At 51.4% G+C, this 70,280-nt stretch overlaps 2 protein-coding genes across 2 annotated transcripts; one reads left to right on the top strand and one right to left on the bottom strand.

The window, feature by feature from the left end:
* Positions 1-39,555: 39,555 nt before the first annotated feature.
* IGLON5 (IgLON family member 5) lies at positions 39,556-55,355 on the top strand. The gene is made up of 8 exons (XM_040252148.1): positions 39,556-39,634; positions 47,593-47,671; positions 48,577-48,809; positions 50,301-50,420; positions 51,642-51,776; positions 52,012-52,132; positions 52,716-52,870; positions 53,744-55,355. The coding sequence occupies exons 1-8, from the start codon at positions 39,556-39,558 to the stop codon at positions 53,830-53,832; spliced, it is 1,011 nt and encodes a 336-aa protein (XP_040108082.1). The 3' UTR covers positions 53,833-55,355.
* A 437-nt stretch (positions 55,356-55,792) lies between these two features.
* Positions 55,793-69,932, bottom strand: VSIG10L (V-set and immunoglobulin domain containing 10 like). The gene is made up of 10 exons (XM_040252214.1): positions 69,710-69,932; positions 68,796-69,629; positions 68,100-68,393; positions 67,667-67,951; positions 66,205-66,459; positions 65,524-65,802; positions 64,822-65,115; positions 58,387-58,500; positions 58,052-58,206; positions 55,793-57,571 (listed from the first exon to the last, which is right to left on the bottom strand). The coding sequence occupies exons 1-10, from the start codon at positions 69,747-69,749 to the stop codon at positions 57,512-57,514; spliced, it is 2,610 nt and encodes an 869-aa protein (XP_040108148.1). The 5' UTR covers positions 69,750-69,932; the 3' UTR covers positions 55,793-57,511.
* Positions 69,933-70,280: the final 348 nt, after the last annotated feature.

Genomic DNA, 70,280 nt, shown 5'->3' with positions numbered 1-70,280 from the left:
TGGGTTGCCATTCCCTTCTCCAGGGGATCTTCCCGACCCAGGGATCGAACCCGGTTCTCCCACATTGCTGGCAGATTCTTTACAGAACTGTATAAAAATGGTATATAAAAGAGCATGCACCTACCATCCAGCTTAAAATTTAAAACACTCACCCTTTGTACCCCTTCCCCAACCATATCTCCCACTAAAATCTAGCAATAACTGCTACCTTGAATTTAGCACACATCATTCTATGTAGTAAGGAACTTAAGGAAGCCCAAAGAGAGGTCTGGCCTTTGCCCTTGGATTCCAGGAGGTAAAATCTCTAAACCCTGGGAAGTCCTGCCTGATGGAGAGTCTCTGTTTGCCTGAGGTCCTGGCATCACACTGAAGAGTCTTCAACTGTGATTAAGGGCAGGAGCTGGCTGCACAACACAGTTTAACAGCGTGATTTCCAGTGGGATCTTTGGATCCTGTGGTATCAGTTCACCTTCAGAAGAAGCAGGAGAATAAAATCTGCCGCAAGGGCAGATGCCTTCATGATGAAGGTCCAATAAAAACTCTGGTCACAGGGTTTGGGAGAGCTTCTCTGCTTGTCAGTCTTCTGGGCCTATTGTCAGGCATTAACTCCAGAACAGTTAAGTTGCTCTGTCTCTGACTCCTCAGGGAGAGGAGAACAGGAAACTCTCTGGCTGGTACTTTTCCAGACTCTGCCCTCTGTGCTCCTTCTCTTGGCAGATTCTAATCTGTGTCCTTTAGTTGCAAAAAAAAAAAAAAACCCCGGTAACCTAAAACAGCTTTCAGTGAATTCTGGAAGTGGATTCTTTTGTTTCCTATTTTTGGCTGAAACCTGCAGCATGTGGGGTCTTGGTTCCCTGAGAAGGGATTGAACTCATGACCCCTGCATCAGAAGTGCTGAGTCTTAACCACTGGACCACCAGGGAAGTCCTTCTGTGAATTCTGGGAGTACTTCCAGTGAATTATCAAATCTGAGGGTAGTCTTGAGGGCCCCCAAACTTTCAATAGATGTCAAAAATGAGGGGCTTTTAGGAACCCCTAAAAGAAATAGGATAAATAGGAACTTCCCTGGTGGTCCAATGGTTAAGAATCCTCCTGACAGTTCAGAGGACACGGGTTCCATCCCTGGTCCAAGAAGATTGCACGTGTCAGAGGGGCAACTCAGCCTGTACGCTGTAACAACTGAAGCTCGTGCACCTAGAGCCTGTGTTCCACAACCGAGAAGCCACTGCAATGAGAAACCCACGTGCTGCAAATAGAGCAAGCCCACATGCAGCAACGAAGACCCAGCCCAGCCAAAACTTAATAGATTAATTTTAAAAAGAACTGGGATAAAGGGGACATTGATGGGGTCAAAACAAAGGTCTCAGGGCAGCACTCTGGGAGACTGGGTGGACCAGGGGGAACCCTGGATCATCCCCCAGCACTGAAGGACCTCAATCAAGTCTGCTCTATCTACCCTAGTTTGGGGGAATTTAAAAAGCCACAAGACAGATAGGACAATGAGAAATCTGACTGCAAATCACCTGAGGTGATGGTCCCATAACCTAATCAAGATAAAGATTCATTAAAGGGCCTAGGTTCCTTGGCCCCACTTCCAGCGGGGCACTCAAAGCCATATGCACATTAGCAATAAAACGAAGACATGTTTCTAAGACTCCTTAACACGGGAGCCTCACGCTCTGTGATTCTAAAACTTGTTGTTTAGTCACTCAGTCATATCTGACTCTTTGTGACCCCCATGAACTGCAGCCTGCCAAGCTCCCCTGTCTTTCACTATCTCTCAGAGTTTGCTCAAATTCATGAGCAAATAGATAGTCAATGATGCTATCTAACTATCTCATCCTCTGTCATCCCCTTTCTCCTTTTGCCTTCAGTCTTTCCCAGCATCAGGGTCTTTTCCAATAAGTCAGCTCTGTGCATCATGTGGCCAAAGCATTGGAGCTTCAGCTTCAGTATCAGTCCTTCCAATGAATATTCAGGGTTGATTTCTTTTAGCCTTGACTAGTTTGAACTCTTTGCTGTCCACGGGACTCTCAAGAGTCCTCTCCAGCACCACAGTTTGAAAGCATCAGTTCTTTGGTGCTCTGCCTTCTTTATGGTCCAACTCTCCCATCTGTACATGACTACTGGAAAAACCATAGCTTTGACCATACAGACTTTTGTCAGCGAAGTGATGTCTCTGCCTTTTTGATACACTGTCTAGGTTTGTCATAACTTTGCTTCCAAGGGGCAAGCATCTTTTAATTTCATGACTGCAGTCACCATCTGCAATGATTTTGGAGCCCAAGAAAATAAAATCTGTCACTGCTTCCACTTTTTCTCCTCCTATTTGCCATGAAGTGATGGGACCAAATGCTAGTCAGTCCTAATAGGAGTTATAGTTGAATGGGGGAAGCTATGGAAATTCAAGAATTGATGGGATTACTGTGGGAGTTTAAAGGGAGATTGGAATGTTTAAACAGATTTCATGGAAAGTCATTGGATCTCCTCCTTTACCTCAATGTATTAATAAATAGATACCCTGTATGACTGGGGAACATTTCCCCTTTCTAGTATTATTAGACAGGAGACATGTAAATCCTTCCTTCAACCAAAATTGATTGGATATAATAAATGGGAACCAATAAAACTGCCCAAACCCACACAGGTTGTTAATTTGAAAAGTACAGGGTGTCTGGCGGAAAAAAAGAAGCTAGAAACCCAGTGTCTGATTGGCCTATTTGGATTTTGGAGGACATACACATATTCTACATGAGGGATTGTTGCTAGCTCCTGACTATAAAATTACTGGAAAGAAGTCTCGGAATCCTTATGCAGACAGGAGTTTATGGCAAAAGGCAATGAGCTCCACAAAGTGGCAGCTGCTGGAATATTTTACCAGAAATCAATTGAGACCAACCCAATGTCTGAGGACATAAAATAACCCTGGAACCTGAAATACCCATGATGTCTTTGGTAATGCTTGATTAAAATGCTAATAAGGGAGGTCATGCCCAGACGTATTTCTTCATTCTGCCTCTTTCCCAGGAATTATTGCAGAATTATTGCAGAAATGGCCCAGAGAGGAAAAGCAGTTGTCTGTGGTTTCCCAATGAATCAGTGTCATGGCCGACATAATCGGCACTCAAACCCTGGGCTCCTGCTCTGAAGTCGGTGCTTTTCAAAAAAAACAAGTGTGTGTGGGAGCTATAGTTTCAAGGGAGGTGAGATTGATGTGAACATTGTATCAGTGACTATCAAACAAGTTCCTTTCTAAGCTCTGCAGAGGGCACAGGGGTCTATTTGATATAGGATTGTCAAGGTTGATGTAGGTTGTCAAGAGGGAACTGGGTGGGGGAGGGATGGATTGGGAGTACAGAACGGATAAACAACAAGGTTCTATATTCAATATCTTATGATAAACCATAATGAAAAAGAATATATATATAGGGATTCCATCATAGCTCAGATGGTAAAGAAATCTGCCTGCAATGCAGGAGACCTGGGTTCAATTCCTGGGCCGGGGCAATCCCCTGGAGAAGGAAATGGCAACCCACTCCAGTATTCTTGCCTGTCACAAGAGTCGGGCACAACTTAGCAACTAAACCACCACCATATATATATATATATATGTATACATATCATGTCCGTTGCTAAGTCGTGTCCAACTCTTGCGACCCCACGGACTGCAGCCCGCCAGGGTCCTCTGTCCATGGGATTCTCCAGGCAAGAATACTGGAGTGGGTTGCCATTTCCTTCTCCAGATATAAAACTGCATCTCTTTGCTATATAGCAGAAATGAACATTAAATCAGCTATACATCAATTAAAAAAGAAAGATGTGCAGAGCTAGGCTGTGCAGGGTTGGCATAGCAGCTCTACAAGGCCGTCAGGGGACTAGGCTTCTTGAATTGTTCTGCTAAAGCATCCTTAAGTGAACATCAACCATGAGTGGCTTTCTTCCCTATGGTTACCTCATGGTTGCCAAATTGCTGCTCCACCTCCAGTATCATATCCATATTCTAGGAGGAAGAAGAAGGAAGTGACAGGGAAGAGGAAAGGACAATATCAGGAAAGCAAAAACTTCCCCAAGAATCCCCAGCTCACTTCCACTAAAACAATGTCACACGGTCCCCTCTTAATTGCAAAGGAGGCCAAAGTAGTGCTTTAGTGGGCAATATTGCATCCCTAAACAGGTTGAATTTGTGAGTAATGAAAAGAAGGGTAAGTTACTATCTGGCATCTACACAAAAACAAATCACTCTGTCATGAGGAAAAAATCACTTCTCCAGAAAAGAACAAATAACATCACTTGATAGGGGCTTCCCTGGTGGTCCCGTGGTTAAGACTCCACCTCCCAGTGTAGGCAACACAGGTTCCATCCCTGGTCAGGGAACTAAGATCCCACCTGCTGCAGAGCAACTACATGCCCTGTAGCCAGCGTGCTGCAACTAAGACACAATGCAGCCAATTTTTTTTTTTTTAAATCACTTGGTAATTCTGGGAGGGGAGAGATTACCCACTTCTGAGTGGGTGGGGCAATCTGGAAAGGCTACATCAAGGAAGCAGCGTTGAACTCAGTTATGAAATTGAAGAAGGATTTGAATGTGGACAGAGGAGAGCTACAGAAGGAAAAGCTGGGAAACAGAGTCCCTGATGACGGGAGAGCTATGTTAAGGGTGAAATTTGGAAAGGGGAACATTGGGAAAAGGTTGAGAAACACACGGGGACATAAGACAAGGGCGAAGCAAACTTGTGGGGACTCTCATTTACAACGCAAGAAGGTTTGGAACTTTTCCCATCAGCAGTAGGAACCCCCATCTGTTTTTATTCCCCTCAAATGTTAAATCGGTCCCATCCTCTCCATTTCTCACAGCCTGTGCCCCAGCTCCAGCCTGCCATTCTTCCCCAGTCACCATCTCTCTCCTCTGACCACCTGGCCTGCAGTCACTCCCCCTCCAAGCCATTTTTCACCAGGGCCCCAGGGGGACATTCCAAACCCCCAGACCTGACCCTGTCTCCCTGTGGCACACAGTTTATGTGGTACCCGTAAACTTTAGAGGAAGCCTGCAGACGTGGAACTAAAGACCCTCCTAAGGGAGCTGGGGAGGGGGGTGACAGACTGGGGGCAGGAGGAAGGAGACGTGCCTTCGGAGCATCACAGAGGATCATGGTGGTGCCGTCCTGTCTGCAGGCCTTCAGGCATCACATCCCACAAAATTCCTGCTTCTCAGAGTGGACGCGCCTTCAGGATGACTGAAGAGGCCAAAGCCCCCGGCTGGCTAAGAGTTCTTTCTGCTCTCCCCACCCCTGCAGCCTCTTCCAGGTATTCATCACATCACCCCATCTGAACCAGACAGCTCCGGTTTCGGGACCAGCTGTGGTCTAGGCCCTTGCCTCTCCTGTGTGGAAAACAACTGCTGCTGTTCATGGCACCACCAGGGCTCCAGCTGGGTGAGTGGGAAGAGACGCAGCGCTGGAAGGGTCTGAGGAAGCCAAGGCTCCAGAGCCAGGGCTAGGTCAGGTCGTGGTGACGTGAAACAAGAGGACTTAAGGGTTTAGGGTGGGCTTCCCTGATGACTCAGCTTCCTTGGTGGCTCAGAGGTTAAAACGTCTGCCTGCAATGCAGGAGACCTGGGTTCGATCCCTGGGTCAGGAAGATCCCCTGGAGAAGGAAATGGCAACCCACTCCAGTATTCTTGCCTGGAGAAACCCATGGACAGAGGAGCCTGGTGGGCTACAGTCTGCAGGGTCACAAAGAGTCGCACAAGACTGAGCGACTTCACTTTCCCTGATGGCTCAGCAGCAAAGAATCTGCCTGGAATACAGGAGACGTAGGGTCGTTCCCTGGGTCAGGAAGACCCCCCTGCAGGAGGAAATGGCAACCCACTCCAGTATTCTTGCCTGGGGAATCCCATGGACAGAGGAGCCTGCTGGGCTACAGTCCATAGGGTCTCAAAAAGTTGGACACGACCAAGCAGGCACACAAGGGTGTAGGGCACCAAGGAACCAATGTGGGTTAAGCATCTGCAGGCCAGATTCTGACAGGAGTGGGGGAATTGGGGAGGTTGCAGGGGGCATGGGCCAGGGAGTAGAGTTGAGGGTAAGGGTGGGAGCTCATCAGGGGGCTCTGAAGATATCTGAGCACAGGAGCCATCTGAATATTGCTAGCACACTCCAAGTTCCAAAGTTAGTAAGTTTTTTTCAGCCTCTTTCGATCGTTCTCCATGGCTTGCTTCTCCAAATGGTGAAAATGAATAATGTGGAGGTCAGCAAGGGAAGTGGAGGAAAGGCCTGCAAATTCCTCATCCCCTCAAGTGACCCAAATGGAAAGCCCAAGATCAAGGGCAACTGTTCAGGGGGAAATGACCCATTTCCTCCAGTAACCCCAAACAACTCCAATGACTAAGTTCATGGAAATGCTAAGGACCAATTCCTCACTATTGGAGACCTTGAAGAGAGTGACTATTAACCCACAATCTCACTGAATGGACCATATGTCTGACCTATTCTACAGAGAGTGAGGTGGTTTCATGGTGTTCTTACTCAGAAATCAGCATAGTAGTCTTTGCTTAAGATGAATGCTCAGTCCATGTCCACCGGGTTAGGGAAGAGGAAAATCTAAAAATGTTCATTGAATGGGTGGTACTTGGTCCTGAATTGAGGCAGGAACACAGTAAACTTCAGACATTCATTGTACGCCTCTTCCAGCAATGACAATGTGAGTCGGGCTCAGGACGTCTCTCTGTTTTCCAGACTAGGGAAGAGTAGAGAGGGAAGTGACTTGCCAGGAGCATCCAGACAGTGATGGAGGGAAAAATCTGACCACAGGTGGAGCTGGAAGGGCCAGAGCTCGGAAAGAGAGTTACTGAGGTTGGGCAGTTTAGCCTGGTGGGGGTGGATAGATGAGGGATCGCAGGCAATGCAGATCCTCAGGAGACCCCTCTGCCATCGGTCTGGAAAGTTGAGTGTTCCGGTTCAGGCCAGACGAGGAGAAAGGGTGAAGGGCAACTGGTCTGTGAGGCCTGACTCCTCTGGACTTCCAAAATATATATATTTTTTAATATATAATTTTGTTCACTTATTTATCTTTGACTTTCCTGGGTCTTCATTACTGTGTGGGCTTTTCTCTAGTTGCAATGAGCAGGCTTCTCACTGCAGTGGCTCCTCTTGCTGCAGAGCACAGCACCTGGGGTGCCTGGCCTTCAGTAGTTCTGGCTCATGGGCTCAGTTGGTGTGGTTCCCAGGCTCTAGAGCACAGGCCAAGAAGTTGTGGCTTAGTTCTTCCATAGCATGTGGGATCTTCCAGGACCAGCAATTGAACCCGTGTCTCCTGCACTGGCAGGCAGATTCTTTACCACTGAGCCACTGGGGAAGACCCAGAAAGTCTCTCTGAAATTCCTGGTTTATCACAAATAAAGAAAAGGCTGGGTCCTGAAGGAGGCAGACAGGGAATCAGGATGCTTGCTGACTCCCGACCCTCACTCTCCCACAGCCCCCACCAGGCTGCTCGATTCCTCTTGCTCCTTGAAGAAGACTCTGCAGTGCAGCTGTTCCTTCCATGGGACCCCCACGCCTTCCGTGCGGTGGCGGGTGGGGATCGCTCCCATGGTCATAAACCGCACTGGCTTTCGGGTGACTTCTACCACGCTTGGCCCCTGGGCCAACAGCACCATCCATCTGACCAAGCCGCCTGAAACGGGCACGAGCCTGCTCTGTGAGGGCAGGAACCCAGAGGGAACCCACGCCCTGACCATCCTGCTGAAGTCAGGTGATGGTGGAGGGGCACCGTGTGGGTGGGGAAGAGGGGGTGGGCCCTGGGGCCAGGGGAGGCAGCTGGGAGGTCCCCAGGGAGAACCCCTTCTCACTAGCTCTCTACCTCCAGGAAGGAGTTCTTTGGTTGCCCAGACTTTCCTGAAAGGGCTGATTCGGGGCGTGTTCTACGGAGCCATCGGTGTCACACTGTTCTTCCTCTGCCTCGTCCCACTCATGTGAGTACCGAGGTTAAGATTCACCGTAAGCTTAGTACAGCTTTAGGCAGCCTGTCTGTTGATGGGTGGGTTTGCGTTCCTGTCTTTGTTGTTTGGCATGAGGTCAGGGTGGGATGAGTTGGGAGAGTAGCGCTGACATACGTACCCTCCCGTGTGTAAACTATTTAGCTAATGGGAAGCTGGGGATAGCACGGGGAGCTCAGCCCCGTGCTCTGTGATGACCTGGAAGGGTGGGGTGGGGGCAGGAGGCGGGGGGCTCAAGAGGGAGGGGATATAGGCATGCGTCCAGCTGATTCACTTTGTTGTAGAGCAGAAACTATCACAACATCGTAAAGCAACAGTCCGCCAATTAAAAACATTCACCATTCAGCTTCTCCCAGAGCCTGCTACCCCCAGGCCTGTGGCGCTGGATGGACCCCCCCCACCCTTGAGGAACTCAGGGTCTGACAGCATACAGGGTCCCCACGAGCCAGGGCCGTCGGGACTATACGGAGCCACAAAACAGGCCCAAGGAACCGAGGCTTTCAAAGAACTTTATAAAAGAGAAAGCGGAGGAGGAAGTGAAACCAGTGGAGTCCCCAGGGAGCTGTCTCAAGTGGCAGCAGGGCTGAGCAGTTGCTCATGTGGTGGAAAGTCATGTACAGAGACCCTGGGGACACACCTGAGGAACTTCTGGTGTCTTTGTGCAACATCAGGTGCATTGAGTGTATACCTAAGTAACAGCTAAAAATGAAGTTGATAAAGGTTCTTGGGGTTGGTTCATAAAGACTCCTGAGACTTGGCTAAATGTGCTGGCCGGAAGTCTGGAGTGAGAAGGGCAGAGATGCCAGAGGCAGGGCAGAGAGCTGGGCAGGGGAGCCTCTGGCCAGTCCAGACATCTTGGAGTTAATCCTTAGTTGAGGACCATGGAGGAGTCAGCTGGGAGGGGAGGTGTGAACTTGGGGTGGGCACAGTCCACAGAGGGAAAAGCAAGAGGCTGGTGTCACGATCTAAGCCAGGCCTGAGCTGGGCAAGTGATGAGGGCCAGAGAGAGTTGGGAGTAACTGTCCATTAGGGTGAGGAAGAAGAGGAGTGGGGTGGCAGGGCAAGCTGGGTTGCTGGGGTTTTTTGGGGGGGCCATGCTACATGGCATGTAGGATCTAGTTCCCCAATCAGGGATTGAACTGGTGACCCCTGCAGTGGGAGCACTGAATGCTAGCCACTTGACCACCAGGGAAATCCCTGGGGAGCTGTTTTCAGTATAGCCAGCTGGACTTGAAGACCAACAAGAATCAGAGTTTGCAAAGCCCTTTCATAGCTGATCTCATCTGAGACCCATAGCCTGACAAGCATGCGTCTCTGTTGTCCACGACAGGAAAGCAAGCCCCAGAGAGGCTGCATGGCTCACCCCAGGCTCTAAACCAGCACTTCCCAGCAAGATCAGAGCCCATATTGTGGGTAGAGAGCCCGAACTGATCAAGAGCATCTTTTCCTTAGAGCGAAACATATGAGAATGAAGCAGGCAAAGAAAATTGCAGCAATGAAGGCAGAAAAGAGCCCTAAAATCAGAGCCCGCCAAGGACTCGAGATGTCTCTAAGGCCCAGGAAAATCCAGAGTCACCCCGTCTCCTGAGCAGCGGATATTGGTAGATACCCCATGTGTCTGGAATCCAGCCTATCAGAATAACGATCACAAGACCCATGAGGAGAGGCACATACAATGTGTAAAGGCAATATTAATACCATCCTCAATGGCACCCCACTCCAGTACTCTTGCCTAGAAAATCTCATGGATGGAGGAGCCTGGTAGGCTGCAGTCCATGGGGTCACTAAGAGTCAGACACAACTGAGCAACTTCACTTTCACTTTTCACTTTCATGCATCGGAGAAGGAAATGGCAACCCACTCCAGTGTTCTTGCCTGGAGAATCCCAGGGACCAGGAGCCTAGTGGGCTGCTGTCTATGGGGTCGCACGGAGTCGGACACGACTGAAGTGACTTAGCAGCAGCAGCAGCAGCAGTCTTACAGGACTTCTAGAATGCCAGAGCATGCTTACATATCTTCTTATAGATGGTGACGCTAAGACCCAGGGAGGGGAAGACAGATAAAAATTAAGAGGAGTAACTTGAAAGGTCATTAGGATCAGCAACTCATTCTCCCTACACACACACTCACACACACACACTCACACACACACTCACGCACTGAGTCCCCATTGAGAAGAGGATTGGGAGAACCCTTCACAGCAGTTGTAGCATTGGAATGGAAATCAAAGGGTTTGGTCTCTGAGCGCTTGGCAGGCTGCAGTCAGCACAGCCTGTAGGTGCCACAGACCGAGGTTAGCCTGAAAGAATTGAAGACCAGGCCACACCCAGGTTACCCCTTTATTTGTCCTGCACCCCCTATCCTCAGCAGGGCTTAGAGGGTTCAGCACCGAGTAGCTGGGTCTCACCGTTCTTTAGTCATTACGATTCTCTAGGGCCAGAAGCACCCTGCTGCTCTCCCTACACCCTGCACGGGGAGCTGGTGTCCCTTTGTGGGTCAACCAGACATCTGTTAAAATTCCACCAGTATTTCCTGCAGTATCTCCTGTTCTCCATGCTGGGGTCTCAGAAGTGGACTGGGCCCAGGCCCCGCCCTCAGAGCGGCCAGGCTGGAGGGGAAGGCAGCATCACAGTAGCAGGGCTGGGCTGGGGTGATGGTCGCCCAGAGGGGTGAGAGACTGAACCTCCCTGGAGAAGTCAGGCAAAACTTCCCAGGGAAGTCTGGGAACAGCTGGGTGGCTCATGGTGCTGAGAGTGCACAGGAGGAAGGATCAGTAGGCGAAGACAGGGTGGCAGGCTCCAACCATGGGTATTTTGATGAAAGGTGAAGCCAGTCCCTTGCTCCACACCGCCTTTAATTCAGTGCTCAAAGAAAGGGACAGAATTCTGTCCTTTTCAGATTTGGGTACCTGTTCCAACATCCTTCTTTCTTTGCTCCGCCCTGCAGGACCCATCGCCCCAAGCTTCCAGGAAGAGCAGGATAAACTGAAGCTGACAAAGCCTGTGAAAACAACATTCATACCTGAAGTCCCCATCACCCTTGGAGTCACCAAAGCCCATAGAATCCTTAGAGACCCCAGGAACCCTGGAGTCTACAACAAACTTGGAGCCCCCAGAGTATCCTTGGCCCACGAAGCCCTCTCCAGTCCCACCTGCCCCCTCACTGGTTATCCACTGAATAATAGGGTTACCTTGGACCTGGTCTTTGAACCCCTGAAAGCAAACTATATGATATGTTGTTTGGATTAGCCAGAAGACAGGTGCTCCATCTTGGGAGCTCCTTCAAAAGAAGGAGAAATAAATGTGAGACTGTGAAATATGTCCACCAAGAAATAGTTTTTGAGCCCCTATTATGCACCTAGTACCTGAAATATATACACAAGAGCCAACACACACACGGATTGGATCTTTGCTTGAATGCTTAGTGGTTACGTCTTTGGATAAGATCTTTTGCAAACCCCACCCCTTCTCTTTGAACTTGAGTATACTTACTTGAGGTATACGTGGGTAGAAAGTGAGTGAAAAGTGGTATTGAGAGATGTAGGAGGAGAAATGACATAAAAGCCCTGAAAGCCATCACAAGACATTGGGACTTTATCTGTGGGACCTTGTCCCAACTCCCTTAAATGTAAGTTCCATGAAAACAGGGATCTTGTCTGTCTTGCTTTCTATTTGTATCACCGGCTCCAGAATGGTTCCTAAAATAGACTTTAAAACATGTTTGTTGAATAACTGAGTGAATGAATAAACTGTTAGAAGGTTTGAAACAAAGAAATAGAGTGACTAGATATATAGTGAGAGACGATCCCAGGAGTAGTTATTGAGGTGTACTTTTTAAAGCTTAATTAATTAATTTTTGGCTGTACTGGGTCTTCATTGCTGCTTCAAGGCTTGTTCTAGTTGCAGTTAGTGGGGCTTCTCTTGTTGCGGAGTACAGGCTCTGGAGCACAGTTCAGTATTTGTGGTGTGCAGGCTTAGTTGCCCCGAGGCATGTGGAACACAATCTTTCCGGACCAGGGCTCGAACCTGTGTCCCCTGCACTGACAGACAGAGTCTTAACCACCAGATCACCAGCGAAGCCCTGAGGTGTATTTAGAAGAGGTAAGACTGGAGGCAAAGAGCCCAGTTAAATGGAGGTTATTGCAGTATTTCTTGACCACAAAGGAATACAAGGAATGAGAACTGGATTCTGGCATGAGAATGGACCCCAGCTGTGTGTTTCCTTCAGAATGAATGACAACTTCCTTTCTTGGAGCCAGATGTTGGTAATTTTTCAGAGGATAAGAAAAGTGTCATCTCTCTGCTGGGGCATTGTTTGTAAGTCTGTGGGTTCTCCCATCTGTCATCACCAGTGAGATGGTCATTTTGTGCTCAAGGCAGATTTGACATAAGCCATCCACGTATGCATGCAGTTCACACATCCCACAGAAATACAGGCACCTACCATGCGCCATACAATGAGGCAAAGAAGCTAGACACTGGACCTCATGGCCTGCACAAAATTCTAGCTCAAAATGTTGACAATTGCCTGATGTCAAGCTGTTCTGGTGAAAAACTTACTTGAGCATGTAATTTAGAAAAGAGGGATTGGACACACTGGCATATATAAGAAGCTATGTTTCAGGTTGAGGTCCCCTAATCGGCATTCCAGAGGTTGTAAGAAAGAACAACTTTACACTTCTCCAGAAACTCCTGTGACTGGGATGGGCTGAGATGTTCTCTGGGCCATCTTGGTGTTTACCAGAGTATGTTGCACTGTATCTATCAGAAAGTCAGCTTGTCCCCACTGTCAAAGTTACCTGGAGTTCCTGGGGCATCATCAGAGTCTTCTCTCTCTCTACCACATGAGAGGCTCCTGTCTGTCTTTTACTGTTTTCCTCTATTCTGGTTACTCTCTGGGAATCCACTGCTGCAGCCAGGTGAGTGGCTTGCAGTCTTGTATCTTCTTGCTTCTTCCTCATTGTTCCCTGTTGTTGAACACTTTAAGAGGAACATCTACTACTTACGAAGGGCTCATTCCAAATGCACCATTTAACTTTTGTGATTTGCTTCTTATATCTGGGGTGCTTGGCCTAATTAAAGTCATGTGTACCATTCTCATATTTTCCGGGGCCTCAGGGCCTGTATCAGTGTGGTTTCTCTTTCTAGAAACTCTGACGAATCATCATTGGGTTTTGGTATATCTCCTAAATTGTATCTAAGCTCTTTTGGCTGGGTACTCCTTTTCAAAGACCTGCTAAGATACACTTTCTATAATGCTCTAGGTGCATCCTTTCTCCATTATTAGGATCCCAGTCAGGCAGTCCACTCCAGTACTCTTGCCTGGAAAATCCCATGGACAGAGGAGCCTGGTAGGCTACAGTCCCTGGGGTCTCAAAGAGTCCGACAGACTGAGCGACTTCACTTTCACTTTCAGTCAGGCTCAGCAGTGGGAAGGTCCACCAGATTTGCTCCTGGAGTTCCATCTGGATCCACCAGATGGAGCTGGTGCACTTCCTCTCTAGCTCTATGACTAGCTCAATGACTAGTTCAATGACTACCCTCCTTTCATTCCCTCCAAAGTATATTCTGCCCAAGAGGGATGGTGAGTGATAAAGACAGAAGTGAAAAGTTTAGTCATGCAGAGGGGGTCCTCTCGATAAGCAGGGTTATGGTTTTTCCAATTAAACAAATCTGAAGTTGAGAATAGAAACTCAGCTGGTTGACCATTTGCACTGAGACCTCCTACAGGATATCACAGCAAGAGCAATTACCCTGCTCTAGAAGTGGCTCCAGGTCCAAATGGGCTTCCTCGATGGCTCAGCAGGTTAAGAATCTGCCTGCCATGCAGGAGATATGGGTTTGATCCCTGGGTCAGGAAGATCCCCTGGAGAAGGGAATGACCACCCACTCCAGTATTCTTGCCTAGGAAATCCCATGGACAGGAGTCTGGTGGGCTAGCAATCCCTCAGGTCACAAAGAATCAGACATGACTGAATGAATTCGCATGCACACACAGAAGTGGCTCCCTATCCAAATGGGGTACGCTGTCGTGTCTTAGATGATGACAGTACCAAGCCCCTGTGTTCCACGGGTTAACATAGAAACTTCTATCTGATCCCTATAAGTAGGAGAAACAGGAAGTATTGACAGGACCGAATATGTTGGTGACATGGGGGTGGTTGGAACAACAGTCAGTGCAGTCTATTCAGGCAGTGGAGGAGCCAAGTTGGCCAGAGGGGAGTTTAAGTTTTGAAATAATGTGTCCTCAGTCTCACTTTCTTCCTCTTTCTCTTGTAAAACAGATTTTCCCCTGGTTTTCCTTTCAAACCTCTGTACCATAAGGCAGCGGCTGTCTGACTTCTTTTCCTCCTGATACAACAGTGTAAGTGCTTCTGCATATGGAATCTCATCATTTTCACTTGCTCTTTCACAAAACAATTCTACATGCAATATCGTATAATAATGAAGTGAGCCATTCAAGGGTCATCACTTTCTTGATCCTAATGTATAATGAGGCCACACACTATTACAATAGAATGTCATCTCCTTCTTAGTCACAGACTCACAGCTATATTTTGTCCATTAAAAAAAAAAAAAAAATATATATATATATATATATGCCCCCCAAAGGGCTTTCCTTAGGGACAGATGATATTGTCCCCACATTTATAAGTTAAGAAAACAACAGAACACAAAAACCACAAGCAAATGCTCCAATACCAAAAGGGCAAGCAGATTCCATCATGAATGAATGCAAACAAAAGCAAACCAACCGGTTAGCGAATCAGAGGTCAACAATTCCCATCTCCAGCAAAGCACCCCAATCAAATGCAAAACCAGTTGGCTTTTCCCTTAAGGAAAAGTCAGAATTGAGAAGGGATAATATCCCCCGCTGTACACACCGAAGCCACTTACCCTACTGTATGGAGCCCGACGACTCCCACACGTCCACTCCTTGCTTCAGCCGCCAAGCTGGTGCTGCTTCAGGGAATTTTGAAAGGAAAATTCTCAGGGCAAGTGTTCCTGGCAGCTGCTAGGGCCTTACCTTACCTTACCTGAAAATTCCCCAACCAGGGCCAATGGTCACAGCAGCAAGACTCCTGGGTGGCTTGGTCAGAGTTGTTACCAAGCTCAAACTTGTTTTGCTCACCACACGGCAGGCCAACAAATCTGGAGTTGTTGGGGCAAGGACTAAGGTCTTAAATCAGGGAGATATCAGACCAAGAAGTGGCAGATAGTGCGGCAGATAAAAACATCTTCCATCAGTCTGAATTCCAGGCTCCTTCTATACAGGGAAAGGGGAGGGGAGGGTGCCACTGCAATTCCAACCAAAGACTGACAGGGACCCCTAACTGGTGGCTCACTAACAGTTGCTAACGGTCGCTGGCTTGCGGGAGGGGCCCACTGCAGCTCCAACCAATGGCTGGGCAGGACTACTAACGGTTGCTCACTTGGGGGGCGTGGCCTGTTGCAGTGAGGACCAATGGCTGAGCAGGACCGCCACGGTCCTAGTTTACGGCTGGCATACTGGCTGCGGCCCTGTTACAGGAATAGGTCAGTGACGGGTTTGGGCATGAAACTGGAAAGCTGGGTCTTGCTTTGTTCACGATAGAGGCCTTGATTACAGGATAGGAAACAAGAGGGTACCAAGGTGACTTCTGATTGACCCAAAGGGGAGCACACTCGGCATTTTGATCCTTGATCAGTGGCTTCCAATCTGCCCATCCCCTCCTTGTCCACATGTACTGGCTTGAAGGAGGAGTGTCCTTAAAGCTGATTAGATCTGGAGTCTCAAGGTCTAGCAGGGGTCTAGAACCCCTGCTTGAGAAAGAGGATTCTCCCAAGGGCCGCTGGAGCCCAAGGGGCCCAGTAGGGACGGTTGTTCAATTGTTTCGGGCTGGCGCAGACAGTGGAGACTCGCCCGGTTCCCCTTCGCGGCTCCTCAGAGTCCCAGCCGCTCCCACAAGCATCATCAGGCCCCACTGGCTCGGGATGGACTCCTACACGCTCCCTGGCACTGCTGCCGAGCAGAGCTTGGTGAGGACGAGGAGGTGGGGCGGGAATCCCTGGGGGACCTCCACAGTGATGGGGCGTTGGTGAGGCTTGGGGACTTTCAGGCCGCCTGATGAACTGGTTATAGAACAGCTAAGTCTTCCTCTAACTTAGTCGTTTTCCCGAGAGTCAGTCTTTGTGTACAAGGTTATCCCCTTTGTCAGTTCATCTGGCTCCTTGTGGGGTGTGAAATCAACAAGTCGTCCCTCTGGAAAGCGGGTCCTCCAGCCAGCGTTGCTGTAAGGCAGTCCTTCACTTGATGCCCTCAGCAAAGGTCAAGGAGGATACTCAGTTTTCAGGGAAATAGCCAGATGGTGTTGTGCTGAAGAAGCTCTAGGCTGGAACTCTCCCAACCCCTGACGGGGAAGTACATTTGGAAAAGGAAATGACTGTCTGGAGGGAGGAGAAAGGTTGCCCGTGGAGACAACCTATGGAGGCGCTAAAGTCCAAGGAAGCGAATGAGACTTGGACAAGATCAGAATTTTCAAGTCTGAAGGACCATTATGTGCTGGTCAATAAAACCCATGTTCACACAGTTCTGGAGGCTAGAAGTCCAAGATCAGGGCTCTGGCAGGGTTGCTTCCTTCTGAAGCAGAATCTGTTCCCTGCTTCTCTCTTAGTTTATGGTGACTGGCAATCCTTGGAGTTCCTTCTAGTTCCTTGGCCCTCATCTTCTCATGGCCTTATCCACGTGTCCTGGATAAGTGTGTCTGCACTGAAATTTCCCTCTTTTTATAGGGATACTAGTTGTGTTGGACAGTAGTTGTGTAATCACCCTTAACCTGATTACACAGGTAATCTGCAAAGACCTTATTTCAAATTAGGTCACATTCACAGATATGTAAGAAAAAGTCTTTAGCATATCTTCTTGGAGACACAATTCAATCCATGGCACAAAAGAAATTAGAAAATATTTAGAATTGAATGTATTTTAAAAACATATTAAAAGCTGTAAGATGCCACTAAAGCTGTGCTTAGACTAGCCCTTGTAGACTAGAGAATAACTCCTCAAATCCATGGTAAGGACTGTTACTTTAAGAAAAGAAGGAGGAAGGTGAGGAGGGAGAGGAGAAAGAGGGCAAATTAAACCTGAAACAAGCAGAAGGAAGGAAATAAGAGAAAGCAGAAATCAATTAAATTAAAAAGAGAGAAGCAATACAGAAAAATCAGTTAAAACCAAAATCTTGTTCTTAAAAAACACAAAAACTCAGTAAAGTCGATAGATCTTACATAAGCTAATTGAGAAACGAGAGAAGACACAAATTGCAAATACCAGAAATGAAAGAGTGGCTATCACCACAGATCCTAAAGACATTTCAAAGCTAATAAGGAATATATTTTTCAGCAGGGAACCTTTCTAAGCACTGGGAAGGACACAAAGATATATCTGATATTGGGCCTTACCTCAAGGGGCTCATTCTTGCATAGATTTCCTGGTAGGGTGTTTCATCACTTTGCCACTGAGAGCAGTAACCAAATGAAGAACATGTAGTAAACTAGGCAGGGTGGTACAGTGGTTCCACAAGGCTGTCAGAGAACCAGGATCCCTATGCTATCATCAAGAATATCCTCAGTCTGTGGTTTTGATCTGTAAGGGTTCCTCGTGGACACCAGGGGGCTGCTCTACCTCCAGCATCTCATCTATATTCCAGGGGAAAAGAAGAAAAGCAATGAGAAGAAAGTAGTGGCGCTAATATAAAAAAAAAAAAAAACAGAACTTCCCAAAAGTCTCCAGCAGATAGCCTCAGATGTTTGGTATTTCAAGCAGGCAACTCTCTCACAATATTTGCTTAACAATAAATATAACAACAGAGTCCATGGTTTTTATTTTGCATTGTCCACTTGGGAGAAGAAGAGAGTACAATCCTACAGATAGGTACACAATCTAAGAAAACAGAGGTGTCAGTTACAACCTACTGTTACCAGAGCAAGAAATTATTAAGACAACTGGCCCAAATTCCATTTTATTTGGATATCATTTTCAGAAGTCATGTAATAATTTCTAATGTCTTTGGAGTCTCATAAGACTACTTTATTTAAATTGTTCTTCCAAGGGCGGATTTGTAACAACCTAGAACAAGTCAGTAACAGTCATGAATATTCATATGAAACTGTATATTGCAGAGAAGAAAAATTATGTTCTTATAAACATCCTCAGTTTTGCACAATATCAAATCAGACTCCTTGAACCCTCTTATAACACAAACAATATCTTTTGATTTATAGCTGCAGGGGACCAGGATATCTTAAATTCTATCCTATGTTTCCTTTATCATGAATACTTGTGTTTTCTTAAAACCAGGCTCTCAAATTTCATTAGTTAGTATTATATGCAAAAAGCAGAACTTCAGAGCTCAACTGTGATGGCAAAAAAAAAAATGGGGGTAAATGTTGAATAGGCTTCTATTTGGTGATAATAATTCAATAGCGTTTTTCTTGTGCTTGGCCCATTGGCCAGAACTATATCACATGACCAGCCCTAGAAGGAGGAAGGGAAATAGGTGTTTTTATTTTTGAACTGTTAACTTCACCACCAAAACAAATCTGAAAGAGTAAGAACATATAAGACTTCCCTAGTAATCCACTGGTTAAGAATCTGCCTGCCAAAGTAGGGGACGCAGATTCAATCCCTGGTCCAGGAAGATCCCACATGCCACAGGGCAACTAAGCCTGTGCACCACAACTCCTGAGCCCATGTACTCTAGAGCCTGTGCTTTGCAACAAGAAGAGCCACTGCAATGAGAAGCCTGCACACGGTAACTAGAGAAAGCCCACGCTCAGCAGTGGAAATCCATCACAGCCAAAAATAAATAAAAATTAGAAATAAAACAAAAACATACATGAGGGTCAGTCAGTTCAGTTTAGTTCACTCAGTCATGTCCGACTCTTTGTGACCCATGGACTGCAGCATGCCAGGCCTCCCTGTCCATCATCATCTCCCAGAGTTTACTCAAACACATGTCAGTTGAGTCGGTGATGCCATCCAACCATCTTATCTTCTGTTGTCCCCTACTCTTCCCACCTTCAATCTTTCCCAGCATCAGGGGCTTTTCCAGTGAGTCAGTTCTTCACATCAGGTGCCCAAAGTATTGGAGTTTCAACTTCAGCATCAGTCCTTCCAATGAATATTCAGGAGTGATTTCCTTTAGAATGGACTGGTTGGATCTTCTTGCAGTCCAAGGGACTCTCAAGAGTCTTCTCCAACACCACAATTCAAAATTCTTCAGTACTCAGGTTTCTTTATAGTCCAACTCTCACATCCATATGTGACTACCGGAAAAACCATAGCTTTGACTAGACGGACCTCTGCTTGTTAATATGCTGTCTAGCTTGGTCATAGTTTTTCTACAACAGAGCAAACGTCTTTTAATTTCATGGCTGCCGTCACCATCTGCAGTGATTCTGGTGCCCCAAAAAATAAAGTCAGCCACTGTTTCCACTGTTTCCCCATCTATTTCCCATGAAGTGATGGGACTGGATGCCATGATCTTAGTTTTCTGAATGTTGAGTTCTAAGCCAACTTTTTCACTCTCCTCTTTCACTTTCACCAAGAGGCTCTTTAGTTCCTCTTCATCTTCTGCCAAAAGGGTGGTATCATCTGCATATCTGAGGTTATTAATATTTCTCCCAGCAATCTTGATTCCAGCTTGTGCTTCATCCAGCCCAGCATTTCTCATGATGTACTTGGCATAGAAGTTAAATAAGCAGGCTGACAATATACAGCCTTGATGTACTCCTTTCCCTATTTGGAACCAATCTGTTGGTCCATGTCCAGTTCTAACTGTTGCTTCTTGACCTGCATACAGATTTCTCAAGATGCAGGTCAGGTAGTCTGGTACTCCCACCTCTTTCAGAATTTTCCACAGTTTGTTGTGATCCACACAGTCAAAGACTTTGGCATAGTCAATAAAGCAAAAGTAGATGTTTTTCTGGAACTCTCTTGCTTTTTCTATGATCAAGCAGATGTTGGCAATTTGATCTCTGGTTTCTGCCTTCTCTAAATCCAGCTTGGACATCTGGAGGTTCATGGTTCACATACTGTTGAAGCCTGCCTTGGAGAATTTTGAGCATTACTTTGCTAGTGTGTGAGATGAGTGCAATTGTGAGGTAGTTTGACCATTCTTTGGCATTACCTTTGGGATTGGAATGAAAACTGATCTTTTCCAGTCCTGTGGCCACTGCTCAGTTTTCCAAATTTGCTGGCATATAGAGTGCAGCACTTTTATAGCATCATCTTTTAGGATTTGAAATAGCTCAGCTGGAATTCCATCACCTCCACTAGCTTTGTTCCTAGTGATGCGTCCTAAGGTCCACTTGAGTTCACAGTCCAGGATGTCTGGCTCTAGGTGAGTGATCACACCATTGTGGTTATCTGGGTCATGAAGATCTTTTTTGTATAGTTCTTCTTCTGTGTATTTTTGCCACACTTTTCTTAATATCATCTGCTTCTGTTAGGTCTATGTAATTTCTGTCCTTTATTGTGCTCATCTTTGCATGGAAAGTTCCCTTGGTATCTCTGATTTTCTTGAAGAGATCTCCAGTCTTTCCCAGGAGGGTAGATAGCAGGCAACTCTGGGGTTCTGCCTGAGACATTCCCCTAAAAGAGGTGAATATATGGAGGTGCTGAAGTATGAAAACGGAGACTTTTTTGTGCTTGTGGGGATCCAGGAAGGCTCCCAGGAGGAAGTTACATGGGCAGAGAGGAGAGTTGCAGGAGGATGCCATGAGAAGGCAATGACACCCCACTCCAATACTCTTGCCTGGAAAATCCCATGGACGGAGGAGCCTGGTGGGCTGCAGTCCATGGGATCGTGAAGATTTGGACACGACTGAGCGACTTCATTTTCACTTTTCACTTTCATACATTGGAGAAGGAAATGGCAACCCACTCCAGTGTTCTTGCCTGGAGAATCCCAGGGACGGCGGAGCCTGGTGGGCTGCTGTCTATGGGGTCGCACAGAGTCGGACACGACTGAAGCGACTTAGCAGCAGCAGCAGCAGCAGCAGCCATGAGAAGGGAGGTGGCCCAAGGAAACACCCAGAGGTGGGACTGTATGGACCAGGTGTGCTGTCTATATATGTAGCTCTTGGGCTGGCAAAGTGTGACGGGAAGGCGGGCAGCAGAGAAAGGGAAGTGCAAGCTCAAGTCACAGACAGCCTGAATGCAAGGCAAGGGAATCTGGAATTTATCTTGCCAGTCATAAGAATGTCTTTTATGGCTGAAATATCTCTTAAATACACCCCATCCTCTCCATCCCCCGTAGGCACAGGGCCAGCTCAGCTCACATCATCATTCTCTTGAGCTATTGCTTCGTCCTCAATGAAGACCAGAGAGACCTTTTTTTTTTTTTAATTGCCTGCTCCTAGGAGTTCCTTATTTACTTGTTTATTTTTGGCTGCCCCGAGTCTTTGTTGCTGTAAGCAAACTTTCTCTAGTCGCAGCGAGCGGGGGCTACTCTTCATTGTGGTGCGAGAGCTTCTCACTCCGGTGACTTCTCTTGTTATGGAGCACAGGCTTTGGGCACGGCGAGCCCTAGAATGCAGGCTCAGTAGTTGTGGAATACAGGCTTACTTGCTCCAAGGCATGTGAAATCTTCCCAGACCAGGAACTGAACCCATGTCCCCTGCATTGGCAGGCGAATTCCCCACCAGGGAAGTCCCCAGAGAGACTTTTATAGTAATAACTCCCATACCTGCCCCCTACTCCATGGTTCAAAACCTTTCCATGATGTTCATGACTTCCCCATAGACTTGGGAAAAAGCCCATGCTCTTCATCCTGGCCTGTGAGACCCTTTAAAAAGCTAAGGGGCTGGGAGTGAAGACTAGAGGAAAGAAAAGAAAGCGGATGTGGTCTTGGGACTCCACAGAGAGTCATGGGGACCCGTCCCTGTCCCTGTCCTTGAAGCTGTCCAGCCTCTGGTCCCCTGAGGCCTCTAACACAATGGACAAATCTCAAGGATGATTGCAGATTCACAAGACCCTAGTAAACAGTGCATTTATACTGCTGCCCCTCTCCTCATTCATTCCAGATGCTGCCCTCCGGGAGGTGTGGGTCTGAGGCCAACATTTGGCAGCATGTTAGGTCCTAAACCTCTCGTGTCTGTGCCATCCTGTTGGTGTTGATGGTACCACCACTGTTATGGCTGGGTAAGTGGAATGAGAGGCAGGGTGGGGGTGTTTGAGAAAGCCCAGGAAGGGCTGGGGTGGGTGTGGGCGGGGGGTGGTGGAAGCTGGGCTGGACTGGGGTAAGGTGAAGAGGTGGGGACCTAAAGAATTAAGTGCATGATAAATCATACATAACAGACATCTTCCATGTACATATGCTGGGGTTGCCACTGTGACTCACCACATGTTCCATTTTCTCCACCCTGAGGAATTATAATCCCCATTTCACAGATGAGGAAACAGGCTTTGGGAGACTAAGCAACTGGCCCTAAGTCACTAGAAATTTAACTAGTGGAGCGTCCACGTTTTCTGACTCCTAGTTCCTTTTTTTTTGTTTTTTGGCCACGCAGCATGTGGAATCTTATTTCCCTGACCAGGGATTGAACCAGCACCCCCTGCACAGACTCTTAACTGCTGGACCACCGGGGAAGTCCCTCCTACTTCCATTTTAATGGTGTGCTCCAGTAACTCTAGAACCCAAATGATAAATGTATCCACATCTGTTCTCTCAACATCATTAGCTGTTTGGTGGGTGTCATTAAGTCTAATCTTACAGAAGAGAAAAGCATGGCGGCCAAGTGGATCAAGATCCCCTGACCTGGAGACTAGACTTTGCAAGTAGAAAGCCTGGGTCCAGGCCTGAAGCTTCTATTCTATGACCTCAGGCAGGGCCCTTACTCCCTCTGGAGCCTCAGTTTCCTCATATGTCTAGGGGAGTAGTAAAACTAATATGAGTGAAGTTGTTCAGTCACGTCCAACTCTGTGACCCCATTGACTGTAGCCTACCAGGCTCCTCCATCCATGGGCTTTTCCAGGCACGAATACTGGAGTGGGTTGCCATTTCCTTCTCCAGGAGATCTTCCTGACCCAGGGACTGAACCCAGGTCTCCTGCACTGTAGGCAGACGCTTTACCATCTGAGCCACCAGGGAAGTCTAGAATGGCTTAAACTGATTCCTGTGTAGGTATTTGGAAATCTATAAAAACTCACATAGAGGGACTTGCCTGGCAGTCCAGTGGTTAGGACTTCAGGCTCCCACTGCAGGGGTCATGGGTTCCTTCCCTGGTCCAGGAACTAAGATCCTGCAAGCCACACAGTGCAGCAAAACAAAACAGAGAAACTTACACAGGTTGGCATCACTATCATCATTTTAGATGTAATTCCTAGAAGTGGTCTCAAGAACCGTGGCGTTTACCAGTCCATCCATTTTGTACATGACAGAGCAGTCACCTAGGAAACAGAGAAGAAAGGGGAAGAAATAATTGTTCAGAGAGTCAATGGCTATGTTATAGCCTGCAATTATGACTACAGAGGAGTGCCACGTGCCTCTATAGCTAATATCTTTAATTCTTACAACGTTGCAGCACTTGGTATTATTTTAGTCTCTTTTCTAATCAAAAAACCAAGATATAGAAATGATGTGATGTGACCAAGGATATGAGATACAGTTGCTACCAAAAACAAGAGAAATTTTAAACACAGCAGACTAGATTGGGATGGTACAGGATCCCCAAGACCACCCTCAGGCTCAATAACTCACAAGGTCTTGCAGAATTCAGCATAACTGTTATATTCATGGTTACAGCTTATTATAGCAAAAGGACAGAGATTAAAATCAGCAGAGGTGGGGACTTCCCTGGCTAAGAGTGGTTGAGAGTCTGAGCTTCCTTTGCAGGGAGCTAGAGTTCGATCCCTGGTCAGGGAACTAGGATCCCACATGCCAAGCGGCCCAAAAAAAAAAAAAACCTAATTAAAAAAATGTAAAAATCAGCAGAGGGCAGAACATCTAGGGGAGGATGTAGGACAGACCAGGAGCCAGCTTCCAGTTGTCTTCTCCTTGTTGTTCAAAGTGTGGCAACAGGCAGGGTATTTCCAAGCAGGGAAACACTGAAACTTGGTGTCCAGGGTTTTTACTGGGGCTCAGCATGTAAGCATGGTTGACCATCCCCTTGGCTGACCTTCATCTCCAGCCCCGCCAGAGGTCAAATTGATTCTGCATAGCCCAAGGCTCCCTCGTAAATCATTCTGTTAGCATAACTGTCTGGTGTGGCCCCAGGCCCCAGGTAAACCAAGACACTGGTCATCACCAGACAGAACATTACCAGAGCTCAGCGCTTTCCTCGCAGAAGCTGGGCAAGAGCCAACCCTTCCTAGGATGAGATTGATCCTTTAATGCACAGGTAGGATACTAGAGGGGTTTCCCAGGTGGCTCTAGTCATAAAAAATCTGCCTGCCACTGCAGGAGACATGGGTTTGATCCCTGGATGGAGGAGATCCCCCGGAGGAGGGCATGGCAACCCACTCCAGTATTCTTGCCTGGGAAATCCCATGGACAGAAGAGACTGGTGGGCTACAGTCCATGGGGTCGCAAAGAGCTGGACACGACAAAGCAACTTAGCACTCACAAGATGCTAGTGGGTGGTGAAGTTGCTCAGTTGTGTCCAACTCTTTGCAATCCCATGTCTGTGGGATTCTCCAGGCAAGAATACTGGAGTGGGTTGCCATTTCCTTCTCCAGAACTAGTGGATGAGATGAGTCTATTTTTCAACTTGAATCTCTCCTCACAGGGTTAATTTCTCACAAGTCATTGGAAGTTGAGAAGATATCGGTGGAAGAGAGCCGGTGGCTCTGCCGGAGTTTGCCATCTCTTGCATATTTGATTTCCTGAAGAATCCCCAAGTAGCTCCACGACCCTGGGCACCCTGCTCAGTAAAAGTATCAGCTTATCTGTAGCTACAAATCAATGCAGTGCTGCCCTCGATAATAACACCCAGGACACACCTCACACTGTTTGGAGTCTTGAAGAGCCAGAATGTACCCACCTGATCCACAGCATACTCAAAAGAGACAATAGGACATACCACTCTGTGCCAGTCTAGGAGAACACAGGAGTGCTTTCCTGAGGGACAGTATCGAAATCTTGGTCTCAGGTGAAGTTCAATCTCACGCAGTGGATGGCTTAGAAAGAAGGAACTCCAGACTGCGTTCTGGTTAGTGTGTGGTTTTTGTTTCACCTGGTGCCAGGCTTTACAAAACCTTAGGTATTTCATTCTAACAACCATAATACAATGTGACAGACACAACTGATAAGACCTTCTGCTCCCCAAATAGGAATGGCAAAATGGAGGTTAGTGACTTGTCCATAGCATCTAGCCAGTAAGAGTTGGAGGCATAAATGATCATAGATCATCATGGAAGGGGCAGAGCCTAAGGGAGAGATGGTTTGGGTGGGGAGGAGACAGAGTAGGAGCTGGCCTGAAAAAGTCTAGGCTGGGAGACAGGTAGAGAATCATGTTGTTGTTGCTCTGTGGCTAAGTTTTGTGTCCGAGTCTTTGCAACCCCATAGACTACAGCATGCCGGGCTCCTCTCAGAGACAATGTAGATTCTCAGAAAATTTGCTCATCCTCAGTCTTGAAAAGTCAGGGTTCTGGTTCAAACTCTGCCACCTGAAGCAACTCTCTTCAGTTTGCTCACCTAGACACTGAGGTGTGCCCCTTCCTTGTAGAGAAGGGAAATAAACTTATGAAAAGCCACCCAGTAATCACAATTCCAGCTTCTAGGGGGTTGTCAGATTAGGGGAGCGGAACCAAATCAGCTTCTCTGGTGGCCCAGATAGTAAAGAATCTGCCCGAAATGCAAGAGACCTGGGTTCGACCCCTAGTTCGGGAAGATCCCGGGGAGAAGGGAATGGCTACCCACTCCAGTATTCTTGCCTGGGAAATCCCAGAGAAGCCTGACAGGCTACAGTCCATGGGAATGGCAAGGAGTCAGACACGACTGGGCAACTTTCCCTTTTCACCAAATAGGCTAATGGGATTTGCCGCTTTGCCACCTGGAACACTGCACATCACTGAGGTGTCCACAAGGGCCCCTTGTCTCCAAGTTTGGGGTCCAACCTGTCTCTCCCTTCCAGATCTGACCCAGAAACCAGAGCTCCATGTCCCAGGGACTCTGGCAGCTGGGGGACCTGCGACCTTGGCCTGTAGCTTCAGAGGCGCCTGCAAAGAAACCAAAGCCCTCTTCGTCTCCTGGAAAGGGCCCAACGTGTCCGCCGGCACAGACGGCTCCAGCAACGCCTCCTCCCCGTACCCCTCCTCCCTTGTGCGGCACTCCACCCTGAAACCTAAGGACCGCCACGCCACTCTCAGGTGTCATCTGAACTTCTACCTGGCTCACCTGCCCAGAAGTAGCATGGTCAGACTCCAGGTGGCCTGTGAGTGCTGGTGGGTGAGGGACGATTCAGAGCCTGGGAGGGACGCGGACCCAAGAGAAAGACGCGCGTCCTGGGCTGGGGGACAGGAGCGGTCTGGGGAGCAGTCACACCTCCCCCTAGCTTCTGGAGCTGTAAGGCCAGAGGTAAGCGCTGAGCTCGGGTGTGAAGTGGATGAGGAAAGAGGATGGAAGAGGAACTAGTCTGAGTCACAGTCCCTCGGGGCTTCCTGGGCTTCCAGAAAGCCTTTCTGGAGCCCCATTGGAGTCACAGACAAGGAGAGGGCTGAGTCCTGGAGGAGGTGGAGACGGAGTCAGGATGCTCGCCAACTCCCGGCCCTCCTTTTCCGCAGCACCAGCCAGGCTGCTCTACTTTTCTTGTTCCTTGAAGAAGACTCTGCAGTGCAGCTGTTCCTTCCGTGGGACGCCCACGCCCTCCGTGCGGTGGTTGATGGGAGGTGATCCTGTGGATCTGAACAGCATGAATAAGAACTTCCAGGTGACTTCCAACATAGCTGCCCCTTGGGCCAACAGCACCATCAGCCTCCTCGGGGAGCCAGAAATAGTCACGGGCCTCCGCTGTGAGGGGAGGAACCAACACGGAATCCATACCTCAAGCATCTTCCTGATACCACCAGGTAAGTGTGCAGGAGTCTGGTGACTGGGCTAGAACAACAATACCTGGACCAGAATGAGGTCGGGTACAGGGCTTCCCTGGTGGCTCAGATGGTAAAGAATCTGCCCAGGTTCGATCCCTGGGTCGGGAAGATCCCCTGGAGAAGGAAGTGGCAACCCACTCCAGTATTCTTGCCTGGAGAATCCCATGGACAGAGGAGCCTAGCGGGCTACAGTCCATGGGGTTGCAAAGAGTTAGACACGACTGAACTTTTTCACAGAGCCAGTGGAAAGAGTAAGGCTCAGATCTTATAGCCGTAGGAGAAAAATTGCTCTCACTTCTCTTTGATTCCAGATAAGAATTCAGTTTCTAGTGCGCTGGTGAAAGGGCTGATCCAGGGCGTTGTGTATGGATCCATTGCGACAGCACTATTCTTCTTCGTCCTTGTCCTCCTTGCGTGAGTATCAAATTAAAACCCACCAGCAAGCTCTCCGCAAAGTCTGCCACATTGACGTGTGTAAGTGTGCTTTACACTAAAGCACTACACTTGTAGCACTTGTAGTACTAATTTACTACATTACTACATGTAAAGCACTTCGCTTACTTTATTTCCTTCCTTATGATTCTTTCAGCTTCGTCCTCCCTCTTGATATAGACTCTTACATCAGCCATCTTCTTTTCCAGTTTTCCATTTAAAGGCTATAAATTTTCCTCTATGCATGACTTTAGTTGGGTCTCACAAATTTTAATATAAAGTCTTTTATTTTAATTTAGTTACATACCTTTAATTTCTGTTAACATTTTTTTTTCACCCATGAGGTTTTTTTTTTTTAAAGACACATCAATATTTTCTAATAATCCTCTTTTCTTTATTTCTATTTAAATCCAGTAAGTTCAAAGAATATGCTATGCATGATTTCAGTTCTTTATTTCTTTGTGGCAGAATTTTTGCTTAGTGTTTATAAATAAATATTCCATGTGGACTTGAATAGATTCTGCATTCTACACTTGTTGAAAGCAGCATTTATATAAATACAATATATTGTACAGGTATATATATGCATAGGCTTCCCAGGTGGCTCAGTGGTAAAGAATCTGCCTGCAATGCAGGAGACATGGGTTTGATCCCTGAGTCAGGAAGATCCCCTGGAGAAGGAAATGGCAACCACTCCAATATTCTTGTCTGGGAAATCCCATGGACAGAGGAACCTTGTGGGCTACAGTCCATGGGTCACAAAAGAGTCAGACACGACTGAGAGACTAAACAATAACTATATATATGTGTGTGTGTGTGTGTGCTGAGGCGAGCCACAAATATCAGAAAACAAACTACAGACAGGCGGGCATGGAAAAATTCTGATGGTCATAAGACAACCAAACATGTTAAATATAAAATGCTGATGCTAAATATAAAAGTTAATTTGGGGGAACTCTGGGGTTTTCATGTTGCTGTTGTTCAGTGGCTAAATCATGTCCAACTCTTTTTGATGCTATCTAACCATCTCATCCTCTGCCCCTTTCTCCTTTTGCTTTCAATTTTTCCCAGCATCAGGGTCTTTTCCAGTGAGTTGGCTCTTTGCGTCAGGTGGCCTAACTATTGAAGCCTCAGCTTCAGCATTTTAGTCCTTCCAATGAATAGTCAGGGTTGATTACCCTTAGGATTGACTGGTTCGATCTCCTCACAGTTCAAGTTTGCTTTGGTGTCTTTTATCAATTTTAGAAAATTCCCAAACATCTTTCACAGATTGCTTCTGGCATTTCCTTTCAGATTGGGGTTCTCATTTTGTTTTGGGGGTTTTAAATATATACATATTTGTTTATCTATTTGGCGGTGTCGGATCTTTGTTGCAGTAGGCAGGGTCTTTTATTGAGGCATACAGACTCTCCGTAGACGCTACTGGCTCGGGCTCGGCAGTTGCAGGATACGGACTAAATTTCTCCACAGCATGTGGGATCTTATGTGCCCCCATCAGGGATTGAGTCTGCATCCCCTGCACTGCAGAGAAGATTCTTAACCACTGAACCACCAGAGCAGTCCCAGGGTTCTCATTTAATGTTTTAAACCTCCTTCTCTCTCTCTTTTTTCCCCCTCTTACCCTGTCTTCTATATTTTGTAAGCAAAGTAAACAAGTGCTAGGTTAGAGCAAGCTGCACAAGTAAGATGCTAAGGGAACCCTGCCCCTTCAGTATCTCCTTTATCCTTTGGGAGGGAGCATCAGTATGGCCCAGAAATCCCTCGGCCTACCTCGAGTCAGCCCTTTCTTTGTCAGTACTACAAAGGATTCCCTTCCTCCACCTAAGTTTCTTATCTCCTCCCTTCTCACTCTTAGCAATAAGGTTTCCCTAACGTCACAGGAAAAAAGCAACTCCCCAAACCTACGGCGTTATTACCATCGGCACTGATGATTTACTCCTCACCTTTTTCAGAGAAAGGCATCTCTCTTCCTGCCCAAGGTTAGCACTCCCTCCTCTGCCTTGGGAATCCATCTCCTGCACACTCCATTGATCATGCCTTCTGTCTCTCAAACACTCCCTCACTCTTCCTTCGTTGGCTCTTTCTCTGAGTTATATAAGCATGTCCAAATCTCTCCCACCTCAGCCCCACAAATTCCTTCTATGGACCATCCAGTGTTTTTCTTTCTTTCTTTCTTTCTTTCTTTTTTTTTTTTTTTTGAGAGAGAGACTAGCTTACACCCACTTCCTGATTCTCATCACACCTACATTCTTGAATCCACTTCAATCTGCTCTCCAGCACCACGCCACTGAAATGACATTGTCTAAACCAACCAGTTGTCCTTACTCTCGAGACCCAAGAGCAGCTCTTCTTTTCTTGTTCATCTTGAGGTGACATTTTGATTGGGTAGCCTTCTACCCAATGGCTCCTTGTTAGAGAGAAGGAATACCACAAAGCCATCTGCTGGAAATGATGTGGGTGGAAGCCGGAATGGGGGGTAGAGAATTGAGAGGAGTGACGGTGTTAGGTGTGGTTAGAACAGCCACTGAGAAGAATAGCTGGGGTCTGTACAAGGACAAGGAAAACACTTCGCAAGCAGCTGTAAAGGCCCAGCAATGACTGGAGACTCTTCATTGTTATTGGCACCAGGCGCCATTGCCCTGTGATATTTCCTCCCAGCAGTGGTCACAGGAAAGAAAAAGGAGATGGTGGCATCGATCTAGGTTTTGGTCTTTGCAGGCAGGGTGCTGTGGAAGGGTGATGGAGGGGAGAGGTAGGGGAGGCAGGGGGGCTGGAGGGAAAGAGCCCATCAAGAAGGCTGCTAAGAGGGTCCGGGCTAAGCGAATAGGAACTTGTATCTCCATTTGATGAGGCGAGGGGAGTGCCAGTCACAGAACCAGCAAACAGAGGGAGACATGGTCCTCTAACCCCAGCCCAGGCCTCCTTCTGGGAACCAGTGGGTACTCAGCACAGCATTAACCTTGGGGAATCACTGCCTTAGAATGAAGATGCTTAAGTGGTGGGAGGAGAGTCACATTCCTAAAGCCAATGAGGCCCTGATCCCCGAGAAACCAGAGATGCTGGAGGAGCCGAAAACACCCCAGGAGTCTGCAGCTGAACCCTCGCCTGCTTCTGTAGCAGGTAAGTCCCTGGGTGGGCCACTGCACTCAGAGGCCCCTGGAGGGCGCTGGTTACAAAGGAGGACTTCCAGGACCCCTGGAGTTGGAAACCACATCACTAGCACCGGAGCCCAGAGGGTCTACACTCAGGGAGAACAGGCCAGCTCATTTTGATGTGTGGGCACCAGCAGGGATAACCAGGGCTCAGCCTTGTCTGAGCATCTGTCTGCTTCTTCAAGCCGAGGTCCTCTTCCAGCAGCTGAGCCCCTCTGTGCCACAGATGGTGATGACCCTGGAGGGTGCCAGCCCAGCCCCAGACCCGTGGAGAAGGCAGGCTCACCCACTAGTAGCCACCACCTTGCCAGGAAAGGACAGTAAAATCTAGAAGGGGGGTGTGAGCCTGCTTGCATGACCAGAACAAAGCACCACAGCCTGGTGAGCTCAAACAACAGAAAAAAATTTTTTCACCATCCTGGAACCTATGAGTCCAAGATCAAGGCGTGGGCAGAGCCGAGTCCTCCTGAGGCCTCTCTCCTGGCTTGCAGACAGCCATCTTCCCCTCTGTGTCCTCACGTGGCCATCTCTCTGTGCATGTGTGTGTCCTAATCTCCTCTTAATGAGGACACCAGTCCTACTGGACGAGGGCCCACCCATGTGGCCTCATTTTACCTTAATTATCTCTTTAAAGGCCCTGTCTCCAAAAGCAACTCTGAGGCGCTGAGGGTTAGTGCTTCAACATACCGATCAGGGTAGAGAGAAGGGACACAGTTCAGCCCGTGAAGGAGGCTTCAAGGAGCCAGTTGGGTCGCTCTGTTTGTGGGAGATGTCGAGAGGGGGATGGGCTTGCCCACAGCAGAGGGACCCCAGGATCGGATTCTCGCACAGTCTAGGGCTCGTGAGAGAGAAGGAAGACCGAGGAAGTACAAACTCCTGGGCAGATGAAGAACATGGCTCACAGCTGCCAAGACCCAGCAGCCGCAGGGCAGGAGCAGCGGCTGCATCTCAGGTCCTGTGAGCAGAGGCCCCACTCCGCACTTGCATTCACTGGACAGACATGCCTGAGGCCTCCCGTCAGGCGCTGGGGACAAGCCTTCTCCCTGCCCTGGAGGAGCGAGGTCTGGGCCGGCCTCTGTCACCCAGGGTGCACCCAGGAGCACAGGCGAAACACTGGAGCCCTGGCCCGTTACTGTGGCAGCAACCACATGCCACCCTGTGGACCGGACTGACAGTGACCACCGCAACCAAGTCTAGCCCCAGCATTCTGCAGAGACGCAGAGACCCACAGAAGTGAGACCCTAAAGGTGTCTCTCTGCAGAGACACTGGGGATCCTCCCCACCCCCTACTCGGCAAACGGGGAAACAGACTCACAGCTCCGCAGGCCACACAGCAAGACTGTGCCCCGATCAGGATGCTTGGGTCCCAGGGCCCTGGGGCTCCGGAGCAGCCATCCGACTCCCTGGTCACTTTCCCCTGAGCTAACGACGCTCCAGTGCAGAGGTGGCAAACTCAAGGCCGCAAGAACCAGACAGGTAACAAAACCAACAAAACCAGTGCCTGGGGCCCTGTGGGGGGCGGGGGGGAGGGGGCATGCAGCAGGCAGGTGAGGGGGTGCCCTCCGCCAAAAGGGGCGCTTTGCAGCAGACATCTCCGTCCCATGCCTCCCCCCATCCTCCCACACAGAGCAGGAATGACATCTCTATCGCCAGGTCTTCTGATTTTTTTTCCCCTCAGGGGAATCCAGAGATCCAGGTCTCAGAGATACATTTCTGGATTCTGGATCCAAACATGTTAGCAATCAAAAAACCAGCATGGGGACTTCCCTGGCTGTTCAGTGGTTAAGATTCTGGGCTTCCACTGCCAGGGGCACTGGTTTGATCCCTCCTCAGGGAACTAAGATCTCACATGCTACGCGACCAAATAACAATCATTAATAGAATTAAATACATTAAAAAAATGCAAGCCCAAGAGAAGCCATAGGTGGACCTCTCATTTGTCAGTTTGATCAGAAGCACAGACGTAGAGGGGTGGGACTCCCTTTCTCTAAACCCACCGCCTGCCTCCAGAATGCCAACGCCTGCCAAGCGCAAACAGAAGGCCCAGGCGCCAAGAAGAAGCTCGGGGCTGGTGGGATGAGGACCGGCTTCAGGTGGAGATCCAGGAGGTCATTCACTCTTGCTTCCGCAAACGTCCCTGGAGGCCTCCCGTGTGCCAGGCCCTGGAGTGGGGACACGGAGATGGGTCAGATCCAGGTCCTGCCACTGGACCCGGGAGAGGTGATGGCCGTCCAGGCACGGGAAGCGACAGGATCGTCGTAAACGCTCAGCGCTGGGGGCTGGTGCGCTCCAGCCGGGGCAAGGCAAGCAGTGTGTCTTGGCAGGGGGCAGTCGACAGGGAGAAATGAGCCAGGCAAAGTGCCACCGCCTGGGCCTGTGTGAGGTTCCCTGCACACAGGCCTCCACCTTTACCCAACCCACTCTTGCGAGAATCAAGAGAGGCTGAGGCCTGGCTGACTCCGCCCACCCTCTAGGAACAACGGGGTGCAGAAGCCAGAGCTGGGGTGTTGCGCTGAGCATACGCAGCTTGTGACCTGCTGAAAGAGGAGGCAGGAGCCACAGACACGCGGGGCTGGCAGGCGGCTCGCTCAGCATCCAGCTCCCACTTTGGGGAAGGGGCGGTTTCAGTATCACCTGCACACAGCGAGTAGCGGCTCAGGATTTATGGTAACTTACAGATCCCAGACGTGAGGGGGCACGGTTGAGCCGGGAGGGGGCAGTCTCCGTCCCAGGGCACCTGCGAGCCCCAGATGGCAAGGTATGAGTGCCTGTTACTCCCAAGACGATTGGGGCCAGGACACTAGGTCACTAACTGGTTCTGGCCCGCCTCTATGTGGTTATGTTAAAAGGTGTCCAGGGAAAAACAAAGCGTGAACTTACAGCGAGCAGCCTACACTCAAGTCCTTATCTAATGTTCAGACTCCGGATGTGAGCAGGGTTATCATAACCGTAAAATGGCCAGGCGGCAGCTGGGGAAAACAAAATTGTTTTCCTCAAAAGTTGTTTTTCTCATCTTAAGAACACACGTGGCAACACCCTTGAGTTGAACTTCACAGACCACATACCCCACCAGTTAGGGCATCGTGGAGACATGGAGATCAAGTTCAGGAAAAGTGGGATGTTCCCATGAGTGGGTGGCATGGTGAGGAGGGCCGCAGCAGCTCCATGAATCCAGACAACGTTGGAAAGTGGATCATCTTCCAAGAAGAGGTTACGAGGTGGACCTCTTCCTCCAAAGTCAAGGGAGAGACACGAGAGGATGCTAAGGGGTCAGACAGACAGGGCTCCAATCCCACGCTGTGTGCCATGGGGCCAGGCACAGCCTCTCTGAACCAGGATAAGAATCAAGTGCTTAGACTGCCCTGGTGGTCCAGTGGCTAGGACTCCACACTCCCAATGCAGGGGGGACCAGTTTCAGTCCCTGGTCAGGGAACTAGATCACACATGCTGCAACTAAGACCCTGAGCAGCCAAATAAATGTTAAAAAAAAAAAAAAGTTAGAAGCTTGAAGTGTAGTCATGAAGTTCATGGCTTGGGGGCGGGGGCCATGAAGAGGGCCCCCAGGAGCCTACCGCTCACCACCTTCTAAGCAGACATTTGCTGATGTTCACTGGGTTTCAAGATTCACTGAAAGGATTTGGCAAAGCTATTATACTCATAGCTATGGTTTATTGAAGCCAAAAGATAGAGATGAAAACCACGGGAAAAAAGCACACAAGGCAGAGTCCCGAAGAGGCAGGAGTCCCCAGTGGTCCTGTCCCAGCAGAGCTGGGAGTCTGCGTGACCTCCCAGCAGCAATATGTGACAACACGCAGAGTGTCATCAACCAGGGGCTCACCTGAGCCTTGATGTTCAGGCTTTTATTGGAGGTTGGTTATGTAGCCCTTAGTTTCCAGCATCACCACCCTTCCCAGGAGGTCAAGCTGATAGCACCTGACCCAAGGTGTCCTCCATAAATCACACTGTTAGCACAGAATATCTGGTGTAACCTGAGGTCCCCAGATAAACAAAGATACTCCTCTCCAGACATTCCAAGGGCTTAGAGGTTCCCTCCTAGGAGCCAATAAAGAGCCAGTCCTCTGTTCGGGGTGGGCAGGGTTTGGACAACTCAGGCCTGCTGAGTTAACCCTTCACTGCACACCTGTCCTGAGGCCAGCTGGGAGTGCAGGAGATGCAGGTGAGTCAGCCCAGATGGGGACTAGAGCATCTTTCTCTGAGGGATAATGGGTCTTGGTGGTGTAGCCTGTTCAGTGCCCACCTCTGAGCCCCAGCAATGCCCTGCCCTGCCCCCACCCCATGTCCCGGGTTGATTTGGGTCCCCGTCTGGACTGGGAGAGGCCTGTCTCATCTCCAGGTCCCTGCAGTGCTCAGCACGGAGTGTGGCACCTGGGGGGGCTTGGGAAAACATTTGCTAGATGAGTGACAGAAGGAAGGACTGAGAAACAGTGAGGGAGAGACAGAAGGGGAGGAGGAGAGAGAGAGCTGGATGGTGACCGCGGTGGAGGATGACAAGGAGGCGGAGACAGGGGCATAAACCCGAGACAGAAGGATGAAGGGGAGATGCCCGGAGGGAGAGAAAGAGGAGAACACGGGGAGGGCAGGTTTGCATGAACCTCCTCTGTCCCTTCAGGAGTTGAGGGCAGCAACTGTGACAATGATGCCAACCAGGGCAGAATGCCTTCCACGCCCTCAGCCGTCATTCATTCAACCCAGCAGCCCTGTGCCCCAGTCATTGCGCCCCTTTCCCAGAGGAGTGAACTGAGGACCAGAGAGGTTCAGAAGCCTCCCTGCCATCACACAGCAGTCTTGTGAGATGGGAGCTGGTCCCCCACCCTTACCCTTGAGGATGAAGATGCTCAGGTTAGGAAAAGGGGAGGATCCTTCCCAGGGGCTCATAGCCCAAGGGGCATCTGCCCTCTCCTGGCTGCCCTGGGAGTGGACCCCATCAGGGTCCCTTCTCTTCATCTGGAGTGCAGCCCTGCCCCCAGCCCTATCCACCCCTGCCTCCGCCATAGACAAAAGTTGTTCTGGTGCCTGGTGTTTCCTCCCAGAGGGATGGATCTCAACTGGGAGCCAGGTTACCCCTCTCTGGATTGTCATGACCTCAGCAGAAGGCGTGTTACCTACATCTAGAGGGTGGGGTTCCTACATGCTGCTCAATACCCTGAAACACACAGGGGGCCCCCATCACAAAGACTCACCCAGCCCCCAAATATCAGTGATACCAAGATTAAGAGAGCCTATATTCTAGGGACTTCCTCCCTGCTAGACCAGTGGTTAAGACTTCTCCTTCCCATGCAGGAGACTCAGGTTTGATCCCTGGTCAGGGAGCTAAAAATCCCACATGCCTCATGGCCCAAAAAAGCAAAACATAAAAAACAACAGAAGCAATATTGTAACAAATTCAATAAAGACTTTTTAAAAATGATCCACACTAAAAAAAAAAAAAAAAAAAAGGCCTATTCTAGAAGAATAGGACGCACATACAAACGTGTGTGTTACATTTTCACATCATATACTTTGTTTCCCTTTCCTTACAGAATTCCACACAGTCTGGGTCATCAACCTCAGTCTTTTAACAGCTGCCCATCAATGCAGTACTGTATCAAACCAGTCTCTCATGGAGGATTTAGTTTGTCCTCTGAGCACTGCAGACAACACTACATTGATGATTCAGTCCCTTAGCTGTTGGGCGTTTACAAGAGTACTTTTGCAGGAGAAAATTCTGGATGTGGATTTTCAAGGTCAAGGATCATGTACATAGTTTTCAAGAGTAATGCCAACTTGCCCTCCATAGAAAGGGGACTGATTTCACTCTTGTCAACAACTGTCATCACCAACCTGGTGTGTTCCTGGGTCCTTTGAACTTTGCCCATTTGATGGATGAAAAGGTGGTACCTGATGCCATCATAATTTTTATTTCACTTGTTAGGGCTGAAATGGAGCATATTCCATATCCCTGGGCCTTCTAAGCATCATCTTCAGGGAGCTTCATGTCTTAACTGTGAAACCCCTAGCACAAGAGTGACACTCCATGAATAATAATAAAAGTCAGTAGTCAGAACGACCATCATTTTTTAAAAAATCTACAAATAATAAATGCTGAAGAGGGTGTGGAGAAAAGAGAACCCTTTCACACTATTGGAGGCGGAATGTAAACTGGGGCAGCCACCATGGGAAGTCTGGAGATGCTTCAAAAAAGTAAAGATAGAACAACCATATATATATATGAATACTACTCAGCCATAAAGAAAGAATGAAATTTTGCCTATTGCAACAACATGGATGGCCCTGGAGGGTATTGCACTTAGCAAAATAAGTCAGACAGAGAAAGACAAATATTATATATGTGAAGCCTAAAAAGTAAAACAAACAGATGAATATAACAAAACAGAAACAGACTCACAGATATAGAGAACAAGTGGTTCTCTAGTGGTGTCTTGTGGGAAGTAGGGGAGGGGAGAGGGGAGAGGCAAGATAGGGGTGGAGGATTAAGAGATATAAACTACTGTGTATAAAACAAATAAGCCGCAGGATTATATTGTTCAGCACAGAGAATATAAGCAATATTTTATAACTTTAAATGGATATAATCTATAAAAACTTTGAATCACTATGTTGTACACTTAAAACTAATATAATATTGTAAATCAACTATACCTCAATGAAACAAACAAAACCACAAAACCCTGCCTTAGCAAAGCTTACATTCTGGAACTGGGAGACGGGAGTGGGGAAGGGAAGTGACTGGAAATAACAAGTGAACACATGACATAAAGGAATGGCAAAGGCCAGGGAGAAAAACAAAACCGGTGTGGCAGAGAGTGGTTGCATTGGGAGCAAGGGTTACTTTGGATAGCAAGATCAACCAAGGCTTCTTAAGGGTGAGACCTGAACGATAAGAAAGAGTCTAGTGCCAATTTGATGAGAAGAGCCTTTCAGCAAAGGAAACAGCAAGTGCAAAGGCCCTGGGGTTGGTAGGAGATGGTTGGGCTTGTTCAAGCAACAGAATGAATGGCAGAGCAGTTGGAGCTAAGTGAGCGAGTGAGGCAGGGCGGTAGCATCAGGCGGTTTGCGTGTTCTGTGCTTGTTGATCTGAGGGTGGAGACAGAGGTGGAGGCCAGGAGACCAGGGCATTGGCTGCTGCCATCAGAGCAGCCATCCAGGGGAGAGGTGACAGCTCAGAGCAGGGCAGAGTGGGGAGAAGAGGACACAGCAGAGATCCATTTTGGAGGCCGAGCCAGCTGCTCCTGCAAACAGATTGGATGTGGGGGGATCAGGGAGGAATAGAGGACTGGAAGGTTCCTGGGAGAAGAGAATGGCAACCCACTCCAGTATCCTTGCCTGGAGAACTGGGATTGGACACGACTGAGCGATTTATACTTTCACTTTTCCTGCTTTTGCGGTAAAATAGCCCCTAGAGGGTGACTTCAGTAACTCCTGCCTCCAAGTGCCCCAGACAGGCAGTAGGCTCAGGGATGGTTCTCTTGCCTCAGAGCCTGTAGGGAGGACAGGGACCAGTACACCTCACCTGGTGGACAGGAGGGAGGACGGCACCTAGTAAACGGACGCATAGTGGAACCAGGAGGAAAGCATTAACTACAGGCTGTCGGGGCACCGGGGAGAGCGGGCACCTCCCAGGATCTCTCTTGTTCTTCTCAGTAACCTTGAGATATAGAGATGATTCCATCTCACAGGGAAGACACCGAGATTCCGGGAAGAGAAGGGACTGGTCCAAGGTCATACAGCCAAGGAAGTGAAGAACTGAGCAGTGGGGCTTTTTCATCCCTAAACCCTGAATCACCACCTCCCAAGGTCAGGTCCCCCAGTCTCTCCCCATTCCCTTGTTATCCTGGGAATGAGGGATAGGGAGAAGGGTGGGGAACCAAAGGAGATTTCACCCCAGAGTCACTGTTATTCATAAAAGTAGACAGAGAAGCAGAACTCTGTCCCACAAGAAGATGGGGACTGGGGGTCCAATTCCTGGGCCTGGGGTCCCTGATGACTAGGGGACCAGATTCCAGGGTCTGAGGGGCCTGGGAGCCTGGACTGCTGAAGGGCTAGGAGAGAAGGGGGCTGGGGACCAGGATTCCTGGATCTGGGTGGGGGAGGGCACTGGGGACTCTGGTTCCTGGGTCTAGGGGAGGGGAGACTGGGGGAGCAGACTCCTGGGTCTGAAGGGGTTGGGTGCTGGCACTCCTGGGGCTGGGGCCAGGATTTCTGGGTCTGGGTTGGAGAGGGGTTTGGGGGGCTCTGGTTCCTGCCTATGGGGGGCAGTGAGGACTGGGGAACCAGACTCCAGGGTCTGGGGGTGCTGGGAGCCCGGACTCCTGGGGCTAGGGGAGAAGGAGGCTGGGGACCAGAATTCCTGGGTCTGGGTGCTGGAGGGCACTGGGGACTCTGGTTCCTGGGTCTAGGGGCAGCGAGGACCGGGGGACCAGTCTCCAGGGTCTGGGGGGCCGGGATTTCTGGGTCTGCGGGAGGAGGAGGCTGGGGCCTGAAGCAGGAGGAAGGTAGCCTCCAGGGAGAGTGTCCCGGCCCGGGGTCCTAAGGATCCGAGGCGGAGAAGCCGCGGGGACGGCCGGGGCTGGAGGGGGCAGGGGCCGGGCCGCAGTAACAAAGGCCTCTCCCTCCAACAAGCGCCCCCCCCCCTCGGCCCCGCCTCCCCGGCCCCCCGCCTGCCCTGATTGGTCGGCCTTCCTGCCCGTCAGCGCCGCCCCCTCCCCGGGTCTGCAGCAGCTCCGGCCGCCTCGTCGCGCCCCCCCAGCCCCCTCCCCCCGCCCCCGCCGCCCCCCGGGCCGGTGCAGCCGCAGGCGGGGTCCCCCTCCCCCTTCCCCCTCTCCCCCCAAGCCTCGCGCGCCCCGGACCGGCCCCCCCTTTCCCCTCCCCCTTCGCGCCGCCGCTGCCGCGATGCCCCCCCCCGCGCCCGGGGCCCGGCTCCGGCTTCTCGCCGCCGCCGCCCTGGCCGGCCTGGCCGTCATCAGCCGAGGTACCGCAGCGCCGGGGGCGGGGGGCTCAGCCGGGACTTCAGGGTCCCGGGCGGGGATTGGGGGCGGGGGATAGAGCATCCCCGGGTGGGGAGGAGGGGGCCCCCGGACGCCGAGGTCTGGGCCGGGGGGGTGGGGCGCGGGGCGAGGGCAGCATCCTCTGGCTGGGAGAGGGGTCCTCGGACGTCTGGCTCCATGCCCGGGGGCAGGGGTCCGCGTCCTGGGGCCCGAGCCTGGGCCTAGGGGCGGAGGTCTGCTTCTCCCGGTCGGCGAGAGGGTCGCGGACACCTGGTCCCGGCCTGGGGGCGGGAGTCTGCGGCTCGGGATCGTGGTGGGGAAATCTGACGCTAAGTAAGGGTCCCTGGGCAGGATCTCTGAACTGAGTTGGTGGGGTGTAGGCAGAGAGATGCCCCGTCGGGGGTCTTCATCTCTGCCTGGGAGGGTCGCCTGGGAGAGTCCCCTGGGGGTCCCGGCCTGCGGGCTGGGGTCGGGGTTTCTGGGGGAAGGTTGGGGGGATGATGTCTTCTCAGGTTCCCAGGGTCAGTAAGAGATGGGGGCAGGGGTGTCCAGAGACCTCCGTCCCGGGCGGCAAAAGAAGGGGGTGGGGCTGGTCTCTCAGCTGGGAAGGGACAGAAATTCCCCAGCTGGGTCGTCTAGGTTGGGAGAAAGTGTTAGTATTTGGAGGGTTGCATTTATGTGTAAGGGGAGATGGGGCTGGAGATCCAAGAAGTTGGGGTGCTGGGCTGGGGACTCCAGATGTGGAAAGCCCTGGCTGAATATTTGGGTTTGGGGCAGGACAGAGGGTGACTGAGGACCGCGGGAAGGGAAGGGTTAACCCAGGGTCAAGGATTAATATCAGTCTTCCTAGTTGGGGCTGGGGCGGTGGGCGGCTGCTGGGGGCTGGTCTTTTGTAGAGCTGGAAGGGAAGAATGGTAGGGGAGAGGCTGGGGGGTGGTGAACTTGGCAGTCTCTGTTTAGAAGATGTATAGCTGGACCTTTTATCTCCCAGCAGGCAGGCGACCTGGGGGTGTTCCAAGAGATGACCCCCTAAGGAGGGGAGGGGAGAGCTAGGAGGCTGGAGGCAGGGCCGGGGTTCATTTAGTGCTTCTGGATAATCACCCTCAGGCCCTGCCCTGACCCAGAATCACAGAGGCAGGGACACACAGTCGGGAACATCCTAGAACCTCCGACAGTCTCCGCCAGACAGCTGCGAGACAGCGGCTCTCAGCCTCCCACCCACACAACGCCCGTCAGGCACAGCCACATAAACACCCGTCACCCGGTCCGACCTGGAGCCGCACCTGCAGACCGCCGGAGTCACACGGGATGCTGGCGGCTGGGGCGGGGCGGGGCGGGTGGGGGGATCACCCCCTCCCTGGTGCAAAGCGTCTGGGTGCCCCTCCCACCTGGCCAGTCTGAATCCCTGTCTGACTTTCTGCCTGCCTTGTCTGTCTCTGTGTCTCTGTCGCTTGTCTCTCTCGGTCTCTCTCACGTCTCGGCCATTTCCGGAGGCTTCCTGGCTTGGGGGGACATCCCGTTGGTCTCCGTGGCTGGGTCGCTGGCTCTCCATCGCTGCTGGGTTCAGCACAATTCCACACCTGGCCCGCTCGGCCTCTGGAACTGCTTGTCCCCGTCACACCCCGTGTGTGTCTCTCTGTCTCTTTCCAGCCCCTCACACGGTGCCTTGATCCTCATCCACTTCTAGGAACTCATGTCCCATCCCGGGTCACTCATTCTCCTCCTTGTCCTTTGAAATGTCTCTGACCTTCTCCCTTCACCTCTCCATTTTCCTCTCTCTTTTCCTTTACACTCAAGATCACTTTCCATTTGCCTTCTACTTTGACTCTTCAGAATCCTAGAAATAACTGTTGTTCACACGTGCAGGGCTGGGAGCTCAGTGGAACCAGGAGATGGTCTGTGACCTAGGTCAAGTCCATTCCCACCTCTGGGCCGTTTGTCCCCTACCAGAGGACTTCGACCAGAGGGACAGAGGGCAGAATGGCTGGCGGGTGAGCTGAGACAGGATTAGAGGGTTGGAAAGACAGCCCCACCTACCCACCACCGCTTGACGGCTGAGGCTGAGAAAAAGCCGGTGGAAGTCACACCAGATTGCATCTCCTCCTCTCTCTTATTCATTTGATGGTTTCCAGATTACAGGAGGAGAGCATACCAGTGAGCCATCCACTACAGGAATGCATAAAAGCAAACCCCGCTACGTCCCCACCCCTGCATGTTCCAGTCTCAAGAGAGAGCCAGGGTCCTCAGCCTCCCCAGGAGCCTCTCGCTTGCACAGTCAGACAGGCAGAGTTCAGCGTCTGTAAAGAATTGGTTAGTTTGTTGATGTTTCTCCCAAGATAGAAACAAAGTAAAGCCATTTCTCTGCAACTGGCTTTTTTCCTCTCAACTGTATCTCCCTGGCATCTGTAGATATTGCTCTGTCTTTACCTTTTTCCCCTCTAAATTCTTTATGCCAACACACACACACATCCACTTAGAAAAGTAGCTGCAGCTGGTGATTTGGGGGTGGTTCCTTTGCCGTATTAAATGAAGCAGGGGAAGGGTGAACACAAGCATGTGGACCCTTCTCTAGGGGGTCCCCCAAGCCCCCAGTTTGTCTAGACTGTGGGCGCTGCCTTGGTAGCTCATTTAACACATATTTATTAGGTGCACAGACATTGTTCTAAACTCTGGGAATCTATAAACACAGCAGTGGAGTCCCTGACCTCCAGGAGCTTACATCCTAGTGGGATGGAGAGAGAGCCACCAACTAAAACCAAACCTAAAAAGTAAACAGGTGATTTTAGAGAGTGATGAGCACAGAGGAAATGAGCATGACTCGGCAGGCAGACGAGTTGGCCTTGGGAGCTCAGGTAACTTCTGAGCCGCTGAGTGGAGTTCAGACTGAAAGGAGGGGAGGAATCAGCCTTGGAAAGATCCCTTGGGAACAGCAGAAGCAAAGGCCCTGCAGTGGGAAAGTGAAAGTGAAAGTCGCTCAGTTGTGTCCGATTCTTTGTGACCCCATGGACTATACAGTCCATGGAATTCTCCAGGCCAGAATACTGGAGTGGATAGCTGAGCCACAAGGGACCAGTGGAAAGAAATGGCCAGCACATGGAAAGTTCCAGGGCTCTAGGCTCAGCATAAAGACACTGGACATCAGTGATAAGGAGGATTTGGGAGGTCAGCCAAGAGGGAGAGGGGTCTGGGGGCTGTTCAGTGGCAGTTAGACTAGCCTTTTCTTGGGCTTCCCAGGTGGTTCAGTGGGTAAAGAACCCACCTGCCAATGCGGGAGACTTAAGAAACACTGGTTCAATCCCTGGTTCGGGAAGATTCCCTGGAGGAAGGCATGGCTATCCACTGCAGTATTCTTGCCTGGAGAATCCCATGGACAGAGAAGCCTGGCGGGCTACAGTCCCTAGGGTTGCAAAGAGTTGGACATGACTGAAGCGACCTAGCACAGCACAGCACAGCACAGCACAGCACAGCACATAAGAGTCACTCGTCTGGAATGGCAGAGACCCACAAGGTCCCTCCCATCACAATTGGACCCACCGCCAGGCTGCTCCCTGCCCCATAACCATCCCACCAGCCAACACAAGTAGAGCTGTTTGCAGGTGCTTAACTAGCAGGAACCTGCTTGGGTGACCTTCCATCCTCTCCCCCTCAAGCCAGTGAGTGAGGCATGATGATGGTCCCTGATGGGCCCCGTTTAGAGGTGGGAAAACTGAGTCCCTGGTATAGGAAGTAACTTGTGCAGCTCGGTGGTGCAGCTGGGATTTGAACCTAGGCAGCCAGGCTCCCCAGTCCATTCATTTAGCAGGCTGGTTATGCTTGCTTAGTAGCAGCAGAACAGATGCTGAGTCCCGGACTCAGGGGTGGGTGCTGGGCATAGAGCAACCTACAACCCAGAACCGCCCTGCCCTTCCCCCACCCCCAGGGGACCGACACCGAACCTGGGATAGCAATAGATGTTTCTTTAAAAAGAAGGTGCTGTTAAGAGCAGCAAGCATTTCTGCCTGCTAAGCACTGAGTTAAACATTTTGCTTGCATGTTCTCATGGAATCCCTGACAAAAAGCCTGCTGAGGGAAGAAATACCATTTTTCTCCTTTCTACAGTTGAGGAAACTGAGGCTCAGACTGGCTGGGGGTCATCCAGTCAGGAAATGATGGGACAGACATTTGATCTATCAGCCTAGGCTCCTCAGGGCTTTCTTATCCAATCTCTAGAGATATCCAGCCCCCCTACCAACAGTTCTCTAAATCCAGTTTGGGGGAGGCCTTCAGAGAACTCCTGGTCAAGAAGGGAAAACATACCTGGATGCTGTAACAGCTGAATCAGAGGGTACTCAGTAGAGACAGTGGGAACTGTCCACCTTGTACAGTCAGGGAAGTACTTCTGGAGGAGGGGGCATTTGAGCTGGGGTTTTGAAGAATGCATAAGAGTTCAAGAATTGGCACAGCATGTTGCAGGCATCCATTTACATTCACTCATTCAACAAATTTTTCCCAAGGCCTTCCAGGCCAGGCCTGGTGCTGGGAGATCCTAGAGACACAAACCTGAGTCAGACTCAGGCCCTGCCCTCAAGAAACTTACAGTGTGATAGGGGAGAGAGACACAGACAGTCACCACCGCTTAGATCTGAGCTCTAAGGGAGGTAGTGCAGGCATTGTGGGAAAACAAAAGAGGACTAGAAAGAGTAGGGATTCAGCATTTTCCAAGCAGAATTCCTACAGAGGGGACCTCATGTGCACTAGCTTATTTATTTAGCTATTAAACATGTCTTGAGGCCGCCTATGGGTCAGACTGTGGGTAGGGTGATGCTGCAGGTGAGGAGCCCAGGCCCCACCCTGAGAGGCTCCCATCTGGTGAGGAAAGCAGAGTGAGACAATCCAAGTGATTGAGACTAAGAGGGAGGGACAGTGAATGGGACTCAGACAGATGGTGGGGCCGGGCCCAGCGACAGACAGGGTGGTGGGATGGCTAACCTGACCCTCTCCTACATTTACTGACACACAGAGAGGGGAAGGGACTTACTCAAGTCACAGCACACAGGGTACTCCTGAGCCTGGAGTCTGGGAACTGCAAGAGACAGACAGGCAGACATCCAAGTTTAGAGACACACAGACCAGGCATACAAGACCCACTTGAGATAACTTCATCACTCATCTCCTGAGACTGCCCTCAGCCAGGGCCCAGCTGGGCGTGCTGGGGACGCAGATGGTCTGAGCTGGGCCTTGCCCTGGAGGAGCAGGTGGGGGAGGCAGACGCCTCTGATCCACGGAGCCCTGGGAAAAGAGCGAGAGGCTGTGTGGGCTCGGATGGGCCGTCTCTCCTCCGAGAGGCCCCATATACCAGGTCCCTGGAGAAGGAGAAGCGTTTTGATGGGGAATAGTGAGAGGGAGAGAGGGGGAAGAAAAATGGGGAATGTGGGCTTGGATCGCACTAGGGGAGAGGAGGCAGGAGACAGAGATGTCAGGGCCCTGGATGCCAGGCTGAGGGGCGAGGACTTCGTCCTGGGAGGCCGCTCTGAGTATTGGAAAGATCCCTCTGGCAAACAGTGTGTGTGTGTGTGTCTGTCTGTTTCTCTGTCTCCTGGGACATGTGATTAAGATCCTGCCCTCTCCTGTGAGGTCCGCACCCTACCCCAGGGCCTGAGGCTGAGCTCAGGAGCCCTTGGTTCTACCCTGAGGCTTCAGGGACACCTTGGACAGCTCCTTCTTCAACCACCGGCCTGGGGCAGGCCTCCTTGAACCTGGGACAGTTGCTATCAGAGGGCTGGGGAAGTGGTGGGCGGGGAGGGCAGGGTGATTTTGACTCCCAGGAGGCATCTAACGACTCCGGCATTTTTGGTTAGGGTGAGGGAGCTCCTGGCATCTGGGGGGTCAAAGCCGGGATGCTCTCAAACATTCTACACTGCATAGGACAGCCCCATGATGAAGAATCATCCGGCCCCCGATGTCGACGGTGCTGAAATGGCGCAAGCTTGGTCTGGGATGTGTGTGACCAGGAGTATACAGATCTATGGGGTGTGCATATGCGTGTGTGTGTGTGCATGGCTGTGTGTGATCTGATTGTAGGTGACAGCATGGCTGCATGTGCCCAACTCTTGGCCCAGGGCAGTTGCTTTGTATTTGAGAGCCTCCGTCCGTGTGTCGCTGTTTCAGGCTGTAGCTTCATGCACGACTGTCCGGGGTCGGGGGTGGGGATGAGCATAGCCCTCCAGCTGGGAGGTCACTGTGACCGATGAAGCCTGTGTGTGTGTGTGTGTGTGTGAGAGAGAGAGAGTCTTTGGGCAGGGCTGTAACTGTGTGTAGACTTGGCACCTGCGTGTGTTGGGCTACATGTGTGTAACCGTGTGCATCTGGTTATGTCTGGGGGGGCTGGTCAGGGTGTCGTGGCTGGTGGCCGACTGGCGTGCTTCTGGGAAAGAACTGTCTCTTCTAACTGACCTTCTCCCGGGGGTGCGTCCCAGGCTGTGTACCTCAGCCTAAGTGTGTATGCCTCTGTCCCTCAGCGGACCCGCTTGTCGTGGGTGGGACTTTTTCCTGTCCCTGGGGCTGACTCTTTCCCGGGCCCTGGTGACTGTGTGTGTCTGTCTGTCTGTCCCCTGGCTGCCCCTTCCTCTTCCTAGGGCTGTCCTGGCACATCCTCTCCACCAGGCTCAGGGCTGGTGAGTCCCTTCCCTCTCTCCAGGGCTCACCAAATGACCAGAGCAGCTCCAGCGCGGGTGAGCTGGGGGTGAGGGCTGCAGGCCCCAGGCCCCAAATCCCGGGGCCTGGTGAGCCCACTGCCCTGGCTCTGCCCCAGCTGCGTCCAGAGGGGCTGCAGATGGAGAGGGCCTCCGGGAGTCATCGGGGTGGTGTGGGCAATTAATTCATCAAATTAATCAGTTCCTCATTCCGGGGCGGGTGCCGGGGCAGCCCTGAGCTGGGCAGAGCCTCCCCTGGCGTCCAAGGTCACCCGGCCTCTTCCTCTCCCCCGCCTGGTGCTGTCTCCATCCGCTGCCTCCGCGGGCCCAGCCCCCACTCCCTGGCCCCGGTCCAGCCTCTGGCCACAGTCCACGGAGAGATGAATGGGTGGGGGCGGGGGTTCTGCCAAACGCCAGGGCACTGGAGCGGGCAGGCAGGAGTGGGCATGCGCCTGCCAGAGTGCCCCGCTGGGCCCGGGCACACGGGCAGTCTGTGTGCACACGGGAATCTCTACACCACGCCAGAGGGCGTCCTGGGCATCTGTGATAGATGTGTGTCCATGGATATTCGCACACACCCGTGTCTGTGTGTGTGCTGGCGTTTGTGTGTCTGGGTGTCTGTGTGCGCACGTGTGGGTGTTGAGTATCTGCCTGCAGCCTGTCTTTCCGTGTATTTCTGAGTTAATGTGTGTACATGTGTGTACCTGTCTGTTACATCTGTACATACATCTGTGTATGTGAGTGTGTACTTGTGGGTCTGTGAATATGTGTATGTGCCTCTGTGTATGTGGATATGTGTGTGTGTGTACTCTTGAATCTGTGTGTGTGTTCACTTGAACATGTATGTGTGTGCCGTGTTTCCACATGTCTGTGTGTGTGTGCACAGATTTGTGTGTCTGTACCTGCACATGTGCATTTCTGTGTTTATGAGTGTGCATGTGTCTCTGTGTGCACACATCTGTACACAGCATCTGTGAGTGTATACTTGAGCTTTGATGTACGTGTGTCTGTGTGCTTATACATGTGTTTATGTGCTGTGATTGTGTTGTCCTAGTGTCTTGGGAGGTGTGTAGATTTGTGTGTCCCAGCCTGTCTGGGTCAGCATGGGCTTGTGGGAAGGTACGTTGCGTGTGTCTGTGGTGAGTGTCTCTGGAAACATCAATGAATGTGTGTGCCAGTGGATGTGGGAAGTGTGTGTCTGCCAGGGTGTGTCTGTGTGTGTGTACACATGTGCACGGTCCTGCCCAGCTGAGCTACCCTCCCTTCCGCAGGACTGCTGTCTCAGAGTCTGGAGTTCAGCTCTCCTGCCGACAACTACACGGTGTGTGAAGGCGACAACGCCACACTCAGGTAGGGGGACACAGAAGTGCTGCCCCTTTGCCCTCCTTAGAGGGGAACTGTCCTGACCTGCAGGCTCCACCCATACCCGCCCCCCCCCCCCATCGGGACAGAGGCCATCAGGGCCCAGACTCTGGGCCCGGCTCCACCCTGGGCCTCAGTGTGCCCATCTGTCAAATGGGTGGAGGAGCGGTGACCACCACCTGGGTTGTTGGAGGATGCAAGAGTCTGTACATACACCCCGGGGGCTTCCCTGGTGGCTCAGTGGTAAAGAAACCACCTGCCAATTCAGAAGACCTGGGTTCAGTCTTTGGGTCTGGAAGATCCCCTGGAGAAGGGAATGGCAACCTGCTCCAGTATTCTTGCCTGGGAAATTCCACGGATGGAAGAGCCTGGCAGGCTGCAGTCCATGAAGTCACAAAAAAGTCAGACACCACTTAGGAACTAAACGACAACAACACATGCTGAGCTTAGAGAGCTTAGCACACTGACTGTTTAATGAGAACTGGTGTTACTCTCCCCCAGCTCTCTGCCCTCCTGTGGGTCTGTCCCCCCATCTCTGTCCCTCTCTCTGAGTGTCTGTCCCCCTCTCTCTGGGTCCCTTGTCATTCTGTATCTCTGTCCCTCTCCCCCGGGGTGTCTGTCCCCCTCTTTTTGGGTCTCTGACACACAGCAGTCACTCAGTAACCATCAGCTGTCATCCCATTGTGCACTTGGGCTCACAACTATCCCTCTCTGAGGCTGTTTGCCCACCTGTAAAGTGGGTGCAGTCACAGCTGCCTCCCAGGACTGCTGTGGGAACTGGAGATGCAGCGAGCCTTCCTCTCTCCACCTCTAAGCCCTCTTGACAGGGGGGACCCTGGAGGGCCAGGCGGGGATGGGGGAGAGAACTGCCCTCCCCTCATCCTCCCCTCCAGCTGCTTCATTGACGAGCATGTGACCCGAGTAGCCTGGCTGAACCGCTCCAACATCCTGTATGCGGGCAACGACCGCTGGACCAGTGACCCGAGGGTGCGGCTGCTCACCAACACTCCCGAGGAGTTCTCCATCCTTATCACCCAGGTGGGGCTGGGCGACGAGGGCCTCTACACCTGCTCCTTCCAGACCCGCCACCAGCCGTACACCACTCAGGTCTACCTCATCGTCCACGGTGAGCCCTCCGCCGGGGCCCTGGTGGGGGAGGGGGGAGCCGGGGATGGGCGCTGGGGAGAGGGGACACTCGTGTCCTCGTCAATCCCAGGGACACCCGGGGAAGACAGACACATTCCCTGCCCTCACGGATTCCAGCCAGGCAGAGGGAGAGAAAGTCAGAGACAACCTACAGGGCAGGAGAGATACGCGGGCCGGGGGGCACTTGAAGGAAAACCCCGCGTTCGTTGGCTCAGCCCGGCTTCTTGAGCACCTGCTGCGTGCAGGCACTGCTCCACAGGCCAGGGACAGAGAGGAGCCAGGCAGGCTGGCCCTGCCCTTCTGGAGGTGTCTTTCCGAGGAGAGGCAGTTTCCCAGACATCACGTCTGAGCTGAGACCTTCAGGAAAAAGAACAGCACGTGCGGAGGCTGGATGCTCAGAGCGGGAGAGGTGGGGGTGGAGAGACCCATGGCGGGGGGCGGGAAGCTGGAGAGACCCATGGCATCAGAGGTGGTCTGGAGGGCAGCAAGCACGTGGAGAGACAGGAAGCCAGGGACGGCTCAGCCCTGCTCTTGACAAGCCCTGACCTGGGAGCCAAATCCTCCGGTTCCAACCTTGCCGCTGCCACCCAGGGGCTGAGGCACCCAAAGCGAGCCGGACGATCAGACTCCTCATCTGCAAAACGGAGATGACGCTGTCATATATCAAATTCAAGACGTCATCCGTTGGAAGGGACACCTTTACTTTATTCTGCTTGCTAGAAACGGGGTGGGAGGGTAACCTGCCAGTTAAACACTGGAGCCCTTCATAAGGCCACCCTGATTGAAGAAATGTTCATAGGGGGCGGGGTCGAGGCGGGGAACGCCCCCATGTGTTAGAATTGATGAACAGAGCAACATCTCACTTCCCCGGTGGCTCAGCTGGTAAAGAATTCGCCTGCGATGAGGGAGTGAGTTCGATCCCTGGGTCAGGAAGATCCCCTGGAGGAGGGCATGGCAACCTACTCCAGCATTCTTGCCTGGACAATTCCATGGGCAGAGGAGCCTGGCGGGCTACAGTCCACGGGGTCACAAAGAGTCAGACAGGACTGAAGCGACTGAGCAAGAATGCGTGCACCCAGAGGGGAGTAGTGAGGGTTTCATGGGTTCATTTTTGTGAAGTAGTTAAAACAGGGTAAGCTTACATTCAGTAGGCACCATACAAGCATTAGCTAAACAAATTAGTTGTACTAATCAATACAAATAGAGATGGGAAGGGAGGAATTCAGACCCAAAGATAGAAAATAGAAACCGCGTGAGAAGGAAGGTGGAGAGAGACTGAGAAAGTGAGGAAGACACAAGACCAGCAACTGGAGAAGGGGCCAGATCCAGAGGGGAGGGGAAACAGAGGACTTCTTACAGAGAGACAGGAATATCAGCTGAACCCCTGGGTCTGAGGGAGGAGGGACCAGGCCTAGATCCTGGGTCCTGGGAACCTACAGCGCCTCTCACTGACCTTCCCTCCGGTCTGCAGTCCCTGCCCGCATCGTGAATATCTCTTCGCCCGTGACAGTGAATGAGGGGAGCAACGTGAACTTGCTTTGCCTGGCTGTGGGGCGGCCGGAGCCCACGGTCACCTGGAGGCAGCTCCGAGGTGAGGACCCCACCCCGGCTGAAAGTCCCTTCCCCTACTCCACAGGCTGCGCCCAAAGCTCCTCATGTTCCTAGCTAGATACCCAGAACCTCTCACTCCCGCCTCCTTTGATCCCCCCAGAAGCTTTGTCATGACCGGATTTACCCCTCCTACTTGGTCCTGTTATTTCTCCAACGGACTCCAGAGCCTTAGAGCCTACCCACGTGCCCTCCCAGGCTGGGGCTGTTTCCTCCACCCACCTGCTAGATCCCAGCTTGTCCCCCATCCCCGACTCCAGCAGCCCCAGTCTCTTCCCTACCAGCTCACAGGATTCTCCTGGACTCAGACCCCCATACACTAGATGACCGGAGCCAGGTTAGCACCACAGCCCCTGCCCACGTTCCGTCTCCTGCTCACATTACTGAATCTCTGCCGGATGCCTCAGGCCAGCGGTTCTCTTAGTATGGTCCCCAGACTCACAGCAGGGGCATCACCTGGAGACTCGCCAGAAAGGCACGAGTCAGAACCACCTCTCCCCCTCTCACCACCACAATCTGTCCTAACAAGCCCTTCAAGTGATCCCAAGGTAGAGCTGAGAAGCACGGCGGCCCCCAAACAGAGGGATCTGAATGGGAAATTCCATATCCTAGACATTGCACACTGTCCCCTCTACTTGATCTCCACCACCATTTCCCAGACCCCTAGATCCTCACTCACTGGGCCTTGGGAGACCAAATATGCCAGCCCCTAGATTTCTTGGGACCCCAGAACGCAATAACTAGGTCTCGGATCCCTGGATCCTCCCCTTCCACTTCATCTGAGCCCCGCAGTTCTGGTCTTGAGTTCCTGGATCCCCTAATGCTGTGAGTCCCAAAGGGTCTTCTGAGCGGGCACGCTATTCTAAGACCCCCAATACTGGATTGCTGATTCCAGTCACGAGCTCCTGATTCCCTGGGCCCCAAGGGCTAGACCCCAGAATCCTGGATCCTTCCTCGCCGGGTCTGTTTTCTGGATCTTTCTGATCCCCAGGAGCTCCTGGCACCCTCCCCACTGGGTTCTAGTTACTAAGTCCCAGCTCCTCACTCCCTGTCCCACCGCAGCAACCCCCACCCCCCCACTGACCCCGGCACTCCAGGCCCTGCGCCTGTCCGCCCCGCTGATGTTTGTCCGTGTTGTGCCCGTGTTGTCCCGTGTTAAGTGTTTGTGTCCGGCCCCGCCCCCTCCCCTCCCCTCCCCCGACAGACGGCTTCACCTCCGAAGGCGAGATCCTGGAGATTTCCGACATCCAGCGGGGCCAGGCTGGGGAATACGAGTGCGTGACTCACAACGGGGTTAACTCTGCACCGGATAGCCGTCGCGTGCTGGTCACAGTCAACTGTGAGCCGCCCCCCCCCACCTCCACCCCACCGGCACGGGGCACAAAAGCGGGGCGGGCCCTGGGTCCCTGGGGATGAAGAGTGTGCGAGAGGAGGAAGGGGGTGGGTCTGCAGGAGGAAGGGGTCTAAGAGGAGGGGGCTCGAGAACTCCCAGGAAGGAAGAAGGAGGGGCTGGGGGGTGAGACCCTTTCGTCCGCACTGGGCAAGGAAAATTCGCTGACCCTGTCCCTCGCCAGATCCTCCAACCATCACCGACGTGACCAGCGCCCGCACGGCCGTGGGCCGGGCCGCCCTCCTCCGCTGCGAAGCCATGGCGGTGCCTCCCGCGGATTTCCAGTGGTACAAGGATGACAGACTGTGAGGATGGCACCGGGGCGGGCCGTGGTGGTGGTGGTGGGGTCCTCGGTCCTTTGGGACTCGGGGAGGAGGCAGAGGGAGCAGAGTTCTGGGTCCTGGGAACTAGGGGTGGGGGTGGGGGTGGTGTCCGGGTTCTAGCTGTTGGGGTCCTCTGGGCCCCAGGGCAACTGCAGTGGCTTACTGGAAATTTGGGTCCTGGGATAATGAATGCTGGAGCCTGGCCTCCGACTATTCAGCAAGAAGGTCTGGGGTGGGGGTAATGCTGAGACTTGTCAGCATCAGGGTTTTAGGGGACCTCACCAGCTTTAGGGTTAAGGGACCACTGGATCTGAGGTTTAGCAGGGCCTGGGAATCCCTAGAGGTTGGAGGTGAGGGTCTGGGTGCCTGGAGAGGAGCGTCGGTGAGGGTGGCCCGGGTTCCACAGGGAGTTAGAACCAGAGGCTAGGGGTCGCCGGGATGGGGGACAGAATGTAGGATCTCCAGGGAATCGGGGCGTCTAATAGTCAGGGGGCTGGGCTTTTTGTCCGGAGGGGGTCCCGGGCCAGGGTCCTGTGGTCTGGTCCCTGACCCAGATCCCCGGCAGGCTGAGCAGTGGCACGGCCGAGGGCCTGAAGGTGCAGACGGAGCGCACCCGCTCAATGCTTCTCTTCGCCAACGTGAGCGCCCGGCATTACGGCAACTACACGTGCCGCGCAGCCAACCGGCTGGGAACATCCAGCGCCTCCATGCGGCTCCTGCGTGCGTCCCCCGAGTAGCGGAAGGGGAGGGGCCGGGCTTGGGCGGGGCTGACCTGAATGGGCGTGGCCAGGGAGGTGGAGATGTAGAACCGCCCCTCGACTGACCCCGAGCTTAGGAAAGAGCCCAAGACCGGTGTTCATTGAGCACCCACTAAGGGAGGGAATTGGATGCTGGGGCCACTGCAAGGCACAAAAGAAGCAAGGTCTGGTGGCTCAGACGATAAAGAATATGCCTGCAATGCAGGAGACCTGAGTTCGATCCCTGGGTTGGGAAGATTCCCCTGGAGAAGGGAATGGCTACCCACTCCAGTGTTCTTGGCTAGGAAATCCCATGTACAGAAGAGCCTGGCGGGCTGCAGTCCATGGGATAGCAAAGAGTCGGACACAACTGAGCAACTAACACTTTCACTTTTGTCTAGGGACTGGTACAGCTAGTAGCAGTAGTAGTAAAGCAATAAAGTACACAAATAAAATGAAAAGTCAACAAATACATAAGCAAAAAACAATTTTGCATATTGATAAGGACTATCAATAAAATAAACAGTAGAACTGGGGATGGTAGCAGTAGACAAACGCATCAGAGAAGGCTTCCTGGAGGAAGCAACCTTTGAAATGAGACCTGAATGGTCAAAAGAATCCAGCCCTGCCAAGATCTACCAAAGAGCTTTGCAGCGGGGTGGGCTGGGGGACAGAGATGAGCCAGATGATTAGATTAAAACAGAGTGTGGGGTGGGCAGGGTCCCTGAGTGAAAACCCATAAAGGCCCTTAGGAGGCGGCCTCAGACAAGATCCTCAGAAACAAGACACCCAGGAGACACACGCATGGGGTCTTCCCACTCCGGGCCTTCCCCCTTGACCCTCTCTCTTTCCCCAGGCCCAGGATCCCTGGAAAACTCGGCCCCGAGGCCCCCAGGGCCCCTGACCCTCCTCTCCGCCCTGGGCTGGCTGTGGTGGAGGATGTAGGAAGAACTCAGTGCCGCTGGTGTCCCCCTGCGAGGGGGGGCTGAGGCCGAGAGCGAGAGGAGCAGGGGGAGCAAGCGCCGTGGGTCTCGAGGGGCGGAGGAGCTCTCGGCCGCTGAGGAAGAAGAGGAAAAGGAAGAGGAGGAAGGAAGATCTATAGAGAACCCATCACTGTGAGGGATAACGCAAAATTATGCATCTTTCTACAGCCATTCTCGCCACCGTTCACCTTTCCGATTGACCCACCCCTGGCCACCCCCACACCCCTCTCTTAGCTCAGGCTGTCAACTGGATCGCGCGTGTGTGGTGGGTGTGAGCGTGTGTGTGTGCATGTGTGTGTGTGTGTGTATGGATGGGGGGTGGGTGGGTGGGGAAGGGGGCTCAGCACTCTTCCCTCCTGGACACCCCCCTACACACATCCACTGCCCCCATCCCCGCTGTCTCTCACCTCTGGCTGGAGGTAGGTATGGGGTCTTCGTGCTGGAAGCTGTGAGGGGAGGTTTTCCAGGCTCCCGCTTTCCCAGTATATGCACGCACCCCGCCCCCTCCCCTCCCTGCTGAAAAGCTGTCTCCCGGGCAGGTTGGAAGTGGGAGGGGCATCAGACTTGCCTGGCAAGCTGTCACTCAACCTCTGCGAGCAGGTGCGGGATCTCCACCTTGGCTCTGGGCCTCCCTGCTGTCAACCAACCACCTGCCTGGAGCCAGAGGCCCTATCACCGGCTCAGCGGCCTGAGACCTTCCCACTTTCCCTGTCCCTCCCCGCCCTGGACTTTCTGGCCCTCTCCCGGGCCGATCGGTGCTTCCATCCAACTGTCAGGCCGGTGCCTGCTGTCACCTGCCTGTCTCAGTGCTTTGCCCTAGCCCTCCCCAACTCCCTTCGGCCGCCTGCAGCGCCCCTACAGCTGGCCCACAGGTGTGAGCTTGCTCGTCCACCACTGCCTGGCCTCTCCACCAACTGACCCTCCCAAAGGCTGACCTGACCACCCTCACACTCAGACACACACACACACACACACACACCAGCGACTGTGACCAGCAATAGCCCCCTGGCTCCAGCTGTCCTGTAGCCGGTGACCAGCTGTGGTTCCCCCGAGGATGAGCAACTATGTGAGAAAGGCGCTCCGAGGCTGTAACTTCAGCTTGGATTGTAGGCATACCCCACGCTGGCACACCACATCCCACAAAGTGGGGGAAGAGAGGGGCATCATACAGACGTCCCCAGCCCAGACCGAGATGTTACCAACTCCAGCTCCCGGGAGACCCTCTTATAAACCCACCCCAAACTATACCACCCGGAGCTTGGGAGGACGAGAGAGGGCAGAGCAGGGGCAGGGGGGGCAAGGGGCAGTGACTGTACCTCAGATGGGGGCCCCATCCCACATTGTCTTCCATTCCCAGGGTCCAGGGGACAGGGAGGGGAGGGGGAGGGCGCCAGGGAGGGGGGCGGGGGGGCCCTGGGGGCCGTGTGTTCCGATTCATGGGGAGTGTTGAGATCGCCACACCAATAAACGCCTTTTTCCAAAGTCTCCGCCTGCTAGTGTCAACGTCAGTAAGCATATGGGTGAGTGGAGTTTAGACTCCTGGTCATTGGTGGTGCCTCCCCAGCGTCACTTCTGCTCTCCCCTCTCTCTTTGGTAGATTTGGAATTGACCTATTTACGGAGGTGGCCCCTGATTGGCTGAAGCTACTCGGCATAGCCCGTTTCCCACTGTGACTGGTTCAGAGGTGGGCACATGGCCCAGCCAGGCTAATGACAGAAGGAACACCAGAGCAGTGTGGATTTCCCAGGAAGAGCTCGCTCTTCTGTTGGGATAATGTGGCTCAATGGTATGAAGTCAAGATCTGCAGATGTCTATTCTCCATCACATGGAGAGATCTTGGGGCTATGGGGATAGCACTGGTGGGGAAGACAATACATGGAGGCTGCGAGTGATAGAAACACCATGGAATGCAGAGTGGAAAGTCTAGAGAAACTGAGTCCAGGATGACATCATTTGAACAACTGGATCAAAATTTACCTGGTGCCTACCTTCACTTACATAAGCAATAAAGTCCAATGTATGTTTAAACCAACTCATGTTAGGTTTTTCAATTTCTAGTGATTACAAAAGAAATGAAAATTCTCACTGACAGAAGAGATGTAGAGGTTCCAGGACTCCAGCCATCACCTTTCTAAAAAGATCCAAGGTCTCTATTTTCCAAAGGCCTCTTTCACACCAAACTTTAGCCAGAATGGCTCACATCCTTTCCTCCCCTGAGATAGATATTGTTGCCTATGCTTTAGTTATTTGTTTACAATTTCATCTTTGCCCACCTTCCATGACACAGACTAAGACATTTGGTTTCCCAGCCTCCCTCACAGTGATATGGCCAGCTTTTGGTCAATGAGACTTAAGGGAAGTTTGCTATCAGGCTTCCAGGAAATTTTCACCTCATTCATGTGAGGAAAGGAACCCTGCTCCGTTCCTTTTGTCATTAGATACAGTTGTGTGAAGATGTGATGCCTGGAGCTGCAGCAGCCATCTTGTTATTTGAGACAATATGCTAACACACTGAGGGTAGCAAAGCAGAAGGATACAAAGAAACCAAATACTTGATGGTGTCACTAAGTTGTTGAGCCACACTGAAACTACCTACCTCCATATTTCTTTCCCTCATTTATTACTTATAGCCAAAATAATCTTCATTGATGCACTCTTTACATTTCCAGTGAGAAACTCAGTTGGAAAAGGAAGTCATCCTGCTGGGGAGAGCAGCAACAAGCCCTGAATTTCACTGGCCCCAGACATTTGATCAGATGACAAATACTTATGGATGTTTTTGTGCCAAACTCTGTGTTAAATGCTGGTGGTAACAACATGGTCTCTACCTTTGTGTAACTCTCAGTTTAGAGAGGAAGTCAGAGGTTAAACAAGTAATTACATATTTACATACAAGAAGCAGGAAGTTCAGAGCCTCTAGGACCTAATTCATAGCCAAGACAGGTTTGGGTCATGGGTTAGAGAAGGGTCCTCTAAGATGATAACATTTCCCTTTATACTTGAAATATTAATGATGCAGAGCAAAGAATCCTGCTCCAGGTGCAGTAAACTCTAGAAGCAAAGGCCTGGTGGCAAACTAAAGTATGAAGAAGAGAAGCAGGGGTGAAATTTCTGGAAGGGGAGGTTATAGAGGCCAACAGAGGCCAAACCACAAGGCTTCAAAGGTCCCAATGAGGAGCTTGGACAATATCTGAAGGGCAATGGGCAGCCCTAGAAGGGCTTAAAGAGAAGAGGTATGTGATCTGATTTGAGATGAAGATTCTGGGAACTGGATGGGGCGTAGCCTGGAGGAGGCAAACATCGATATAGGAAGACCTTTCCAGAGAATGAGGCAGGGCACCCTCTCCAGCTCCCAGCCGCACAGCACACCCTGCCCGGCCGCCACAGACCCTTGCCCGCTTGAAGGATGTACAAACCACACTGTTCGGTTAGCAGGAGTCCCTCCCAGCCATGGAGTCCCATCTCGTTAGTTGCATGAATACAGGGAGAATCTTCCTGGGTGCTGAGAGAGGGCGACGGGAAGTCCCACTTTCCAGGTCAAACCATCAATCACAGTGGGACAGGAAGTCCCTGACTGCTACGAAGGCGAAACAGGAAGTCCCGCCCCCCAAGTCCTGCACAGAGCGAGCCACTCGGCCGACTCACACCTGTGTAGCCGTCCGAACGGTTTTGGGGTCCCCACCTGGAGGCATGCCGGTGGCCTAGAAGAAAGAAGAGGGACGGGGAACAAGCACAAGAGTTACCCTGGATGTGACATAACTCACCCTTTCCCAGCGCTAGCTTGCACCATTCCAAAATTAGCTGAGTTCCCTCCATTTGCAAGGGGGAAAAAAGGTCTACTCACCCTTGGGAGAAATAAGGCATGCTACAACTCAAATTTTATGGGGAAGAGATGGTCTATCCCACTTCAGAGAGAAAATGGAAGTTTCCCAATTTTTATGGAAATGAATGAAGGCATTTTGGGAAAATTGGAATTTCATGCATATATATATATAATGGAAAGTCCTGTCCAACTTCTGTGTATCAAAAAAGAAAAAAAAGAGAGAGAGAGAGGGAAAATCTATCAACTTTCTGAACCAACAAAAAAAGCTGGAGGAAGAGAATTCTGACCATCTCCTCTGCCTGACTAAAACACAAAAATTTCCACCCCCATTCTAGGACCCTGGGGCACCCATACTCACTGGGTGGGCCCTGATTGGGCTAGGGTTCTCCAGTGGTACTTTGAGGGGCAGAGGCTGTGGGGTGTGCACTGGGGTCAAGCTCTGCACCTTCTTTTCCTGTTGGGGGACTACAGGGGTCCATGTGCCGGGTTGCTTCTTTTTCTTATGCACCTCTCCTGGGCAAGGGAGGAGGAAGAGAAACAGGAACACTTGATTGGCTGTACCCACATGCCCATTCAGTCAATGGCAAAGGAAGCTGGGCTGAAGGTGGATTAAATAGACTGGAGGTAACTGCTGCTGATTGGTTCAGAGGCTAAACCAGTGGGACTCTTTCCAGGGGTGGGTTCCCCACTTACTTCGAAAGCGGCACAGACAGCAGATGCACAGGAGGAGAAGAGCTGCCAGGAGCGCCAGGCCTAGTAGGGACCCCAGAACGATGCCAGCGATGGCCCCGGGGCCCAGGGTGGGACCTGGAAGAAACCAAGAGAAAGGGAATAAGGGGAAAGGAACCAAAGCTGGACCTGTTTCCTGAGCCTTCTGCTTCAACCCTCTGCTCGTCAGAACCCAGGAATCTAAGACCCCTTACACCCTCAGTTCATTAAACGTTTCCTGAATGACTGTAGTATGTCTGGCATTCTGTCAGGTGGTGAAGATCCATTGGTGAGCAAACCAAGATACCCGCTTTCCTGTGGGTTGATATTAATATTAGGAGAGAAATCAGAAACAAATGTGTAAATAGATAACATAATTACAGATTGTGTTCAGAAGAAAAAATAAATGTGCTATGAGAGAAATTTGCTTTTGATGTCTCTGCTTTCCGGAGCAAAAGCAGACACATCACTTTGCTGGCAAAGGTCCCTACAGTCAAAGCTCTAGTTTTTCTAGTTGTCATGTACAGATGTGAGAACTGGACCAGAAAGAAGGCTGAGCACCAAAGGATTGATGCTTCTAAATTGTGCTAGAGAAGACTCTTGAGAGTCCCTTGCACTTCAAGGAGATCAAACCAGTCAATTCTAAAGGAAATCAACACTGAATATGCATTGGAAGGACTGCTGCTGAAACTAAAGTGGTAATCCTTTGGCCACCTGATGTGAAGAGCCTACTCATCGGGAAAGACCCTGATGCTGGGAAAGATTGAAGGCAAAAGGAGAAGGGGGTGGCAGAGGATGAGATGGATGGATGGCATCAATCAATACAATGGACATGAACTTGAGCAAACTCCTGGGGATAGTGAAGGACGGGAGTCTGGCATGCTGTAATCCATGCTGTTGCGTCAGACACGACTTAGCCACTGAACAACAACAAAAGATAGAAATAATGGAAGAGGAGGTGACATTTTAAAAAGTTGGTGAGGGAAGGTCCTCGAGGAAGTAACATTTGAGCAAAGACCTGGGGAATAGGGAGCCAGGCATGCTAAACAGGGGGACAAGGGTGTTCCAAGCAGAGGGAACAGAAAATGCAAAGACTCAGAAGCAGGAAAGAGTTATCTATATTCAATGAAGGCCAGTGTGGGTGGAGGATATGGAATGAAGGTGGAAGAGGTAAGGGTTGAGGTTAGAGGGATTAAGAGCGGCCAGAGCCTGGGCATGAAAGGCTTTTAAGCAAGGCAGCAGCAACATGGTCTGATTTGCATAACTTTGGCATCTACTTGGAGGATGGACTGTAGGCTGGCAAGAGGGGGCATAAAGACACCAAGAAAATGGCTACAGCAGTCCAGGCGAGAGAGGACTGTGGTGCCTGATCAGAGTGTAGAAGTGAAGATGGAAAGAAGCAGTTGATTAAGAAAGCACTTTGGAATAGAATTTGTACCCTGCTCTTGTGTGAAAATTGTATAAATTTTAATTACGTTGGATTGGCTCATAGTGCTTTTCAGATCTACTATATCCTTCTACTTTTCTGTCTATACATTCTATTAATTTTTAAGTGTGATATTGAAAGTCCAGCTAAATATCTTAATTTATCTACTTAGAAAATAATTGCAATATATAGTTGAACTACGTGTAACTTTGTTCTGTATTTTCGAAGTCTCCGGTAAATGTATTATCATACTTTCATGATTTAAAAAATAAAAAATTTAAAACTCAAAAAAAAAAAAAGCATTTTGGAAGGAAGTGATGGGACTCTGGAGATATTTGGGATATTACAGGTGATGTCAGCATGTGGGTGGTACCATTTTCCAGGACAGAAAGACTGGAGAGTTGACAGGAGCTGGGTAGGAAGGGTATAGTTTGGAGAAACATCAAGAGGTTTATTTTGGACATGTAAAGTCTGAAATGTCAGTTGGACATTCAAAGTGAAGATGACAAGTAGGGAGGTGGCTTTTCAAGTCTGCAGTTCAGAGGTCTGGGCTGGAGATCAGATATTTGAGCGTCATCTGAGTATTGATGATATTTAAGGCAGTGAGAGTGGAAAGGCCACACTGGGGAGAAATATAGGTGGAGAAGAGAGCTACGGAAGGACGCATCCAGTACTTAGACGCTGGGAGTATTCGCGACTACTGAAAGCCCCACGCTTCACAGCTAGAGAGTCTGCGCACTGCCACGAAAGATCCTGGGCAATGCAAAGAAGGTCCTGTGTGTTACAACTAAGACCGATGCAGCTAACTAAATCAATAAAAATTTTGAAAAGGAAGTTGGAGAGTGTTACTAATTGTCTCCTCCCCCAAAAGATAATAGTACCCGTGAACATGACTTTACTTGGAAATACAGTCTTTACGGATGTAATCAAGTCAAGATGATATGCAAAGACTTCATTTCCAAATAAGGTCACACAGCTATGTATCTACATTTTTCCCAGCATCACTACTCTGGCCCTTTGGGGTCATTAATAAGTGAAATAAGGGTTTCCTGAACACAAGCCCTGACATACCTTGACAGCTGATCTGACAACTGAGACAGTTTCAAAGTAACTAACAGGCAGGATACGCTGGACAAAGGGATGACTCACTTCCCAGGTGAGATGGAGTGGACAGCGTGAGATCTCATCGCACTACTCAGGCATGCAATTTAAAACTTCAGTTCAGTTCAGTTCAGTCGCTCAGTTGTGTCCAACTCTTTGCAACCCCATGAATTGCTGCAGCACGTCAGGCCTCCCTGTCCATCACCACCTCCCGGAGTTCACTCAAACTCATGTCCATCGAGTCCGTGATGCCATCCAGCCATCTCATCCTCTGTTGTCCCCTTCTTCTCCTGCCCCCAATCCCTCCCAGTATCAAAATCTTTTCCAGTGAGTCAACTCTTAGCATGAAGTGGCCAAAATATTGGAGCTTCAGCTTTAGCATCAGTCCTCCCAAAGAACACCCAGGACTGATCTTTAGAATGGACTGGTTGGATCTCCTTGCAGTCCAAGGGACTCTCAAGAGTCTTTTCCAACACCACAGTTCAAAAGCATCCTTTGGCACTCAGCTTTCTTCACAGTCCAACTCCCACATCCATACATGACTACTGGAAAAACCATAGCCTTGACTAGACGGACCTTTGTTGGCAAAGTAATGTTTCTGCTTTTCAATATGCTATATAGGTTGGTCATAACTTTCCTTCCAAGGAGTAAGTGTCTTTTAATTTCATGGCTGCAATCACCATCTGCAGTAATTTTGGAGCCCAAAAAGATAAAGTCTGACACTGTTTCCACTATTTCCCCATCTATATCCAATGAAGTGATGGGACCAGATGCCATGATCTTCATTTTCTGAATGTTGAGCTTTAAGCCAACTTTTTCACTCTCCTCTTTCACTTTCATCAACAGGTTTTTTAGTTCCTCTTCACTTTCTGCCATAAGGGTGGTGTCATCTGCATATCTGAGGTCATTGATATTTCTCCTGGCAATCTTGATTCCAGCTTGTGTTTCTTCCAGTCCAGCGTTTCTGATGATGTACTCTGCATATAAGTTAAATACGCAGGGTGCTAATATATAGCCTTGACGTACTCCTTTTCTTATTTGGAACCAGTCTGTTGTTCCATGTCCAGTTCTAACTGTTGCTTTCTGACCTGCATATAGGTTTCTCAAGAGGCAGGTCAGGTGGTCTGGTATTCCCATCTCTTTCAGAATCCAAGAAACACCTGGGGTAAGAGGCAAATTTGGCCTTGGAATACGGAATGAAGTAGGGCAAAGGCTAATAGAGTTTTGCCAAGAGAACGCGCTGGTCATAGCAAACACCCTCTGCCAACAACACAAGAGAAGACATGGTCACAACACATGGTCAACACCGAAATCAGACTGATTATGTTCTTTGCAACCAAAGATGGAGAAGCTCTATACAGTCAGCAAAAACAAGAATGGGAGCTGACTGTGGCTCAGATCATGAACTCCTTATTGCCAAATTCAGACTTAAATTGAAGAAAGTAGGGAAAGCCACTAGACCATTCAGGTATGACCTAAATCAAATTCCTTATGATTATACAGTGGAAGTGGGAAATAGATTTAAGGGACTAGATCTGACAGAGTGCCTGATGAACTATGGATTGAGGTTCGTGACATTGTACAGGAGACAGGGATCAAGACCATTCCCATGGAAAGAAATGCAAAAAAGCAAAATGGCTGTCTGGGGAGGCCTTACAAATAGCTGTGAAAAGAAGAGAGGCGAAAAGCAAAGGAGAAATGGAAAGATATAAACATCTGAATTCAGAGTTCCAAAGAATAGCAAGGAGAGATAAGAAAGCCTTCCTCAGTGATCAAGGCAAAGAAATAGAGGAAAACAACAGAATGGGAAAGACTAGAGATCTCTTCAAGAAAATTAGAGATACTAAGGGAACATTTCATGCAAAGATGGGCTCGATAAAGGACAGCAATGGTATGGACCTAATAGAAGCAGAAAATATTAAGAAGAGGTGGCAAGAATACACAGAAGAACTGTACAAAAAAGATCTTCACGACCAAGATAATCACGATGGTGTAATCACTCACCTAGAGCCAGACATCCTGGAATGTGAAGTCAAGTGGGCCTTAGAAAGTATCACTATGAACAAAGCTAGTGGAGGTGATGGAATTCCAGTTGAGCTATTTCAAATCCTGGAAGATGATGCTGTGAAAGTGCTGCACTCAATATGCCAGCAAATTTGGAAAACTCAGCAGTGGCCACAGGACTGGAAAAGGTCAGTTTTCATTCCAATCCCAAAGAAAGGCAATGCCAAAGAATGCTCAAACTACCGCACAATTGCACTCATCTCACACACTAGTAAAGTAATGCTCAAAATTCTCCAAGCCAGGCTTCAGCAATACGGGAACCGTGAACTTCAAGATGCTCAAGCTGGTTTTAGAAAAGGCAGAGGAACCCGAGATCAAATTGCCAACACCTGCTGGATCATTGAAAAAGCAAGAGAGTTCCAGAAAAACATCTATTTCTGCTTTATTGACTATGCTAAAGCCTTTGACTGTGTGGATCACAATAAACTGTGGAAAATTCTGAAACAGATGGGAATACCAGACTACCTGACCTGCCTCTTGAGAAACCTATTATGAATCGTTTATTTCTGAGATTTTCCATTGAATATTTTAAGACCACGGCTGACCCCTGGTAACTGAAACTTTGGAAATAAAAACTGAGGATAAAGGGGCTACTGTATCTTTTGCAGGGGGGAGCACAATTCAACCAATGAAGTCAAGATGAGATCATGAGGGTGGGTCCTCATCGGATATGACTTGTGTCCTTACAGGAAGACAGAGACACATACAGGGCGGAGGAAGAGACTGTGAGAGGCTGGAAGCAGAGGCTGGAGTAATGCCAAGGATTAACAGTCACTATCAGAAGATAGAGGGTCCCTGGTGGCTCAGCTGGTACAGAATCCACTTGCAATATGGGAGACCTGGGTCTGATCTCTGGGTTGGGAAGATCCCCTGGCGAAGGGAACAGTACCCACTCCAGTATTCTGGCCTGGAAAATTCCATGGCGTATATAGTCCATGGGGTCACAAAGAGTCGGACACGACTGAGGGACTGTCACTTTCGCTTTATCAGAAGCTGCTGCTGCTGCTGCTGCTAAGTCGCTTCAGTGGTGTCCAACTCTGTGCGACCACAGAGACAGCAGCCCACCGGGCTCCCCCATCCCTGGGACTCTCCAGGCAAGAACACTGGAGTGGGTTGCCATTTCCTTCTCCAATGCTTGAAAGTGAAAAGTGAAAGTGAAATCACTCAGTGGTGTCTGACTCTTAGTGACACCATGGACTGCAGCCAACCAGGCTCCTCCGTCCATTGGATTTTCCAGGCAAGAGGATTCTTCGTAGAATCTCAGAGGCAGGGACTTCCCTGGGGTCCTGCGGTTAAGAATCTGCCTTCCAATGCATGGGATGTGGGTTCGCTCCCTCCCTGGGGAACTAAGATACAACGTACTTTGGGGCAACTAAGCCTGTGGGCTTCAATGAAGCCCCAGTGCAGTCAAAATTTTTAAATTAATTAAAAAAAAGAATCTGCCTTATTCAGATGGGATGTGCGGTTCGATCCCTGGTCAGAGGAGATAAGATCCTACAGGCCACAGGCAGCTAAGCTCCGTGGGTCACAACTAAAGAAGAGCGCACATGCTTTAGAGCCCAGGTTCCACAAGAGAAGCTCGTGCACCGCAAGGAACACAGTACAGGAAAAACAAAACCAAAAAACAACTCAACAATCTCAGAGGCAGCCTGACCCTGCACAGACTCCTGGCTTCCAGAGTTGGCAGAGAATTCATTTCTGTTGTTTCCAGCCACACAATTCAAGGTACCTAATTACGGCAACCCCAGGAAACTAACGCAGAGGAAGAAGGAAGATCCAACTTAAAGAGACTTGAGATGGGGAAGTCCAGGAGAAAGGCTCTAACTCACCGGCCTGGTAGATCTGGCTTTGGGAGGGCATCCCTGGCTGGCCCCCCAGGGTGGGCAGGATACGAAAGACCCAGGTCCTGGGATTCTGAAGAGGGAGGGGGACCACAGCTGAACGCTCCCGAGGCCCCAGGATGAGCAGGGAGACCCAGTCTGAGGCGATGGCTCTGCCCGGGTCAGGGCCCTCCACCTGTGCCTGGATCTGGAAACGGCTGATCAGGGCCCCGCGCTCCACATCCCAAGTCAGCACTGCTGCGTCCCGGGTTCTCTGCAGCCTCCACGAGGAGATGGACGGTCCTGGGGGGGTGAGGGGGGTCAAGGTGGAAGCTGGATCCACCGGTCCAAGAGGGAGAGGAACAGGGGTCACAGACCTGGACTCCTAAGTCCTAGAAGCAGAGGGTCTGGAGACCCCAACTCCTGGATCTAAGAAAGGAAGAGACTGGGGGCCTGGACTCTTGGGTCTGAGGAAGCAAGGGTCTGAGGGTTCCCTGGAAGAAGTGACTGGGGTCCATGATTCCCTGAGGGATCAGGGATCTGAGGGTGGGAATCCTAGGGTCTGGGGTTGGAGGAGGCCCAGGACCAAGATTTGTGTCTGAGGGAGGAGGGGCTGGGGGTCTGGAGCCCTAGGTCTGAGGGAGGAACTGGCTGGAATCCCAGTCTCCTGGGTTTGGGAGAAGAGCGGTTCTGGGAAAAGGTGGGACTCACCAATGAGGGTGATCTTGTCGACCCCAGCACCCAGTGCCCCACTGCACAACACGGAGTAATTTCCCAGGTCCCGATCCAGGCTGAAGTTGCCAATGAGAAGTCTCCGCCCATCCTCGGTGAGCCGCAGGCGTCCCCCGCCTCCTGGGGCCAGGGGCCGCCCTTCCCGGGCCCAGGATGCTCGGGAAGGTGGGGGACAGCCAGACGCCTGCAGCGCTACCTCTGCCTCTCCGGACCGTGTCTCCTCTACGATCGGGTGAAGCAGGACATTTCGGGGGGCCTCTGCAGGCGGAAGAAACCCGAGGAAGACAGTCAAAGAAGGAGTCCTGCGCCCTTTGGTGAATCTAATAGGGTACCTTAGCCACAAGAGGAAGATCTGCCCTTTCACTCTCTCCCTCATTCATTCGTCTGACTTTCTTAACGAGGACTTATGAAGTACGTGCAACAGACCAGGTTATATTATTCTCAACCATTTGTTGCTCTGAACACCTGGGAAAGTGTCAGTTCTCTTGGTGGGTCCAGGGAAGAAATTTTGGACCGGCCCCTGCTTGAGGTATAGAGAAAACCTCCGAACATCTGTAGGGTTAAAAAGAGAGGAAATCCCCCTCCCTCGAGTCCTGAAGGACCAAAGCAGTACCCGCTCCTCCTCGGGGAAAACAGTAAGGCAATCCCACAGGCTCTCACCCGGGGTGACAGTGCACGTGCGCGTGGTCACCAGGTGGCGAGCAAGGCAAGTGACGGAGACGCCGCTGAGCCGGGGGTGGGCGGGGACCACTGCCTGGAGCACAGAGGACGCCAGTCCCTCCTGGATGCCTTCTGGGAGACCCTGGAACTTCAGGGAGGCGGCAGGGGCCCCGCCGGGCCACGAGCAGCGGAAGCGGAGGCTGCGATCCCCAGGACCCCCTTCGACTGAGCACTGAGGGGACCCAGGGGGCAGATCTGTGGAGGAAAGGGAGAGATCAAGGGGTCAGTCGGCTCTGTGTCCGTTCTGTCCCCAACCCCTTCACTCCTCTTCTTCACCTGACCCCGCCCAGTAGGCACTGACCCCGCCCATTCTCCTGTAAACCCCTCTCGCTTTCGGCAACTCCAGGGCTAAGTGGATAGCCCCACTACCTGTCCCGGATTGCCTAAGAAGCTTCATCTTGCCACTCTGATTCTTTTCCTTCCGCTCGTAGCCCCGCCCCCTTTTCTAGCTCCACCCCTTCCACCAGGGTCTCGGCCCTCTCTTTGACCCTTCCCTTTTGTTGACACCCCTGCCCTTCCTACTGGGCCCTGCCCCTTTTCTAAAACGATCCTGTCCCTTTCTAGAATGAATTCGTCCCTTCCTCTTATGACTCCGTCCCCTTTCCCAGGTAACTTCTTTTCCTGATCCCAGTTACTGGCCCAAGCAACTTAGGCCCTTTCCTATCTCCTGCTGGTGGTGCTGCTGCTAAGTCGCTTCAGTCGTGTCTGACTGTGCGACCCCATAGACGGCAGCCCACCAGGCTTCCCTGTCCCTGGGATTCTCCAGGCAAGAACACTGGAGTGGATTGCCATTTCCTTCTCCAATGCACTAAAGTGAAAAGTGAAAGTGAAGTCGCTCAGTCGTGTCCGACACTTAGCGACCCCATGGACTGCAGCCTACCAGGCTCCTCTGTCCATGGGATTTTCCAGGCAAGAGTACTACTTTTTGTCATTTACTTTGTTGTTCAGTCGCTCAGTCGTGTCGGACTATTTGCGGGCCCATGGACCGCGGCTCACCAGGCTTTCCTGTCCTTCACTGTCTCCCGGAGTTTGTTCAAACTCATGTCCATTGAGTCGGTGATGCCATCCAATCATCTCATCCTCTGTTGCTCCCTTCTCCTCCTACCTTCAACCTTTCCCAGCATCAGGGTCTTTTGCGATTTATATCCGCTGCTTGATTTGTAGAGATTGCCCCTTGCCCAGAAGTCCCCGCCCTCTCGGTGCTGACCCAGGCCCTTCTCCTCGCCATCCTTGCTCCTCTCCTTCTCCTGGGCACCCCTGTTCCTCTACAGAGATCTCCACCCCTCCCTGCCGGCCCCGCCCCTCCACGAGTCCCAGCCGCTCGCTGGTACCGCCCCTTCTCCCGGGCATCCCCGCCCCTCCTTGGTGGCCCCGCCCCCGCACCCTGCCCAGCCTAGCTCACCGGCCACCGTGAGGTTCAGCAGCGAGCGGCGGCGGCTGCTGGTGCGCGGGTTCCTGGCGATACAGGCATAGGCGCCGGCGTGGCCGGGCTGGACCGCGGGCAGCAGGAGGCGAGGGCCGGCGGGCACGGCGGCTTCGGTGGGGTCGGCCAGACTCCAGGTGATGTCGGCCGGTGGCCGCGAGGCAGCGGTGCAGCTCAGAGTCACGTTGCTGCCCGCGGTGACATACTGGGCGGGGTTGGCATCGCGGTTCGAGGAGACAGTGATGACCGGCAGATCCGGGCCATCTAGGCAGAGGAAGGGGGTTGAAACCGCGAAGGTCACGGTCATCTGGGGCCGCTCCAGGATTTCCGAAGACGGGACAACCTCCCTAGGGACTCCAGGAGCCTAAGCCCTCAGATCCCTGTCCCCGACCGGAGGCGTTCCCCCACTCACAGAAAACACTGACGTCGGCCGAGGCCTCTGTGTGGCCGAAGGGGCTGTGGACGCGGCAGGTGTACCGGGCGTGGTCGCTGCGCACCGGACGCGCGATGAGAAGCTGGTCACCCTCTGCGCGGATCCGCAGTGGCTCTGCTCCCGCAGACTCCACTGTATCCAGGGCACGTCCGTCTTGTGTCCAGCTCAGCTCCCCGCGACCCGGTCCCCACCCCATGCAGCGCAGCCGGAGCTCCGCTGCTCCTTCCTGGGTCTCCGGAGCCTTGGGCTGCATGGACAGCTTGGGCAGGGGCTCTGGGGAGGGGGCACGGGCTCAGGACTAGGCTCTCAGCCCCTGCTGCCTTTAGGTCCGAGACCGGGTCCCTGCCACCTCTTACACCCAAGACCTGGCCCAGCTGAGTCCCCGTCTAAGCCCTCCTCTTAGCCCCAGGAATCCTCTTCTCACAGACTGAGTCCCCAACTCTCTCCTCTCCGGGACTCAGGAGTCAGTGCCCCCAGGAGTTTTGGTCCCCAGGTCCAACTTCCCTCAAGCGTTGGCCTTGACCCCCAGCTCCTCTTCTGCCTCTTCCCAACCCAGGAGTCCTCTCCCTTGTCTAGGAACCCCTTGCTCTATGGAGGACACAGCCACAGAACAGTGGTAACCTGCCCACCAGCAGGCCCCTGCAGTCAGCAATCTGGAGTTCAGAGCCCACTTACCATATACACCCACCGTGAACTCCCGGATCTGCCGGGAGACCCCAGCCCGGATGACCTCTGCTGTGTAGACCCCAGCATCTTTCAGCTGAGCAGAGGTGAGCTCCAGGCCCCCTTGGGCTTGGTCAAATCGTAGGCGGTCTCGGTAAGTGGGGTCCAGGCTAGTCAGAGGGGCCCCTGCCCCCAGGCCCCCCGCTGCTAACACCTTGGAACCCCGGCGCCAAACCACCAGAGGAGGTGAGGGGCCAGGGCTGGGGACTGGAACCAGCCGGAGCTGGATGGTGGTCCCCACCAGGACTGCAAGAGGCTCCCCCGCCTGAGGAGGGAAGCTTGTCCCCACATGGGCCTCTGAGGACACTTTAGAACCCAGGCTCTGGGCAGAGAACTCAAGATCCCCATCCTTAGGGGAGTATTTTGAAGCTGGGGCCTCCACAGAGACTTTAGTATCAGGGAAGTGAGCAGAAATGCTGGAAGCTGGGGTTTTAACAGACAAGGAAGGCTCCCGGCTTGGGGCAGCAACTTGCAAACCCGAAGTGTCAGGAGATACATTGGAACTAGGGATTCCAGAGAAGGGTTCCAGATTCAGATTTTCGCTCTGAGCAGAAATATTGGACTCAAAGGAATCGTTCAAATTCAGCCCCTTGGGAGACCATTCGGAAAGTGGGGTATCCGTGGAGACTTTTGAGCCTGTCGTCTGATCTGGGAATTTCCAGCTGGGGAGATTGGTGGAAGGAACTTTCGAATCCGGGCCCTGGGAAGAGTTTTCTGGGTCTGAGGAGAGACTGGTTCTCTGAATTTCAGAAGAGGCTTGGAAGGCAAGGACCTCTACTCCGGAGGCTGCAGAGGAGAGAAGAGGAGGGTGCTGCTGGGCTGCAGAAAAGGGGGCTGGTGGGGAACCAGCTCAGCCGGGGGCTTACCTAGGAGCAGGAGGAGCTGCAGAGCCCGTGAGGTGTCCATGGTGCTGGCCGCACCCGCGAGGATACTGGCGCAAGACCCAGGGCCTGCACTGATCCCTCTGGGGCTGGACAAGTCTGACAGGACTGGTAGCTTCCTGGGCGGGGAAGAAAGACAGATGTAGTGGGAGGTGCCAGGATCCCCCACCCGGATCTGGTGGCTGAGCCACCAACCCCACCCAATTTGTCATCAGCTAGTCCCAGCTTGGGGCGGGGTACCTAACCTGACCCCTGCACTCCCCACTTGCCGGGGCTCCGGGGTTGGGGTAGGGTAGATGGTGAGAGTGGAATCCCAGCTGGAAACTTAGTAGCAAGGTTGTGGAGAGGAGTAGGGGAGTGAAGCCAGGAAGACTGCCTGGAGGAGGGTGAGGCGTGCTTTCAGAGAGCCCCCCTCTTAATGGCTGTGGTCTTCTTCCCCTGCAGCCTCCTGGCCTCCGGTCCACTCTGTCCTGCCAGGCCTCAAATACCCCCGGTCTGATCCTGCTCCTCTGCTCTCCATGGTCCCTTTTTGCCCTCAGGGCTGTTTTGAGTGGCT

Source organism: Oryx dammah, unplaced genomic scaffold (assembly GCF_014754425.2).
Source record: "Oryx dammah isolate SB20612 unplaced genomic scaffold, SCBI_Odam_1.1 HiC_scaffold_13, whole genome shotgun sequence".
In the NCBI taxonomy this organism is placed as follows: Eukaryota; Metazoa; Chordata; class Mammalia; order Artiodactyla; family Bovidae; genus Oryx; species Oryx dammah.
Note: the sequence above shows the minus strand (reverse complement) of the source record. Positions and strands in the feature narration are given on the sequence as shown.

Excerpts from the sequence above, each read along its gene's own strand:
- IGLON5 (XM_040252148.1), top strand. The coding sequence starts at position 39,556 with ATGCCCCCCCCCGCGCCCGGGGCCCGGCTCCGGCTTCTCGCCGCCGCC. Across the intron at positions 52,133-52,715 it reads TGGTACAAGGATGACAGACT|GCTGAGCAGTGGCACGGCCG; the intron begins GTGAGGATGGCA and ends GATCCCCGGCAG. Across the intron at positions 52,871-53,743 it reads CGCCTCCATGCGGCTCCTGC|GCCCAGGATCCCTGGAAAAC; the intron begins GTGCGTCCCCCG and ends CTCTTTCCCCAG.
- VSIG10L (XM_040252214.1), bottom strand. The coding sequence starts at position 69,749 with ATGGACACCTCACGGGCTCTGCAGCTCCTCCTGCTCCTAG. Across the intron at positions 65,803-66,204 it reads CACGTGCACTGTCACCCCGG|AGGCCCCCCGAAATGTCCTG; the intron begins GTGAGAGCCTGT and ends TTCCGCCTGCAG. Across the intron at positions 65,116-65,523 it reads CGACAAGATCACCCTCATTG|GACCGTCCATCTCCTCGTGG; the intron begins GTGAGTCCCACC and ends TCACCCCCCCAG.